Below are 72089 nucleotides of genomic sequence, written 5' to 3'. Positions count from 1 at the left end.
CGGCAGTGGTGGGTAGTGTGGTGCTGTCTGCTGGCTCGTTGAAGTTGTCGTAGAGGGCCTTGATCTTCAGGTGGAAGAAGGAGCTGAGTTTGTCGCAGAGTTCCTGGGAGGGTGTGATGTCAATAGCCTCGCAAGTGGGTTTAGCGAACTGCTGAATGACGTTGAACTGCTCCTTGACGACCGATGCGTTGGTCTTGATTTCATCTCTAATGAAGGTTTGTTTGGTGTCCCTTATACGCTGGTGGTAGTCCTTCAGGGCGCTCTTGTGGTTGTTCCATGTTTCCGTGGTCTTCTGGTTCCACCAGGTTCTCTCCAAGTGTCTGCAGGAGCGTCTTGCATATTGAAGTTCTGTGGTGAACCAGGAGGCCTTCAGCGGGCATTGTTTGGCGGGGTGGCGGGGAGGTGCTGGCCTGTCAGCGCAGCAGGAGATCCAGAGGTAAAATTCCCTGGCTGCGGAGTTGGTGTCGATCGTGGCATTGGGGGGGGGGTCTTGGAAGAGGGCAGAGATCATGTGTTCCACGGTGTTCCACGGTGATCTTACCTCAGTTCTGTCGCGGCGGGCGTGGGGCAGGTTTGGGTGCGATGGTGGTGTTGAAAGTGAAATGGGCGCAGTGGCGGTCCGTCCAGGGTGGCTGGGTGGTGTTGCTGAAACGGATGTTTGATCCTCCCGCGAAGCTGGGGTTGAGGGTGTGGCCTGCTCTGTGGGTGGGAGTGCTGATGAGCTGTTTCAGTCCTAGCTTGGCAAGGTTCTCGAGGAGTGTGGTGGAGTCGGGGTCGTGGCTGTTTTCGAGGTGGAAGTTCAGGTCCCCGATCAGAATTTAGTCCGTGGAGGTGATGGCGTGGGGTGCGGCGAGCTCGGCAATGGTGGTTGCGTTCTGGGCGCGGGGTCCTGGCGGTCTGTAGATGAGGGTGTTGCGTAGCGTGGTCCTGGGGCTGGTCTGGATCTAGAAATGGAGGTGTTCCGTGTTGGAGTGGGGGTCGCTCATGCTGGATGAGGAGAGTCGGAGGGGGGTCTTGTGTGCGATGGTGAGTCCTCCTCCTGGGCGGTGTGGGCGGTCCTTTCTCTGGATCTTGTAGCTGTCTGGGATGGTTGTGACGATGTCGGGGCCAGAGGTGGCGTTGGTCCAGGTTTTCAGGAGGAATGCGACGTCGGGCGAGAGGGTGTCGATTAGGTCCCAAACCTCTACAGCGTGTCGGTGCAGGGAGTGCAAGTTGAGAAGGATGCACATCAGGGTTTCAGCGGATCGGGCAGTAGGCGGCCCTTTGGCGGCTGCGGGCACCTTGTCGACGGTGAAGGATCCTCTGCAGTGTCTGCACGTGAACTGCCCATGGGTCGTGTTAGGCGAGGATCTTACGCAGTCGGCATGGCCTCCGGCATTGAGAGCATCGAGGGTGGCTGAGTCGTAGCGGTGGGGTCCAGGAGAACCAGGGTTCCTGGCGCTGGTCGCTGTCGGCTCGCAGACAGGTGCAGACGGGCCTGTTACTATAGTAGGGGAGGGGGGCAGGAGCAGAGGAGTGGGAGGTGGGAGCGGGGCTGAATCGGTGGGCGGGCCACAGGGGCAGCAGCGGCGGGAAAAGTACGCACAGGGGGCGCGGGTGAAACAGGGACCGCAAATACAGTCACAGTAACAATAAAAAACACAATAAAACAATGAGCAACAGTCAGACACAAATAACGATGAGCAGGGGCAAATACCACAGAACGTAACGGAGCAGCCTCGAACCCTGGTGAGAGAGGGCTCAGACTCGGGCGATCCGGCTGATGTGCGGAGCTGCTGGGGAGAGCGCTACCTTGGACCGAAGAAGCAATTTGGAAAAGTGTATATAAAACTCAGCTGTAAAACCGTCCAGCACTGGGCCTTTTAAAGAGAAAACAGTGTGATTTGGAGTTCCATTTGCGTGGTATCTATCTCTAGGGAGAAGAAGTCAACTTGAGAATAAGCCGGTTTTGAAATGGTGGATAGATAACTTACAATTTCAGACTCAGAGGGTAAATATTCCTGCATGTATAACTTTGCATAGAATTGTTGGAATTGAGTTAGAATAGCTTGATCCTGGTGATGAGGAAACGCTGTCATCGATAATTGACTCAATTAATAATTTATTTTGTTTAATTTTCAGATAATTAGCTAATAGCTTTCCATATTTAATTTGACCCCCATAATATTTAGCGCTAGATTTGAGAAGATAAGACGCAGCGTTATCTGTGGATACTTTATTAAAATTAAGCTTGGCTTTAATGAGCTGACTTGGAGCCTGTTGAGAATAGGACATATATTATAGAATGTTCTAAAAGTTTTACTTCATTAAGCAATAGTTTAGACTGCGCTTGAGATAAGCGTCTTTTTTAGAAACAAAATAAATTATAAAGTCTCAAGCTGAGGCCCTAAATGCATCCCAAACTGTATGAAGTGGAATGTCTTCCGTTTGATTAAAGAGGAAGAAGTTTTGGGCGAAAGCTGTAAAAGAGGAGGTGAAAGAGGAATCCAATAGTAGGGAATTATTAAACTTCCATCTTTTAGGAAGAGTAGAATTGGGTATTATGTCTATATATGCAGATAGTGGTGTATGATCAGATATCAGAATAGAGCCAATATCAGCTGAAACTAAGGATTGAGCTATGTGATGTGCAAAAAAAACCATAATCTATTCAAGATTGTGTATGGTGTACTGGGGAGAAGAATGAATACTCCCTTAAAGGTGGGTTGCATAGGCGCCAGGCATCAGTTAGGTTGCATCTCTGAATAGCTTGTGTGAAAGCTTTTTGTGATTTATTTGGAATATGGTGCGATAAAGAATATCTGTCTAAAAAAGGATCAACAGGTAAGTTACAATCTACAGCCAGAACTAGACTGTTATCCGGATATTGTAGTTTCTGAGAAATTAAAGACCAAAATTGACAGTTAGGTGCGTTAGGGGCATTTAAGTTAAACAAAACGATTGGAGTCTTATCGCAATACAATTTAGTATTAGCTGTCTTCACTCTTCATCTCTTTCCTGAGAAATAAATTGAATTTTGAAAGATTTATGACACAATATTGCAACACCATGTTTTTCCCCAAAGCAGGTGAAAAGAAAACTTTGCCCACCCAACCCCTTCGCAATTTCATACTTTCGATATCAGATAGATGAGTTTCCTGCAGAAAAGCTATACGAGCATTACATTTTGCTAAATGGGTGAGAACACGCTGTCTTTTAATTGGAGAATTCAAACCCCTGACATTCCAGGAAGCCATTATCAAAACCATTGTAAACACACAGAATGAAGAAAACAATCAGACCTTAATTGAGAGATGATACAAAAAAGCCACAGAGGGTGTAGAGAAAGGAACCTTCTGCAAAGAGTGAGATAAGTTAGAAAGTTTAGAATAAGATAGAAAAGGGAGAGCAGAAAGGAGAGAAGAGGAACAGAAGGAAGAAAATCCTATATATCGAAGACTGATATAAAATAGACAGGGTAAGGTGATAAACATGAAGAATGACATATCTAACAAAACCAATAAAGATGCGGGAGGGACCACACGAAGAAGACGTCATGTCCAATCCAGAGGAAGTTGAACGAGGCGGGAGGGGGTGGTGCGACAAGTAATGGGGAACGAAGACATTCACAACATATAAAAAATCATCTGTAGGGTAAAAGAGAACAATATAAAGAATTAAATCAAACAAAAAACCTTAAATTGTTTTATTCTAACAATAAAGCTCATTAACAACAGGAAAAGTATGATACATTGCTGAAAGCGACATATGTTGCAAGGAAACTCAGCAACAATACAGCAGTCACTTTATAGCAGGTGAGGGAACCATATCCATGACATCTGCTCTGCTGGATGTAAGAAAGTCACGCAAACGAGCAGGATCCTCATATGTTGTTGATTTATTGGTATGCGTGACTTTAAAAAAGCACAGGTGGAAAACACCAAACTGGGCTCCTATTGAACGTAGAGCAGGTCTCATACTCAGAAAGTCTTTCCTCTTGTCTGCTGCAGCTTTAGCGTAGTCCTGAGAAAAATATAGGGCATTTCCTGACCAGGCGATTCTCTTAAGGGGACGCACAGCTGTTATGACCTGCATTGATTCTGTATATTCTAAGAAGTAAAGAATGATGCCTCTATGTCGCTTGGGAGGTGAAGCAGTCGAAGGAGGGCGACCCAATCTATGAGCGCTCTGGATATTAAGTGGCGGGTCTTCGGCAACTATAAGACCCTGACGTAAAATAGATTTGAAAAAAGAGATAGGGTCAGCCCCTTCTGTCCCTTCAGGAGGGCCATAAATGCTTAGGTTGTTTCTTCGATTTCGATTTTCAAGGTCTTCGACTTGTCTCTGCAAAGAAGAAAGCTGTATCTGTAAAAAGTTCACTTTGAGAGACGTATCATTAAAATGTAGGATTTGTTGTTCCGCAGAAGACATACGTTCTTCCATAAATGACCATTTCTTAGTGAGGGTTTGTAGTTTAGCATTAGTGTCTTCCATAAAGGGGCGCAGAGATCTAATTTCCTCCAATAAAACATTTGTAGGCGAGGGTTGGTCTTTTTTAAGCCTCTTAACTTGTGATTTACTGGCTTGAGCTTGAGATGACGCTGCAGGTGAGATATGAGAAGTGGCTATATTTGACCCTACATTTGAGGTAAGATTATCCATTGCGGAAGAGACAGCCGAGTTCAGTAAACGCCTTCTTAGTTTTCATACTGGAGACGGAGTTATGGATTGAAGAGCTTTTGATCTGCCCATGTACTGAAGTCACACACAATGAGCAAGACAATGTAGTCAGTGTGAAGTAAATATTACTCTGCCACAAATATTTCAACTGATGCCGCATTTAAAAATTCCAGAGCAGTTAGGCCAATAACAAGGAGACGTAGCACATAAATTGAGAAGCTCCGCAAAATTTTGCACAAAAATGCTGCTTGAGAGCTTTTTCATAATGATGCAGTACTCCAATTCTGTCAACAACTGATGAGAACTTCTTTAAAAATTGTCAGAAAGCCAAAGGAGAACAATAATTAAATAGAAAAAAAAATACGGAGAAGAGACAATGCCTTTAAGTTAAGGGAAACTCAAAATTAGGAAAATGCCTTTAAAAATATGGGCAGCCTTCAAGGGAGGAGCTAGCAAACATTTTCTTAGAGACTATCCAAAGTGGCGGCCGGCTCTGAGGAAGAGAGAACGGTCACTTCAAATTTAACATGTGGCCCCCCCTCGCCCCAGAATTAGACAAAAATATGCCGCTGGGCATACCCATTCAAATATGGGTCACGCAGTAAGAAACGAAGCAGAGGGGCGCTGCCACACCGCCGAAATTTGCGCTGTCCTCGGAGCCTCACCAGGACATGTCTATAGCCATCACGCGATAAGCCATAGACCCCTTATAATTCAAGCTTAATCTTGTGGAATACTTAGATATTTCCAAGTGATTATGCTACACGGAATCACATAAGTTATGCCCACCCCTTACATTTTTGCACTAGCACTTGCACAGCTACGTGCTGAATCAGACGCGGGGAAGGGTTTGCACAAGAATTTCAGGCTTGCAGCCCAAAGTGGGGCGTCGGTGACTTTGAGAAGGAAAAAGTTACCAAAACGGAGATGATGTGCAATAGAACAAACCAATTGTTAACCCTTATAAAAACCTTGACATGGAATGTCAAAGGCCTCAATGAGAAAATGAAACCGATGATAATCCAGACAAATTTGCTCAGACAGTTGGGCTGCTATGTAATCATAGAAAAATATCAATCTGTCTCCAACTGCAAATTGATAACAGTGTAAATAATTAAACAATTCAAATCACAGATTCTGGAGATAACATTTGGAGGAGGCTGGTTATCCCAACCCTTCACACATTAGTAAGGCTATAAATACACTATGCTCAGGTCATCCCTCAGAGTCACCTTTTACAACAGCTACTTTGACCTCCCCGGTTGACCACTGCCTACTATCGTTAACATGGATTTTTTAAAGTATTACTGACTCACTAATCTAAACTACCAATAGGCAGCACTAAGCTAGTATGAACAAAGTTTGGGAAAGTATTTTTAAAAACAGACTTGCCTGTGACAAACTGAAGAAAAGGGTTTTCCCCTCTAAGGGGTGTTTGCAAGAAAACAGCTAAACACAATAGTACACTGAGAGAAGCCAGACTCGCGGGGCGTGGTGGTGGCGGTCTTCCAACAGCCCTATTATGACCTGGGCAGTTGGGCTGCCCTGGGACCACTTCAGCTGCCAGGTATCAGTGATCCCTGGTGGTGGCGCAGCAGTCTTGAGGCCGCAATATGCTTGGCAGGGACGCTGTGGTCCCGCAAAGCAAAGCATGAGTTTTCTCACCACCACACTTTCGTGACAATGCGACCGCCATGAAAAGTGTGGCGGTGAGGAAAGAAAAGGGTCATACAGGGCCCCCTGGTGCCTCTGTGCCATGGGGTCATGCAGGGGGGCATATGGTGTGCACCCCTATCTGCATGCACCCCGATGTTACTGCATGGAATAAAATGCAAAACATTGTGCATTTTGTTCCGTGCATGAACATGCTTTGATGATACCATTGCGGTGACCATGCCTAGGTCAAAGGCACCGCTGTTGGATCGCCAAAGAACTACCCGCCAGCGACTTAAAAAGTCGTATCCTGGCGGGCAATCTGCTTTGGTTGTGTGGGAGCGGGGTGGCAGTGTGGCGGCCCCACTCCCACACCGCCATAGTCATAATAAGACCCGATGTCTGCAAAAATCGATAAGAAGATGACTCGGTCTAAAAAGATTTATAGAAACAGGGCAAGAACGACTAAAGGAACTAGGGCTAGGAAATGGGACTAAAAAAAGAAAAAAGGACTAGGAAGAAAACCAGCAAGAGTAATGGCCTTATTCAGAGTTTGGCAGACTGGCATTATATACTTATGCACTTGCAATAAGGCGAACAGGATATCTGCTGCATTTGTGACCGCGTACTTGTCTACCAAAATGTCCCAGAATTCTAGGACTAGAAAGATTAATGTTAAAAGGACTAGGACTAGAAAGATGACTAAAAAGAGGACAAGGACTAAGACTAGGACGAGGTTTAGGTGGAGGTTTAGGACTAAGAATAGGACTTAGACTACGGAAAGGACCGGGAAAAGGGCTAGCACTAGGAAGAGGACCAGGATTAGGACTATGTAGAGGACTAGCATTAGGACTAGGAAGAGGCTAAAACTAGGTAGCAGGCTAGGTCTAAGAAGAGAACAAGTATAAGGACTGGGTAGGGGCTGAAAGCGGAAATTCTGCCAAGCATCGCATGGCGGAATTATTTACTGCAAGCATTCAGAATGCGAATGCGAGTGAGATGTGATGTACCCTAGTGCCATTTTCTAATGCGAGCGGTGGCAATCAGAGTGCTGCTTTTCAAGTAGATTTGCTGCTGCTCGAGCAGATTTTCTATTCGAGTGGCCGAAAAATGTATTCAAATAGCCATGTGCTTTTGCGCACCGTAGAATATCGTTTGTGATGATTTTTCAGCGCTGCTCCCACTACTGGAGCAAACTTTCTGCGCAACATGCATATTTCCGCCCATTGGTGGATCTCCGCAGAATCTCATTGAGTTTCTATCCAACTCTGAGGAATTCCTCAGTGAAACGCACAGAGTTCTGCCCACCCCTACCTGCAGCCCCCCCACAACATTAATAAAATGCTTGGTGGTGCTCACGGCCATTCTAGGGACATCACCAAGCTAAAAAGAACATGTAAATAGCCCTTGGAGGGTATTATGGGGTGCTCCTTCATGGCGAAGAGTGCTGAAGTGGAAGTACATATTGTATTGATTAAGACAAAACTACCGAAAATGGCAATGAAGAATGAGTTACGTTGAATTGTCCAGCATCGTAAAAGTGTGCTTGGATTACTTAGAGTAGAGTAGAATGAATAAACGTATTGATTTTGAGATGACTTTATGACCATTTACTCATAATATTAACAACAATGGGGCATATTAACAAGCCAGGCGATAAAATTATCGCAGCTTTAGCGGCACAAAACTGCCGCTAAAACGGCGATAATGGGCTTGATAATATGCTCTATGGAATTCCAATTGATGCCCATGTTAAATGTGAAGGACGTCTAACATGGGCTTCAATTGGAATTCCATAGAGCATATTATCAAGCCCATTATCGCCGTTTTATCGGCAGTTTTCTGCCGCTAAAGCGGCGATAATTTTATCGCCTGGCTTGTTAATATGTCCCAATGTTGTGGGAAGAGAAACGTGAAACTTAGCATTACTTGCAAGAGTGATTCGATAACACATGTTGGTGCAAAAAAATCACCGTTCATGTTAGAGCTTCGCTATTTTATTATAAGTGCCCAATATTATGTAGATTAGAGATTTATGAAAATGATTTTTATTGAAAAGATTTAAACATATTTTACACGTTGGTACTTTGAAATTATAGAAATAGGCCATACTCACAGTCGTGAATTTATATGTATTAATCACTAAGCAAATGTTTTGAAGTGCTTATATATGATATATTTGAATGATTTTATAATGTTTTTAGCATAATTTAGGAGTCTTTTACTGAAATGAAATATGACTTTAAGCGCGTTTAAATGACTTTTCACTTTAGGCTGTGATTTTCCATGACATAATGTTGTGAACTTTTACCCTGTTCCCAATACATCTCATTTTGTCCTGAATATGTCATATTCCATAAAAGACAGTTGGACATCTTCTTCTTAATTCTACATTGTGTGGTTTTCATGAGAACTTAGCCTGTTGACCGTGTCCCTGGATAATGCAATATTGTTAAGGTTTAATGTCTATAAACCTGTGACGATGCAGTTTTTCGTGGTTCACCTTACACTAGTGGGAAAATCTCCTGGAGTATCAACTTGTACCTGCTGAATGGAAGAGTGACCACTTGGGTTCACTCCACAGTGGACTGACAATTAACGTCATGATGAAAAATTTACCTTATAAAGTATGTTGCTTTTGAGGAGGAGCTGGGACATTTGTTGGGAGTCTTTACTGGAGACTTTCTATGAGAAACTTCTTGCACAAACTTGTTCTTGCACTTTTCTGAGGGTTCTTTGGTGATTCTATTGAGAACTGTAGCCATTGCCATCATTCTGTCACTCCACTGACTCTATTCTGCCTGCCTAACTTCCATAATTCACTTCTACTTTAGGTTAAAAGGACTCTTCCCTAGTGCACTTTAACTTGAAACCTGTGCCCCTTTGAGAGACTCTTTTATGGAACATCTTATTGAGGTTACCTCAATGAGACATTTTTCTTTCTTAATGGTTAAGCCTGCCTGCTTAAGTCTGCTTAAAACTGCCTTGAGAGTTTTATCATGCTCTTTAAAGGTAGTGGCAAACATCAATATTTCATCTTGGAAACAGATGGTTTTGGGTATGTGTTGTAGCATATGTTGCATAATGCGTTGGAATGCTGCCACAGCTGAAGCCAGACCAAAAGGCACTGTTTTGTCCTGGAATGCTTCGAATGGTGTTTCGTATGAAGTCAAATGTCTTGAGGAGGGATCTAATTCTACTTGGTTATAGGCCGAAGATAGGACTAATACACTAAAATAGGATGCTTTGTCAATTAGTGTAAGGATTTCATAGAACTGGGGTAATTGGTGTCGATCCACCCAGATCTTGTCATTAAGGTCCCTGAGGTCAACACATAGTCTAATTATGCCCTTAGTAGCCCTGTGAGCAATTACAATTGGAGCTAGCCACTCTGAGCACTCTATAGGCTTAATTACATGCAGTTTGAGTACCTTTTCTATCTCTTCCCTGAGTGAAGTATGAAGAAGATGGGGAATGAGTCTAACCTTATGTACTACAGGTGGAACACTGGATTTGAGTTTAATATGGTGTTGATAATTGTTTAATAAGCTTAACGTTTCTGACAACACCTCAGGACACTAATTACAAACTTCTTCCTGGCACACAAAAAGATTTACTAAAAGAACAGGATCAGCACTGTTGGGATCAAGTTTTATGCCCAAGTCTTTCTGGTGTTTCCATCCAAGAAGATTTGACCCCTTTATGGGGATGTGTACATTCCCTATATTGCTTCTGTCTTTGAAACAGATCCAAAGTTTCACTTTATTGCATCTCCATTGTACCAGCCTGGTCTAACGCAAGGTGGTTCTAACAAAATACTGCTATTAGGAAACATGACATCAAAACTGTTCTTATCCAATAATGTATATGAGGAACAAGCATCAAAAAATACTGTTAGAGGCCTATTATCCAAAATAAATCACAAGATGGAAAATTCATTTGTTTGATTTCCTCGTTCACCTGAAAAACAAAAGTATTTTCTTCTTGAATGTTAGGCTCAACCATATGAACTTGTTTATACTGTGTGTTCCTACACACTCTAGCAAAGTGCCCCTTTCCCTACATTTTCTACACTTAGAGGTTGTGGCTGGCAATGCACAACATTTTGAAAAGGACCAGTGCTTCCACAATGAAAACACTTGGTTCTCTCATTCACTGCTGTGTGCTTGTGGAAACCCTCATTTTTTCTAACATTTTGTTTGTAGGGTTCATCTGATTTAACTACTGCTGTACTCCCCACTTTCTAATGACATTCACTTCAGTGGAGGACAATGATTGTTTTCAGTGTTAACTTTCATTTCCTTCATGCTTTCTGCTGTATGCTCTAGTCCTACTGCCACATCAATAGACCATTTAAGGTCAAGGTTCTGTGTGAGTAGTTTCTCCTGTACTTTAGGATTGTTGGTACATCTGACCAACTGATCACGAAAGAGTAAATCTGTTAGGGCATCAAAGTCACTTGTGTTTGATAAACCTTTAAGAGCTACAATTTATTCTGTTACTTTTTCTGCCTTGCCCTGAATTCTCATGAAAAACTTGTCTCTTTCTAGGAACACATTTATCCTTTTACCAAAATAATCTGGCAATTTGTTGAAAGTGACCTGATAAACATCCAATTGATCTTCATCCTCCTACTCTTCCAACTAAGTTAAGGTTTCTGTTATTTTCCTTCCTCTATTCTCAGATTATGTAGCAAAATATGCTGTGTCCTTAATGGTGTAAACTCCCCCCCCCCACCCCCCCCCCCCATTGCAATTAGGTAAGATTACAGCAGTTTAGTCCATTGTTTCCAAGGTAGGACTGGTTCTCCTTCCTCAGTTATAAAAGGTGGGGGCTGTTTGTTGCAGGCTGGGGGCTGGCTCATTTGCGCTTGCCTGTACCAATCACTGCGGCATTGCCATTCACGTGACTGGATGGCATCATCATGGAGTCTGCAACAATGTGTCCCATGATTTGCCCAATTAATGCTGCCTGAGACAGGACTTGTAATAGCTTTGGGTGTGTCGGCAGTCATCTATTTCTTAAAGTTTGGATGGAGCCCGTCGTTGCTCGCACTGCTATCTGTTGTGCCTCCAGTTGGTATGATGCCTGCAGCCTCTCTCATCCAGATGCCGCTTGAGTCCGGAACTGAACTGCGGCCGTGCAGAGAGACTTTGGTGCCTGCAGCCTCTGATTGACACTGGCCCATGCCTACGGTGGCTCACTCTCCCTGCCACCAGACTGTTACTAGTCGGTCTCAGGTAAGTTATCCATGGAGCTGGTGCACACTTATTAGTTATTCAGTATTCGGAGTGGAAGTGTAGTGCGTTAGAAGTCTGTGTGCTCAGGAGTCTGACATCACATCAATCAGTGGATTGACAGATTAATTTTAACATCTTTGCACTTCAGATGCTACCCAGAGAGGCTTCCAATACCAACACGCAAAAATGTCCTGCTTTTCATGTCATGACCTGATGAATTAAACAAATTTGATTTGTCTAATTCATTCCATTCATCAGGATATGACGGGTCCAACTTTTAAGCACAGTACAATGTACTTAACAGTGTCAATGCCTAATTATGATATCGGGAGGACTGCCACCAACAGGCCGTCGGTAGCGGTCAGCCCGACATCCAAGGCATCGGTCCAACCGCCACACTTTGATACAGCCGGTGGGACCGCAGAGGTCGGGGGCCTCTGACAGGATTCAAGATGCCGTTGGGGCAGCGGTCGGAATCCTATCGCTACAATGGAGGAGATGCCTGCGTAGGCAGTGCAGTAGGGATTAGGATGGTCCTTTCTGGCTGATTTTTCATGGCAGTCCCACCACCATGAAAAGGCAGACGGAAATGGACTTTGGGGGCCTCAAGCAGGGCCACTGCTCACTGGTCCTGGGGGCACATGTAGGGCCGCCCACACACACCACATGGTGCCTGGAACATAGTACATGGATGTGCACAAAGTGCTTTTTTCTCCTGTGACATGTTGCTGCGCTTTTCCTGGGACTCAGCACAAGCCGCAGTAGAAACAAGCATTTGCATATCCAATAGAGATTGCCTTTGGGAGCTTATAAGTGTTTAGACAGAGCTATTGGTTTTGCCAATGTCTTTAAGCTGTGCTGTAGAGTACTGTGGCTGCTGCGCAGCATGTTGAAAAGGTAGAATAAAAAATTGTATAAGCCTTTTAGTCACCTTATATATAACCAAGGAGACATTATGTTTAGATGAATAACCTTATTAAAAAAAGAATTAACACAAAAAATGTGTTCTATTTTTTTTGTCCTTGCAATGTTGGCAACTTTTCCCTCCCTGGTCAAATGCTTGTTTGTTATAGCTTTTTTTTATTATTGGGGGCAGGGGGGCGTAAACAATGGGAGGGTGGAGGTTGGGAAATAGTACTTGACTTACAACACGAGCAGCGGAGGGACACTAGAGGAGAATCAGCAGATGCCAGATTTTGAGGGCAGACTGAGTTGATGCTGGGTGATGATGAGGTGGTTGTGTGCTGGTGCGAAGATGATGCTCAAGTGATGCTGAGTGATACTCAGGTTGTGCTGAGGTATGCTGTGGCGCTGAGTCATGCTGAGGTGGTTGGTCTGCATTGGTGCTCAGGTGGTGTTGAGCTGGTGCTCAGGTGGTGCTGAGAGAAGCTGAGTTGGTGCTGTGCTGAGGTGATGCTGCGCTGAAGTGGTGCTGAATTGTTGCTGAGGTAGGGCTGTACTGGTGTTGAGGTGGGATTGTGCTAGTGCTGAGGTGGGCCTGCACTGGTGGTGGTGCACTGATGCAGAGGTGGTGCTGTGCTGATGCTGAGATGGTGCTGTGCTGATGTAGAGGTGGTACTGTGCTGGTGCTGAGGTGGTGCTGCGCTGATTCTATGCTGATTTGGTACTGCACTGGTGGTGGTGCACTAATGAGGAGATGGTGATGCGCTGATGCAGAGATGGGGCTCTGCTGATGTTGAGGTGGTGCTGAGGTGGCACTCAGGTTGTGCTATGCTTATGCTGATGTACTGCTGAGTGATGCTGTGGTGTTGCTGAGTGATGTTGTGGTGGTGCTGAATGATGCTGGGGTGGTGCTGTGGTGGTGTTGTGCTGGTGCTGAGTGATGCCGAGTTGGTGTTGCACTGGTACTGAGGTGATGCTACACTGGGGCTGAGGTGGTGCTATACTAATGCTGAAGTGGTTCTGCATTGATGATGAGTTGATGTAGGTGGTGCTGTGCTGATGCTGTGGTAAGGCTGAGCTGGTGCTGAGTTGCTGCGGCACTGGTGGTGGTGCACTGATGCGGAGGTGGTGCTGTGCTGATGAGGAGTTGGTACTATGGTGGTGTTGAGTGATGCTGAAGAGATGCTGCGTTGGTCCTGAGTGATGCTGTGGTGGTGCTGAGTGATGGTGCCCTGGTGCTGAGTCATACTGTGGTGGTGCTGAGTCATGTTGAGTTGTTGGTGTTGCGCTGGTGCTCAGGTGGTGCTGAGCTGGCACTGAGTGATGCTGAGTTGGTGCTGTGCTAATGCTGAAGTGGTGCTGCATTGTTGCTGAGTTGCTGCTGAGGTGGAGCTGCGTTAGAGCTGAGGTTGGGTTGCGCTGGTGGTGAGTTGGTGCTGCACTGGTTGTTTTACACTGATGAGGAAGTGGTGCTGTGCTGATACTGAGATGGTGCTGCACTGATGCTCAGGTGGGGCTGTGGTGGTGCTCAGGTAATGCTGAGTGATATTAAGGTGGTGCAGAGTGATACTGAGGTGGTGCTGAGTAACCTCGGGTAGGGAACGCCACTTCGCCAGCAGAGTTTAAGGAGTGTTGCCTACTTCGCGCTCCATTGAAAACGCGGCCCCTCCACCCTCCCGAATTTAATTATTTTAAAAAAAGGACGCAAGACTTACAACGTAGGGGTTTCTGTGGAAGAGGACGAGGAGGAGAGAGAGACCATGGCAAGGAGGAGGCAGCCCGGTGACTCCACAGCAGGTAAGTGCCTTTTTTTTATAATTAAATTAGGAAGGGTGGAGGGGAGTGGAGCAGAGTTCCCCACAGTTGTTTTCCAACTCAATGGAACTCTGCAAAGTAGCACTATGCCAGCTCTGCCCAGACTTAGTGCTGAGTCATGCTGAGGTGGTGAAGAGTCATGCTGAGGTGGTGGTGCTGTGCTGGTGCTCAGGTGGTGCTGAGTTGGTGCTTAGATTGTGCCGACTGATGCCGAGCTGAGGTGATGCTGCGCTGATGAAGTGAGGGTGCATTGGTGCTGAGTTGCTGTTGAAGTCGGGCTGTTCTGGTGCTGAGGTGGGGCTTCACTGGTGGTGGTGAACTAAGGCAGAGGTGGTGCTATGTTAATGTTGGAATGGTGCTGTGCTGATGTTGAGGTGGTGCTGCACTGGTGCTGAGGTGTTTCTGTGCTGATGCTGAAGTAGTGCTGAGTGATACTGAGGTGGTGCTGAGTGATGCTGAGGTGGTGCTCAGGTGGTGCTGTACTGGTGCTTAGGTGGTGCTGAAAGATGCTGAGTTGTTGCTGAGATGATGCTGCACTGGTGCTGAGGTGGTGCTGCGCTAATGCTGACGTGGTGCTGCTTTGGTTCTGAGTGCTGCTGAGGGGGTGCTGTGCTGATACTGAGGTGCTGCTGAACTGATGCTGTGCTGGGTCTGCGCTGGTGCTGAGTTAGTGCCACACTGGTGTTGGTGCACTGATGTGGAGGTGGTGCTGAGTGATGCTGAGGAGATGCTGTGCTGGTGCTGAGGTGGTGCTAATTAATGCGGTGGTGGCGCTAAGTGAGGCTGTGCTGGTGCTGAGTCAAGTCATGCTGTAGTGGTGCTAAGGCATGCTGAGGTGGTGGTGCTGTGCTGAAACTCAGGTGGTGCTGACTGATGCTGTGTTGATGCTGTGCTGAGTTGATGCTGTGCTGGTGCTGACATGGTGCTTCACTGATGTTGAAGTGGTGCTGTGTTGCTGCTGAGGTGTGGCTGTACTGGTGGTGGTGCACTGATGCAGAGGTGGTGCTGTGCTGATGCTGAGATGGTGCTGTGCTGATGTAGAGGTGGTACTGTGCTGGTGCTGAGGCGGTGCTGCGCTGTTTCTATGCTGATTTGGTACTGCACTGGTGGTGGTGCACTAATGAGGAGATGGTGATGCGCTGATGCAGAGATGGGGCTCTGCTGATGCTGAGGTGGCACTCAGGTTGTGCTATGCTTATGCTGATGTACTACTGAGTGATGCTGTGGTGTTGCTGAGTGATGTTGTGGTGGTGCTGAATGATGCTGGGGTGGCGCTGTGGTGGTGTTGTGCTGGTGCTGCGATGGTTCTGCATTGGTGATGAGTTGTTGTTGAGGGGGTGCTGCGCTGGTGCTAAGGTGGTGCTGTGCTGATGCTGTGGTAAGGCTGCGCTGATGCTGAGATGGTGCTGCACTGGTGGTGGCGCACTGATGAGGAGGTGGTGCTGTGCTGATACTGAGATGATGCTGAGTGATGCTGAGATGGTGCTGAGTCATGCTGAGGTGGTGGTGCTCAGGTGGTGCTAAATTGGTGCTGTGCTGAGGCAATGCTGCGCTGATGCTGAAGTGGTGTTGCGTTGGTACTGAATTGCTGCTGAGGTGGGATTGCTCTGGCGCTGAAGTGCGGCTGCACTGGTGCTGAGGTGGGGCTGCTCTGATGGTGGTGTACTAATGCGGAGATGGTGCTGAGCTGATGTTGCACTGGTGCTGTGCTGATATTGAGGTGGTGCGGTGGTGGTGCTGTACTGGTGGTGGTGCACTGATGAGATGTTGGCGCTGTGCTGATAATGAAGTGGTGCTGTGGTGGTGCTGAGGTGGTGCTGTGCTGATGCTGAGGTGATGCTGTGCTGTATTTGAGGTGGTGCGCTGATGCAGAGGTGGTGGTGTACTGATGCGGAGGTGGAGCTGCACTGATTCTGAGGTGGTGCTACACTGATGCTGAGGTGGTGCTACACTGATGCTGTGCTGGTGCTGAAAGCTACAGAGGTGATGCTGAGCTGGTAGTGTGGTTGTGCAGAGGTGATCCTCAGGTGGTGAAAAGTGATACTGGGGTGGTGCTGTGTGATGCTGAGGTGGTGTTGAGTGATGTTTTGGTGGTGCTCAGGTGGTGCTGTGCTGGGGCTCAGGTGGTGCCGAGTAGTGCTGAGTTGGTGCTGAGGTGATGATGCACTTGTGCTGAGGTGGTGCTGCGTTGGTGCTGGGTTGCTGATGAGGTGGTGCTGAGGTTGTTCTACGCTGATTCTGTGGTGGGGCTGTGTTGGGGCTGAGTTGGTGCTGCTCTGGTTGTGGTGCAATGATGCGGAGGTGATGCTGTGCTGATGCTGAGATGGTGCCGTGGTGGTATTGAGTGATGCTGAGAAGATGCTGCGCTGGTGCTGAGTGATGCTGTGCTGAGTCATGCTGAGGTGGTTGTGCCTTGCTGGTGCTTAGGTGGTGCTGAGCTGGTGCTCGGGTAGTGCTGAGTGATGCTGAGTGCTAAAGGGGTGCTGTGCTGATGCTGGAGTGGGCCTGCATTGGTGCTGTGTTGCTGCTGAGGAGATGCTGCGCTTGTGCTGAGTGATGCTGTGTTATTGCTGAGTGATGCTGTGCGAGTGCTAAGTGAAGTTGTGAAGGTGCTGAGTGATGCTGTGGTTATGCTGAGTCATGATGTCTCTGAGTCATTCTCTGGTGGTGGTGCTGGTGCTCAGGTGGTGCTTAATGATGCTGAGTTGGTGGTATGCTGAGATAATGCTGTGCTGATGCGATGCTGCGCTGATGCTGCGATGGGATTGTGGTGGTGCTGAGTTGGTGCTGCACTGGTGGTGGTGCACTGATGCGGACGTGGTGCTGTGCTGAGTTGCTGTGGTGGTGTTGATTGATGCTGAGGAGATGTTGCGCTGGTGCTGAGGTTGTGCTGAGTGATGCTGTGGTGGCACTGAGTAATGCTGTGCAGGTTCTGCACCGATGCTGAGGTAGTGCTGCACTGGTAGTGAGGTGTTTTTGCACTGGTGCAGAGGTGGTGCTGAGATGGTGCACTGTGGCTGAGGTGGTGCTGCGCTTGGCTGAGTGATGATGAGGTGGTGTTGTGTGCTATTGGTGCTGTTTGAGTGCAGTTGCGTCTAGTTTGTAGATTACTGGCTTGAAGACACCTTTGCTAAAAAAAACTGTGTAGCTATGCAAAGAAGTGATTTTCTTCTATGATATACCATCACAAAACTCAAAGTTTCATTTTTCAAAGTAACATTTTGTTTTGTCTTTGGAGCTCTCCCCACATACTAAAAATGCATTTTTCTCACTTGTATTGCTCTCTGGCATCACAGCTCCACTGCTCTCCTACCTCCTTGCACTATGATAAGGGAAACTTTGAAACCCAGCAAATGGCAGAGAACACTTCATGTGTTAGAGAGGGAAGATCTTATTAGACATGTCGAACACTGTGTCATTTTATATATACAGATTACATTTGGTTCATGCATAAAATATAAGCATTTTGATCCATATGTCATTGAATAGTGCCCTAGCACATCATGAGTTGCAAAAAATTGCTCCAACTTTCCACACCAATATAAATGTTGCTTTTGGGTTTGTTTAGAATGATTTTTTTTTTTTTGCAAGGAAACAACCTTTTGGTTTGATCCTTTACTCTTGGCAACAATCATAGAGTAATTCTTTACTCTAGTACCTGTTAACTTATAATAACAATAAAGAACAGCAAATGTGGCTTGCTATATCCAACCAATAACGTAGCAGCTGCAGAAGTAGGTTCAGTGGCGTCTCCTCTGCAATGGCGGAGGAGCATTGCCCAACTGGCTCAGAGCCAACAGGTGAAAAATAAAATAATATACTATAATTGTTTTCTTTTTCATTTGCCAGCTATGAGCCAGCAAGTACAGGGAGGGGCTGGGCCGGGGCATTGGAGGGGGGAGGAGGAGTGCTATGTGCACTTCTAAGTGTGCATGTGTGTTTGGCCGGCAATCGCAGGCCATCCAAATACACATGCAAACTTAAGTTTCTCCAACATGGTTGTATTGAACAGCCGGGCAGGCGAAACAGCACAGACTCTCTGTCCTGAGAGGAGCGTCTTTTCGGCCCGCTTAGGCCAATCCCCGCGCTGCTCTCATAGCATGAAAGTAGCCCGGGATTGCACAGTGAGTCTGACGCTGCCCAAGTGCCTGCGTGGACCAGGAAGATCGAGGCGTGACATGGAAGGATGCTGGCAGCTCCAGGTAAGGTTTTTTTTTTATTATCAAACCCAGCGCACTCCACTGCGCCCCCCTCCACCCACCCCATCATCTCTTCATTGTGTCGGCCACCACTGAGTAGGGTTTAGTCTCAGTAGGAAGCTTCCCAACTGGTGATTTACAGCAGTCCACACAATGTATACGTGCCAAAAAATCACACATATGCAGGTCGTGGCAGGAAGAGTAATCTTTACAGCTATGCTAACTGTCTCTTTCATATAATGTAGCTATCATCTTTCTAAACACAGCTACAAAGTAATAAACCTTCTTCCACCACTCAAAACTCCTTGTTAGCCCCTTCTTGCTTTAAAAAAAACCAAAGGTGTGTTGTAATGTTACTTACTGACAGCCAGCTGTGCCTAGTTGCTGACATCCTTGTGTTCTAGAATGTGAGGGCTCTTGTGGCTCAGGAAAGAATCTGGAGGATGAGAGACTGAAGGAGTGAGAGGCAGTTGGGAGGCTGAGCTGTTGAACCTATTAACTTGTGAATAAACATACTTGGAAGATCTACCTGCTGTCCACACTTCATTCATAGAAGATCTTTCTATTTAACACTGGCGACGACTGGGAAAACAGCTCAACTCCAAGCCTACAAATTTAAGTGGAAGCTGCTATACGTCATCTACCAACGGAGCTTTTACTTGCTTGCTGATATATTACAAGGTGACTACAAGGATATGGAGTAGCCTTGATTTGAAAGCACGCTACGGAACATATTCTTTTCAAAGAGAAAAACCACTCTCAAGTAAGGTTTTAATTTGTTGCTACCGTGCGAGGCAAAACGAGAGCTTGATGTATGTCTAATAGCTTGACTTCTTTTTTTTTTTATGTGAGCATGATGTGTTCCTGATATCTTGAGTTCTGATTTTTGGATAGAATAAAAATTAACTTGGTTTTGATGTCGAGCGCACAGCGTAAAACTATATTTAGATTCAAAAAATCTCACCGCTTTCACGCGCGCTGCTGTTGCTCGGTGAGACTCTGTGACGTGTCTTCACAGTTTCGCTGCAGGCGTCACTGAAACGCAACGCAGATGAAGTTCGTCAATCTTCACACTCAACTCTTATTGGCTTGAAGTCTCTACGCTCATTGGCTGACGGGTCTGCTGTGTTTCCTGGCAACGCTGGAAGTGTTTTTCACTCGTGATTCATATGGTGACGTGCGTCAATTATCTTTCACGCATTCTCACACTCAACTCTCATTGGATTCGTCATTCTACTATCATTGGCTGATGGACTTGCTGTGTTTCCTGACAACCCTGGAAGCGTCCTTTCATTGGTGATTCATGCAGTTTTCTACCGATGTTAACTACGCTGACACGCACAGCTCATGCTTCGTTTGCGTGTAGTACTCTGTGTCTAGCTGAGTGACTTAGCTTTTCTTCGCTCAACATGAGGTTTGGCTGTCTATTTCGATACATTGGAATGTGAAACCATTAAGTACTTTCTGTCTTCACAGTTCTACGCTGACACGCACAGCTTATTTTATTCTTGGCGTGTCAACCTTGTTTTCATACAGCTACTTTAAGGTTCACAGCGCTATTCATGTTTACTGTGGTTAATTATTTTAGCGCTGTCACTTCCGTGTGATTCATGGTGTCATCATATGCAGTCTAATGGTAGTCATAACTTGTATGTTGGAACACCACGCTGACAATCACACAGTTATTGCCTTTATTTTTTTTAAGGAGCTATATTTTGTGTGCTACATTTATCTAAGCATTGCCAACAAAATGTTCCTACGCAAAGTTTATCTGTGAGTGTGTGTATCAATACTATACTGAAGCCTCATTGTTTAACAATGTGGACATATTAGATACGTGCTTTACTAATATTTTTTTTTTGGGTATAATCCTCATACAGGTGCATTTGCAACAAACTTTTTGTATTAGTTTAAAAGGAATACAGTTTAGTTGGTAATTAAGTTGCTTTAACGACAAGTTTCAGACATGCAAAACGTTACAGCAGCACCATTTTTTTTACAGTCTCCAGGAGATCCACCCATAAAATGGTCCAAATGGAAAAAGGTTTTCGAAAGATATGCCCGGGTCTGTGGTACTTCTCTCAGTATAGAGAGGAAAACGGCACTACTTATGCACTGTCTGGGATCAGAAGGACAGGATGTGTTTGACCATCTTCCTGATGTCCCCGGTGGTGCTGCAACTGGTTTAAATGAGTTCGAGATATGCATTTACAAACTTGATGCTCATTACTTACCAAAAGTCAGTACGATTTTAGAACGTTATCATTTTGGTAGGAGGATGCAAAAGGATGGGGAAAGTATTGAAAATTATATCACTGATCTGAGACGGTTGGCATCAACTTGCAAATTTGATATGTTGATTGATGAGAGGATAAGGGATCAATTTATGTTGGGGTGTATCTCTGAAAAGGTTCGTGATGAATTGTGGCTCAAAGATGAACCATCTCTTGACGAAGTCTTAGTGATAGCTAAAAGAATTGAACACTCTATTGAGTGTGTTAAAGAAATCAAAAAAGATCTCAACAAAGATGTGTCTGTAGTTAATACTGAGACGACTTTACATTCAAAGTCTAAAGAGTCACAAATGAAAGCTCAAGGAAGGGAAAAAAAGAAGTTAAGGCTCGTATCAAATTCAATAAGGAAAATAAATGTTACAGATGTAATAATACAGGTCATTGGCCAATGACAAATCCTGTCCTGCGTTGAATGCTATATGCTCTTACTGTAAGAAAAAGGGACATTTTGTGATTGCTTGTAAAATCAAATCATCTAGACAGGGTGTGAATGAGATTGGCCATAATGATTCTAATGATCAACATGATTTTGAATGTGGTCAAATCATTGTTCAAGTCGGTTGTGATGGACCTTTAGATCACATTTTTATTGAAGGTCAGAAAACAAGAGTATTGTTTGACTCTGGTGCGAAGATTACTATTATATCTAATAAGTCTTTCAATGATTATCTAGTATCAAGAGTCAAGCTTCTTAAGGCCGACATTCGCCCCACAGCTTATGGTGGAGATCCCATTGATTTAAGAGGGTATTTCATAGGCTTAATTGAGTATGAGGGTCGGTTTACGTCTGGCAAAGTTTATGTTTCCAAGAAGGGAGACAGCATCATCAGCTGGTGGCATCAGAAAGATCTGGGTGTCATGCTGGATCCTAACAGCAGTCCTCCAATCATTCTCAAAAACAGGGATAAAATTGAGTCTGTAAATCATCACTCTTCACTTCAAACACAATTGATGGAAGAATATCCACAGGTGTTTGGGGACAAACTGGGCTGTTTGAAAGGGTATTGTCATAAAATTAAATTGGCTCCTGGGTCCGTTCCGGTTTCAAGCAAGGTGCGTAATGTACCGTTTGCTGTTAAGGACGAGATGCTGAAAGAATTGGAGAAGCTAAAGTCACTGGGCATTATTGAGGAGGTGGAAGGAACATCCTGTTTGGCTCCGGTGGTGGCGGCAAGGAAGGCGGATGGTTCTTTGAGGCTATGTGTGGACCTCAGACAGCTTAACAAATGTGTGCTGGTAGATAAATATCCTCTTCCAATTATCGCAGAACTGTTGAGCATGGTGCCAAAATGTTCAGCACAATTGACTTGACTTCTGCGTACCACCAGATTTTACTTGACCAGTCCTCCAGGGACCTGACCGCTTTTGTTACACCTTTTGGTACGTTTAGATTTATAAGACTTCCTTTTGGGCTTGTTTCTGCCGCTTCTGTTTTCCAACGAGTAATGGAAAAGGTTTTGGTGAATGTACCTGGTGTTTGTGTGTACCAGGATGATATTTTAATTTATGGGTGTGATGAGATAGAACATGGGAAGAGAGTCCGACAGGTGTTGGACAGACTTTCGGCTCACAATCTCTCATTTAAACGTGAGAAGTGCAAATTTGGACTTGATAAAATTGACTATTTAGGTCACTCTATAACAGCTGATGGTGTTGTTCCCAAGGCTGAATTGGTAAATACCATAAGGGATTTGATTTCTCCCTCCTCCAAGGAAGAGCTTATGCGCTTCTTGGGGATGGCAGAATACTATAACAAATTTATCAAGAACTTTGCTGAGGCTACCTACAACATGAGGAATCTACTGAAAAAAGGGGTAAAGTTTGAGTGGGAGGAGTTCTGTGAAAAAGAGTTTGAAGAAATAAAGCTCAGGTTGCAGAGTGCTCCTAACCTTCGAAACTTTGATCCCACCAAATGTTTAATCATCTCCACTGACGCAAGTCTTAAGGGTATTGGTGCTGTTCTATATCAAGGTGGTACTGAACCTGACAACACGATCGTGTTTATATCAAGGTGTTTGAAGGGTGCTGAAACAAGGTATTCGGTTATTGAGAGGGAAGCCCTTGCTGTATACTGGGCAATAAAGAAGTTCAAGAAATTTCTATGGGGAACCTCTTTTGTAGTTAGAACAGACCACAAACCTTTGTGTGAGGTGTTAACATGTAAGGGTGTTGATTCCATTTCACCTAGAATCTCCAGATGGATTGTTGGGCTACAGGGCTTTAATTTCTCAGTCAGGCATGTTCCAGGTTCAGATAACTTTGTTGCTGATGCGCTGTCAAGACTTGTCCCAGTTGATCAACCAAGTGATGTTGATTCAGAGTTTAGTCATTCTCATGATTTTGTGTGTGGTATTGATAACAAAGTAATTTCCCAGGAGTCTTGGCTAGATGCTTGTCGTCGGGATGAGGTTATTCAAAATGTTTTGGATCTTATTCATGATGGTTGGCATAACAAAGAACAAGGTAGCCTTTCTACTAGGGATTTCTGGTTTGTGAGAGATCAGTTATCTTGCTGTGAAGGTATGTTGTGGAGAGGTCACAGATTGGTTCCTCCTGTGTCGTTAAGGAAAGATCTGTTGGATTTGGCTCATGAGGCACATTTGGGCATCTCTAAGACTAAGGAGAGAGTGCGTGCGACTTACTGGTGGCCTGGCATGGATATTCAAATTGAGTGTCTGGTGAGAGAATGTGTGCAGTGTTCTCTTAGTGAGAAGAGTTTGAAGATCAGGACGCAGCCAATGGAGAAAAGGTCTCGTCCTTGTGGTCCCTGGAAGGATATAGCTCTTGACATTTTAGGATCGGTGCATGACGATGGGTGTGATACCTTTATTATTGTAGTGATGGATTTGTACTCCAGGTGGCCAGAAATTTCTTTTGTTAGAAACACGAACACAAAGACTGTAATTGATTTTCTGAAGGCACTTATCTCTAGAGAAGGTTTACCGTTAACTATACTGACAGACAATGGGGTTCAACTTGTCTCGAAGGAAATGGAAGATTTTCTTGATAATTGTGGTATTGTCCACAAAAAGTGTGCTTTATATCACCCTGAATCGAATGGCACGGTTGAGAGGTTTAATAGGGTTCTTAAGGAAACTATTTCTCTGGCAAAACAAAATTGTCTTGATTGGAAAGAAGAGGTTTCCAGGTGTGTTAGTGTCTATCGTTTTGCACCTCATACCACGACTGGGAAATCTTTTCTTTTGTTTCGTGGGAGACAACCTGATACTTTTTTGGAACCACCTTGGGTTAACAAATTTCTCTCTGCCAAGGGTGGTTTTGTTGATGAGAACTCATGGAAGGACAGGGAAGATTATAAGTGCCAGAAAAGTAAGAAGAATTATGATATGAGACATGCTGTTAAATCTACCAAGGTTTCTGTTGGTGATTTTGTGATGATTAAAAAACCTGGTTTCTGTGTCCCAGGTGCTAAGTTTTCGAAACCTTTGAAAGTAATCAAGGTTTTTGATAACGCGGTGAGAACTTCAGATCATAGAATATGGAACTTAAGTCGTGTTGCTGTTTGTGATATGACTGCTCAATCTGGTAATCTTCCCCAAGATGGTGGTGACAAAAATGTGACAGGTGTTTTAAAGAGATCTATTAGAACTTCTCGTACCCCTGCTTATTTAAATGATTATGTTGTATAAGTTTGCTATAGTGTTCTTATGGGTACTCTGTTTTGTTTTTTGTAAAAAGAGGGAGATGTGTTGTAATGTTACTTACTGACAGCCAGCTGTGCCTAGTTGCTGACATCCTTGTGTTCTAGAATGTGAGGGCTCTTGTGGCTCAGGAAAGAATCTGGAGGATGAGAGACTGAAGGAGTGAGAGGCAGTTGGGAGGCTGAGCTGTTGAACCTATTAACTTGTGAATAAACATACTTGGAAGATCTACCTGCTGTCCACACTTCATTCATAGAAGATCTTTCTATTTTGTTAGCCCCTTCTTGCTTTAAAAAAAAACAAAGGTGTAAGCGCCTTACAATCAGCTCACTTCCTAAAATAGCCTAAAGCCTTAAAAATAAATATTTTACTTTTTAAGCCATCTGCAGTAACATTGCTTTCCTCCCAAACAACCCCAAATTAGAGACAATGAGTCTAGATTGGCGTGAAAGGGTTAAATGGACTATAACTGTGTTAAGAAAGGAGACAGCCATGCTAGGCTAAAGAGAGAATTAGCATAGCTATAAAGATCTCTATCATTGCTGTGACTAGCATATGTGGATGTTGTTTGCATGTAGACATTAGTGATTTGTGCGCCATATCGAAAATAAAGAAACCTTTCAAATCTAAATAAGAAATTAAATAGAAGGCCAAGCTGTCTTCTCAACAACAAATAAGCACAGAAAAAAAGATTACTTTCACAAATATATTTTTAAAATGCAGTAACAGCTCCTCAATTTGTAAAAGGCAAAAAAAAGGCTCCAAACAAGTCATGGACGAGGAAAATGATATACTGATGTGCTCCATATCAGACATAAAGATACCCTTTCAAAACTAAACCTAAACCTAACATTACAATAAAAAGCCACGCTACCATGCTTAAGAATTTGTAAGCACTGCAAGAAACAGCTGCAATCAAGTCACAGACGCGGATAAAAAAAATTCAAACTCACATATGCGTAAGGGCAGTTGATTCACATCTTTCCAAAATTATGTGGCAAGCTAAAATAAGAAAATAGTCTGTGAATAAACACATACATCCACATAGTTGAAAGAAAACAGTGAAAGAGCCAGTCGCTATGGGCGAAATGAGAACACCAAAGGCTGGAGAATTGATACGGTTTCACCACCCAAAGCCACAGAGTTTGAAAGACAGGCAAACACACGAATGTAAAGCAAGAGGCGTGGAGGGGCGGGGTGAAAGCCCCAGAGCAGATACTCCATGTCTCGAACAAAACAGCGCATGTGCTGCCTAGGCAAGACCTAAAAAGCACTTTCTCACCACCTGCACAGCGGTCTTATCATAATAGGCCGTGTGGAACTGCCAACTCATTGTCGGACGGTCATCTGCCCAATACCATGGCGGTCAACAGTTCGACCGACTGCCACCGTAATCAGGGCCATAGTTGTTGAATGTCACTCATAAATACACTGAAAATGTCACACATAAGCAATCTGAAACCTTGGCTGCTATGTTTAGGAATCTTAAAAACATAAGTTTTTCCATCTCTTAGTCCTGTTCTCCTTGTAGGCGTCAATGTAGAAGCTGATATAACTCCTTTACTCCCTCAGTATGCAACAAATCTCTCTACAGGACCCGGTTGACCTGGTTCAGAGTCTGCCAGGTGAGTGACTCAGTCACAGGCATCCTACACAGGCATCATGTCCATTGAAACTCGTACTAAGGGGACAGGGTTTCCCTCATGTTTGTGAGGAGCATGGCTCCACCAAACTCTAATCAGGCCCGGAGTCTGTTTGCAGTAACTCCTGTTTGGCTCCTGTTCATGACTCAGCAAATTCCTTGCAATTGGGTATCTTCCAGGAATGCGTTCCAGCAGGAGCAAACATCCCTTTTTACCTGAAATTTCAGAGTTCATTTTAGTTGAAAATGCTTTTTTTCCCCCTTAATTGAAACAAACCAACAATTTGTATGAAGTAAGAAGAATTTGTATGAAGACAGAATAATAATCTACCAAAAATGACAACTGCGACGAGGGTGGGATTCGAACCCACGCGTGCAGAGCACAATGGATTAGCAGTCCATCGCCTTAACCACTCGGCCACCTCGTCAGACATGCACGGAGCTGCATACACACTGGAACAAAACTGCAATGGCTCATCACTGTCCTCCTGTCTGTTTTATTCATTTCCTCTCAAAGTCTCTCCTTTCCTTCAGTCCGGGATCCACGGCGGAGAAGAGAACTTAAGCTTGAACTCCCGCGCGATGTCAGCGTTGCTCGCTGTTTGCATCATCCATGTGAACAATGACGCTTTCAGTGTCTGCCCATTGGCGCCCTGCAACTCCTTTCCGCCTCTGTTTACATAAACACCATGGAATTTCTAGTCACTGAAACCTGCCGTATGAAAAGGCGCACGTTCTCCTCCAAAGCTCAACCTTCAGCGCCTCTTAAGGTTTACCAGGCACTACATAGATGCACCTGCGCAGAGCCGGCCTTTGTTAAGATAGCGCCCTGGGCGGAGAGAAAAGGGACGCCTTTACGGATGCCAGCGAATTAATGAGCCAGCAGGGGGTCCCATTTGTGTTCACTGGTCAGTCCCTGGCTGAGCAGGGAGTGGCCCCTGAACACAAACACCCCTGGACCTCTCACAGCTCACCTAAATCACCGTAGCTGCCTCGCGCTGATGATGGTTTTGTTCATGTGTGTCAGCCCGGCTGAGACAGCCTCGCGGGCTGGCGTCCGTCTAATTGCAGCCGCACCCGAGCACTTCACAGGTCTTTACAAGACCATTTACTCGCTAATGAGGCTCTTGTTGTGTTTTCACCCCTTCTTACAGCCGCTCTGCCTATGGCTGGAAGACTTAGCCCCCCCTCAAATTTGGCTCTAGTTGCCCGCCTGATCAGCAGGGTTCAGAGGGTGAAGGGAGGGCAAGAATGGGGTGTTAAAATATTGCCCACCGTATGATAATGAGGGGTTAAAACAATTTACTGGCAAATCCGACAGTACCGAGCACACAGGTGCGTGCACGGGGCTGGAGCAAGATGAGAAAGGCGCTGCTGTTGGTATTGCCTTAATGCGCATAGCTCTGTGCTCCCTCAGAAAATTGCCGCCCTGGGCCAGGGCCCAGCTCCGCCCATGCTAAAGGCCAGCCCTCACCTGCGAATCAGTGCAATGGAACACCACCCTTTTTACAAATTTTAAACATCTGATGGGTTTGGCGGCTACGGCGCCCACAGTATTCTGGGCTACGTCCTCTATATACTTCCACGTGTATAGCGCCAACTTACCTAGTTCAAATATAGCTTCTCTTTAATAACAGAACGTCACTCTACCAGTTTGTGCATTGGTGACATGGCATTTGATTTTTGAAACTCCCAAACACTGACAAGAGGCGCCTGGACTCTAACTAGATTTATTCAGCGCTACCACGTTTAGAGATCTGCTCTGACTGCAGCCGGAGTGCCATAATCCTGATTAAATGATGTATTGGGGTGCCACCCTAGGGGCCCAACGGCTGCACTGGCGTGCATATGTGCACTCTACAGCAAAACTCACTTACAAACTACTATCAACCTGCACGCATCCCTTATCCAAAACGTTACATTTTGACTCCATACCTGTTTCAAACGTGTGGTCTGCGCCTTCATCGTCTTTATGGCGAATAGTGTGTAAACAGTCCCTGGGTTCCTCCCTTATTTAACTCGATGTTCCCTCCCTAAACTAACCTAATTGGCCCACTTTTTCACATTTTCCAGCCGTGTTCAGTATGCTGCCGTAGGCCAAGCTTCAGTTCGGAAACTATGGGGGAAATTTACTAAGATTTTGCGCCATGTCTGCGTCACAAAAGCGCCTGGCCGGACTGGGAACCAAAACCGGCCCTGGCAAAGTGCTCGGCCGCCCAACCCCGGGGCTTGGGGGTGCCGCCGAGCTCTTTGCCAAGGCCGGTTTTCGGCCGATTTTGTTACAGGGCCGTTTTTGCAGCTATGCTGCAAAAACGGCCCTGTAACAAAAACAGCCCCCAGGGGCCCAAAACCGGCCCCCACCCGTGCGGCGCACCGGGGGATTGCCCGGTGCCCGCTACAGCCAGTCCGGGCCTGCAAAAGCGTCACAAATCGGCGCCAAATAATTTTTTTACAATTTACTTTCCAGCGCTAAACTTGTGTAGCACTGGAAATAACGTAAAAGTAACGCGAAGCAGCGGATAGCGCTGTTTTGCATTACTTTGCTCCATTTGGGCATACCAAGGGTGGAGCTTGGGCGTTCCCATGAAACCACCCAGGGTTTCTCACGCTAAACCCAATTTACTAAGCAAAGTAGAATGGGTTTAGCGTGAGAAAACTGCAGTCTTTTCAAGGAGGCGCAAAGAAGGAGAAATGCTTCCATTTCTTTTTCCTTTTGCCACTTTGCGTGTGTGCTGCACTGTGCAGCATGTGTACCAAGAGGTAAAAGGTTTGAAGTGAGCCTCGACATAGTATTTTGCACTGGAAGGGTACAAAACCTATGCTGCACTCACGGAGACACCCTTGCACCATGGTGCAAATGTGTCTCCGCGATGCACAGCAGCTGATTTCAGAGAGGGGAGGAGAGTACCTTATTTTTTTATATAGGGCGCTCTCCTCTGCTCTCCTTTTCACGTAGCGCAGCACAGCATTAGTGGCTGCTGCAGTGTGCTATCTGAAAAGTAGGTAAATCTCCCCCTTAGACATGGAGCATAGGGGCATAAGATGTTTGATATAGTCATCAGCTTAAACGCAATACCGCTTTAAGAACAGACGCACATTGAAGACAGAAGGCGCTGTTTTAAACGGAGAGGGATAAATGATATTCATTGGAGTAAAGGAGTTTAAGGACATATGGGGTTGGTTCTTAAAACCCCAAAAGTTGGTCACATATTTGTTTACAGTATTTAATGCCACTGTTGCACTAGGGTAACACTCACCAGTCACCACTAGGAAGTGGAGGAAAGTGCAATGAACACAAAAGGTAAACATATAACCCAATTTAGATAGAGAGGGCATACCTCTGCAAGGCCCAGGGGAGGAAAGGGGAGAACAGGACAGTGTGGACATGAAAGGAGAAAGATGGGACCTGAGTAGACCTGTTTTATCATGAAATGTCTGCTTTCATTTGTTCTTGGACACATGGATGCATTTTGTGCTAAAGATTTGAGAGAGCCAAGAGGATCAGTCTTCTTGGCACCAGCGATCTGCCCAGAAGAGAAATGAAGAACGCAATGTCCTCGTCCAGCGATACATCCACAGAGGTATGTCAAAGGATCATTGGAGTTCATGCCTTCACATTTTTTCAGAAGATAAAGAATACCGTGGTGCTCCATTTTGTCTAATGTACACATTGCACGAGACAAACCTGGCTTCTGCCCTATCATCTCCACCATGAGCACATGTTGAGGAGGAAGGACACAGTGTTGTCTCCTATGTGCCAAATGACCATAAGAAGTGGAGCGAGCTTCCTTCCGCAGCAGGGCGAGTTCTACTCCAGTTAGCCTATATCTCCATTCTTCTGCCGCTGCCCACTGCTGCTGTGGTAGGGTCTCTCCTGATCTAACTTTCTCATTTTGCTCTCTGTTTTCCTTCTTTGTTGAAAATGAGGAGGCTAAGCTTATGTTCACAGCACCCTACCCCTCTTGCGGTTGGTCCAAACAGGTGGTGGTGGCAGCTGGCCTGGCCTTGCTCACTCCCATTGTTTCTGGCGACCAAGGTCATCATTTCCAGAGTAGCCGGGATGTCCAAGGCAAGCAACCTTGCTAGATAGTGCCAGGGTGTTGAGGAGGCGCTACAGTTTACCAGTAACTCCACAGAACTAGGAAGCAAGGCCACCTTACATCTAATTCCTGGCAAGCCCTGGCCAGTCAGGTGTTGAGTATTGGACGCATACCACACAGTTTTACATTCCTCCCATGAAGGGAAGTGGCCTTTGCATACTACGCCATCCTAATCCTACAGATCTGTGTAAAGTACTGCATGCTACAGTAGAGGCAGCAGAGTCTACCGGCTAAAAATGCAGTTTCTCAGCAATAAAAAACAAGCATTGGCATAGCCAATAGGTCTTGCCTTTGGGACCTTATAAGTGTTTAGCCATGCAACAGTTGCATAACTAAATACTTATAAGGTCCCAAAAGCGAGACCTATTGGCTATGCCAAGCGGCCGTGCGGCCGCGAAAGTGATCGTGATCAAACATCAAAGCGGCCGCGAAACTGAAAGTACTTGCGTCAAGCGCGGCGCGCGCGGCAGCGCACATGCACTGTAGGTCTAGGCTGGCCTGGTAGCACTTTTTGGAGCCCTCTGAAAAAGTCTCGCCAGACCAGCGCATGCGCTGGGTCAGGCGAGACCTGAACTGATCACATGAGTTCTGGATAAGGGACATGCATGCGCATTCTGCAACCACTGAATTCTTTAAGGCAGTCAGGCATATTCAAGTATACACGGCATGTAAACCATGATTAGGTTAATGACTGACATGACTTTCTGAATCTATTTTTGGTTTTCAAGATACATGCGAAGAACTCCTGTTTCTATGATCCATTCTAAATGGTGAACCTCCGAATTATATTCCTCCTCTGCAACTGATGAAGCTCTTATCCTGGCTGGCCACTTATTCGAATCATAACCGGAAGTGCATTAATCTGCAGCTCTTCCCAGGGAGGGAATTATTTTAGGAGAATTATACGAGAACAATGCACCTACTCCATGCATTTTCACCTTAAGTACTGTTTGATAGATTGTGTCAGACATTCTGTCTGTCCATCCACCTGCAGATGATTGTTGGTGGATTTAAAATGTTTGGTGCTGACTCTCTTCATAGAATGTATGACGTTACAACACATACATTTAAAACGCATGCCTTTACAACGCAGTTTTTACATCGCAACATCCTTTACAACGCATTCTTTTACATCGCATGCCATTACGGCGCATTTTCAGAAACTACCTTTACATCGCATTCCATTACATCGCATTATACCTTTACAAAGCATACCATTACAATGCATACCATTACATCGCATTTAAGGTAAGTGTTGGATAGTATAGGGTGATAATTACTATTCTAACTCCAGTGAGTGCAACAGTAGGGTAAGTGTTGGATAGTGTAGGGGTAAAAATTACTATTCTAACTCCAGTGAGTGCAACAGTAGGGTAAGTGTTGGATAGTGTAAGGGTAAAAATTACTATTCTAACTCCAATGAGTGCAACAGTAGGGTAAGTGTTGGATAGTGTAAGTGTACTATGCATTGTAATGGTATGCATTGTAATGACTTGCGATGTAATGCCTGCGTTGTAGTGGCATGCGTTGTAATGACATGCGTTGTAGTGACATGCAATGCAATGGCTGCGTTGCAATGACATGCAATGTAAAAGATGTTGCGATGTAATGACTGCTATGTAAAGGTAGTGCGATGTAATGACTGCTATGTAAAGGTAGTGCGATGTAATGACTGCTATGTAAAGGTAGTGCGATGTAATGACTGCGTTGTAAAAGTTGATTCCCCTCTTCATAAGTTCCTTACAAAATAATGCTGTGAACTCTGCATCAGCCTGCAATAATTATATCTGGCAGTCCATGTAAACAGAAAATGTACACATACATAACGTGTGTATTTGTAAAGCTCACGTTCTCCCAGAAGGGTACCTTGGCACTGAACAACAGATGCTTATTGTTACCCAACTCAATGGTACTCATTTAATCAATCTCAGAAGGATGGAAGGCTGAGTGGACCCCCTAGGATTTGAACTTGTGGTCAAGAGTTTGAACACACTCATCTACAGTGCATGCATTAGTCCATTAGGCCTCGCGACCCAGACATGAAAGAATCCTGCTAGCTCTATTGTTGTAGGCAACTTTTTGTATGGAATAAAGTATACCATCTTTGTAAAGTAGGCCACTACTATCAATGTGGTTGGACGCATATAAAGGTGGCAAGTCTGTACCAAAATCCAATGATATCATTATCCTTGGTTGCATGGGAGCCAGTAAAGGCGGAAGTAATCCTGCTGGGGGACCATTTGAGGCTTTGGATTGTGCACATACTGAACACTGCTAAACTAATCTTTTTAAATATGGTTGCCAAGCATGTCTACCAGTGATGCTTACATCTTCCTTAATCTCAGATGCCCTTCTGTCGGTGAGTCATGGCACCACTTAAAAAAAAACATATATATATATTTTTATTAGAGCAGGAATAAAAAAACAAGGAAGCATGACATCACAGGACAAATAAATAGGATGGAAATAACTGATATCAAATAGCCAAATAGCTAGCAGCGAAAATACATTTACATGAAATTGCATACAACAGATAGGAATTAACATCAATTAGACCACTATTTTATAAAGACACAGTTCTAAAAGAATCAGCAATTAGGAAAGTGACTATATTGCACAATAACCCGTGCTAAACCATGATCCTATCAACTGTCCGGAATTTCTACCTCCAGATAATTCCCCAGAAACACCAATCCATATCTTCATTAATAACTATTACTAATCTATACAATGGCTACTTTGAACTGATGTACGTATATCAAAAAACTATCAAAGTGCATGTGCAACTAGCAGCAGTTGTTTTTAATAAAGTGCAGATATTTTACTCCTATAAGCATAGGGCTCTAAAATTATACTTTTACTCAGATATATAATGGATAGAAAAATTTGCCAAGATAGCTCTAAATCTTACAGCAACTTCGACACGTTTCACATAGGCCTCCTCAAATCTATAAGAACTGCATGTTTTATTAACCCAATGTTCAATCCAGTGGTGCTCCATTTTGTCTAATGTACACATTGCATGAGACAAACCTGGCTTCTGCCCTATCATCTCCACCATGAGCACATAAAAAAATCCTTTAATTGCTCCTTGGCTTTTAATAATTCTTGCCATTGTGCTTTGATAATGTGCTCAGCTGTCGCTGTTAGATTTACATTTTGGCTGGCTCTCTCCACAGCAGTCTGTAGCGCGAGAATCTTTTGCTTACGTTGCTGACTTAACCTAGCCTTATAGGATATCACCTGTCCTCTAAAACTAGATTTAAATGCCTCCCAAACCATAAAGATTGAGGCAGTATTTGCATTAAACTAAAAAAATTCAGTGATAAAAATTTTAGTTTCTGCCACCCAAGTAGGGTCTTCAAGTAAATATTTATCACACTGCCACCTTGATTTCTTTTTCGGGATAATCGCCAGCGTTAACATAAAAGAAACTACAGAGTGATCAGAAAAAGAGTTGGCCAATATCTCTGTTTTACAATTGTCTAGCAGCTTATCTACCAAAAAAAAAATCTAAACAGGATGCTGTTCTGTATCTTGAGGAGTAACAAGTAAATTGAGAAGAGCCAGGGTGCCCTTGTCTCCAAGGGTCTGTTAAAGCAAAATCTATTAACAGATCTTTTATTACCTTTGCAGTTTTAGGTTTTAATTGTCGTTTTGCTTTATTCAAGGTATCCAGCGCAAGGTTCTGAATATAGTTAAAATCGTCACCTAAGACCAATATACCTTCCATGTTCGCTACTAATTGATAAATTTGCTCAAGTGCTGTGATTTCATCAACTATGGGGCCATAATAATTTACAATATTTAGTACTGTTCCCTGAAGTTTTACTTTTACCCATAACCATCTACCTTTCCCATCTCGCCGGACCCTTTTAACCTGCCAGTCCAACGGATTAGATAGTAAAATCCCTACCCCGCGCACTGCACAATTAACAGATGAAAAATACGCCAGTGCATATTTCTTAGGTAGTGATATCTTGGGGGTGTCGATTCTGAAATGCATTTCTTGTAGAAATAAAATTTCAGGAGAAAGAGATGTTAACCAATTTAAAAGAGCACAACTTTTACGTGGATTCAACAATCCATTGACGTTGAATGTGATCACTTTTAAATTTTGCGTCATCTGAGCCATCTTACTAAACCTGTCTCAACTTTGTCAACTCTGAGATTTCCCTCCACATTTCTAACCCTTCTTTTACAGTCATCTCCCACCAAGACCAGGCTGTACGGTATCCGGCTAGCTTGAAAGCACATCCTGTGTAATTCACTCTTTTCCTGCTCATTTTTCTAATGCTACATCCCCCTTCACTACCACCCCTACCCACCCCAGTCTGCCTGTGGAGGGAGGTAGCCCTTGCTTTGCCTCCACAGCCTCCCTCAATCGATAAAGCGCCATGACTTGGCACCTGGGAGCACGTCCACCCCCCCTTCCACCACTATGAACGATACCATCTAGCTAGTTAAGCCCGAGGTATCTCTAATACAAAGTGCTTCCAAAAAAAGTGCTTGTGAGGTAAATTACCGAGCTTTGAGAATAGCATTGAGAATAGACCTATCTCAAAAAAAAGAAGAGAAAAAAAATAAACCCTTATGCATAGACCTTTGCACTAATCGGCAAAAACAGTATTGTCCCCCTTACAAAAGGGGAAATAAGGTAAAGTGCAACAGTGCAATTTTTATACGTTACAGAAATGCAAAATGTATTCCAGTCTTCAAGAAGCTAGAAAGTGCTCCCATTTAGGGAGAGAGAATAAAGTACAATAGTGCAGTAGTACAATTTTTAGCCGAAAGGAAAACAAGAAAAAAAGAGAGGGGTACTAGCCCAAATCCAGTACACCATCCTCTAAATATTTGAGCCTTAACGCAAAAAAAAAAACGGGGGTGGGGGACTGCCGCAAAACATTCACATGGATCGACCGCAATAATATCATGCCCCCTGCTTATAAAGGAAAAAAAAGGTAAAGTGTAATGGTGCCATAGCGCACTTTTCAGTTATGGACATATTGCAAAAAAAGTGCATTTCAGTATTCTAAAAGTACTAGAGAATACCCATGCAAGAGTAATTTCTATAGAAGCAGACAGAGAAACAAAAACCCAGTCCAATACATCTCTCCCCCCAAAAGGAGAGCAAAGTGCAAAGTGGCAAAAGTTTAAAGTGAACTTAGTGTCTAAATAGTTAAAATGCCTTAGTGCGAAGAGAAAGAAAGTAAAAAAAATATTCATTTCTAACTAAGGACCAGTTGTTATGAACAACAGTTACCACTCCAGCACCCATACTTCCATTATTTTACATTTGCTTGAACAATCTTTTGCAATAAATCTTGTGCCTCTTCAAGAAGGGTACACAAATGGAACTTTCCTTTCCATAAAACTCTCAGTTTGGACTGTTGGGCAATGGAGACCTGTTCTCCTGCACTCTTAAATTGGTACATCATCCCCACGAAGTCCTTCCGTCTTCGTGCTGCTGCTGCCGACATATCGGAGAATACTCGTACTTTGGCCCTGTTAGATAAAACAATCTACCTCTTTTGGATCGCTTTCTTCAACAACGCCTCTCTGACACGGTAATGTGAAAAGTTCACAATCACTGTCCTGGAATACTTAGCCCCTGAGAATTTCTGGAAGACCCACATTAGAGTGAGATCTTCAGGGGCCTCCTCAAGAATCTGATTTCTGATCATCGACTCTATATAAGCCATCGGATTAAGCAGGCCCTCAATGCGTTCGCTGTCTTCCGGAATCCCTGTAAAGCGTAGATTCGTCCGTCTAGCGTAGTTTTCCATCTCATCCATCTTTAGCTGAGAGGTCTGAAGCTTCTTCTGAAGAGAGACAATACCGGAATCACATAATACAGAGTGATCCTCAATATCGGATACCCTTTGCTCCACTTCTTTAAATCGTTCAGGTATTTGCTGAACCATAGTTTCAATTTTGTCTAGTCTATGGTGCAATAAAGAGATCTCCTGAGCTTGCGAGGTCTTACAATCCCAAATTTCCCCCAGGACAGTCTCAAAGAGCTGTTGCATTTGGTCCATCAGGACGAATGAAGACTGGGCTGTAGTGGCGACCCCCCCCCAAGTGCTAACATCTCTGCTTCCCACTTCCTGCTGAAAGGGCAAGATCATCTCTTCAGGCCAAATTGTCAATGGAGGATTGTGCTGTGATAAGGGAGATAGAGATCTTTAGCCCTCTAGAATCTTAGAATTATGCCTTGATATATCCTGACCTGCCCCTTGAGTAAACCCCACTGACTGCATAGATTGTGCTCGGCCCTCTAGCCCTTTTTCAAGGGCAATCTCTCCTTTCTCCCCAGACGAGAGCAGCAGTGATTGTATCCAGATTAACGGGAGCAGCTTCCTCGAGCAGTGTCGCTTCTACTGAAGGCGCCTTGTTGACCGTTTGGTTGAACTTTCGATTTTTAAAGAATAGAGGGTATTCTTTGAGAGGAGTATCTGTCTCTAGGCTTCTACTGCCCGTCTCGACCAATTGTGGGGATCCAATCTCATTAGTGTCCACATTAACCGGCTGCTGAGACTGCTTAGTACTGGAAGGCCACGGGTTTACCTAATCTAGCGCTTTAACTAGGCCTCCCTCCATTGCCACCTGTGACCGGGCAGCTCCTGCCACCTCCGCTCTGCTAGAGCTAGGACTAGGACCTTTTCCATCAATCTCTATTTCTGGAGAGGACCCTGGAGAGCCTGAAGAAGTTCCAGGGGGAGTCGATGACGTGGGGGGGAGAAGACATCTGGAGCGGCAGATCCACTTGTGAGCTCATAGCACTCATTGCTCTCCTTAATTTCTGGTTAGTTCTTCCTCTCCTAGCTGCCAAGATACGAGACTGCGCTGCTTGTCTCCTAGCCTTCTGGGTCAGTGATGGGGGAGTAGGGGCCGTAGCTGGAGCTCCTGCACGTGTTGTTGAACCTCTCAAAACCATCTGCCGCATAATTTGCCTCCAGGCATTAAGTTTTATTATCTACTCCTGTGCGGCAGATGTCTATTCCACGTGGGGTATCACGCGGGGAGTTATTCCTGGTAGACAAGTTTTGTTTTTTAACATCCAATGAACAGCGATATTACCCCAAAGTTACTTATAGCCAGCTCTCATGGGAGGGTATCCGGGGGGCACAGAGGGCAACTGTTCCAATGATAATAGCACTCTTCTAGCAGATCTGTTAAAAATTCCAACAGCCTGCCCAAAACAAGAGGTGGTTGCACGGTGTCACTCTTGAGGGGTAATACTGAGAAAAAAAATTAAACGCCTCAGAGCATATCCATGTCTCCAGTTTTGCCTCTTATGGCTCGTTTTTACCCATCATACTGCCCCACTTGCAGAGCATTTTCCACAGGACCCAAACACTGATATGGCTGCTCTGCGCTATCCACCAAACCCAGTAGCGCATCTCCACAGACCTGCTGCTCCACTGCCACCGCCACCACTCTCCGCATTCCACCGCTCTCCGCCGCTCCACTGCTCTGTCACGGCTCTCTCAGCACTCACAACTCTCGCCTACCGCCTCTTGCCAAGTCTCTGTCCGTCGCCCAGCAATGGGGGGTACCGCACACAGCTCCTTCTGCACGTGTCACCTCATCGCTCCTTCTCCATTGCTTGCCGCCTGGGTTTCCCTCTGCATTTACTTCTTTGCCGGCATGTAACCATAAATCAGGGCTCTGCCACTCTGCTGTTCTCACAGCATGATGTATATATTTTAAAGTCGCCCTCACTAAGCACCTCACGCTTGTTGTCACTTTTTTATGTGAGCACCTGAACTAGTAATATTCCTTGCAAACTATTGAAAATAAACAACTGTTGTTACTCTGATCGTAACGTGTCCCTGCTCACACATTTCCATGCTCCCTCCAGCATTAATTGCCTCCCCTTATTTAGTTGCACTGTTGCCCATTCTGGCGCAACCGCTGCGTCTGCCTTGGACCATTTCTTATGGCCACTTCTTGAACCATTGTTTTCATAATATTTCACCCCAGGTTCTAATATTGGGGTACCCTTGTTTTTCTTCTAGGAGTTTGTAGAAAGACAAAGTAACTTAGCAGCTGAGTCTAACACAATCGGAAAGATGCAAAGCCTATAAGAGCACATTTATTCTGTTTGATATGTCCTGCTGAGGTAGCCATAAAAAGTGGACCTGTTTCTTTGGAAATGTCTCCCTTCCAATGACACAGTCATACCATCAGTCCCTAATATCTTCACAGGTACTTTTCCAATTACTTGGGAAATTTGCATCTGTTCTGAAAAGCATTGTTGATAAAGCCCGTTAATGCACCAGAATCCACTATTGCTGAGATTGATTAGGGACCTTGAGGTGCTGTGAATAATACTTGGAGATGGAAATGTGCCTTATTAGTAACTGACATGTTAGTAACCTCTACAGTTTTCTCAGAATGTGCAAATATATATCCTGACAGCTGAGAAAAGTTTGCAAATAAAATGCCCCTTCTTTCCACAACATAGGCATAATGCTGACTTTCTTTTTCTTAACTTCTCTTACTTGGCGAGAGCTTTCTTTTATCTCCCGATCTACCTTGGTTCTTCTTGCAAAGACATACATTTCCCAGTTTTGATTACATGGGGTATCCATGATCTTGTTGAATAAACTCTCCACTCCCCGGTGGACTTTATGTTAGGCATCATTTTGCAGCGTTAGGTTTATGAAGGCTGCCGATATATTTGATCGGTTGCCCACTAGTGAAAAAGGAACTGTTTTCAGTTAGCAAGCCAAGGACTCTGATTCTAAATTAAAGAGTAGCCCACGTAAGGGTTTTTATAGCCAGATTTCAGAGAAGAAGGCTATTTTAAAAGAATGAGAAGCACAACATTGGGGTCGTATTAGGAAATGAATTTGGCACAGAGACAAAAAAGGTAGAAACATGAGGGGATTTCCCCCAAACTTTACTGAAACTGCTAAAGGTAAGTAGCTTGCAAGAGCTGGACTTCCTATTATTCATGTTCTTTTCAAGTGATGCTCTTCGGGAGGGATATTGCTTGCTGTAGGGCAGTATCTGGAACCAAGCAGTACCGACCACTATTCCCGCATCAGGGTGAAACTGGTGTTGAGTTGCTTTTGTTCCAATTCAGAGAAGACCTGGCGGTTAAGGCTGGACTGTTCCTATTGGAGCAGGGTCAAGACTCATTTGCATATGGCCGGGGCCCAACTGAGCTGGCATAATGTGCAAAATAGCGATTGAACTGTGATGCAGCATGAGTGGCTGAGATCTATTCATGCGTTCTATCAATTACTTTTTTGTACTCCGTAGGGGCAGTTACAGTGGTCCTAGTAGAGAGGGTAGCTGTAGTTTGCAAAGCAACTATCTGATTGATACAAGTCAACAGTAAGGTCTATCCTTGAATGGCTGTATCTAATTCGGCTTCAATTTTATTGACATAGACTGAAGTGGGTTTTCTGGCAGGTTTATATGGTTTTGCAAGCTGTAAGGACACTAACAGACAGTCTGGTTGTCAACGGAGTTATAAATAGGCCTGGGCGAAAATTTCGTTCCGTTCGCGGAAATTGCGATAATTTGACATTTTCGCGTTCCGCGGAGAGCGCGAAAATGTCAAAATTTCCGGTTTCCGCAGCTTGGCGATAATTTGTTTCTTGCTCGCGCTGTAAAATAATACATTCTCGCGCGCGCGCGATCGCCTTACCTGAATCCCTGCGTTCGCCGACAAGTTTTCTTGATCCGGTCGCGTTCTCCATGAGATGTTGTATTGTTTTTAGCCATTTGCGCTGTCTCGCGACAGTTCGCGCCCGCAGTGACGTCATGCGTCGTGCGATCACGTCTTTCTTCTCGCGATCATGCCCCGCGAGAAGAGTGAAAACAAGATGGCCGCGCCCGCAAGCAACCGCATGGGTAAGTTGGCGAGCCGCGAACACGCAGAAAATACCGCGAACGGGCGGAAAAAAAACTTCCGCATCTTCGCGATATTTCCACGTGTTTGCGGAGATTTTAAACATTTTCGCGATAATAAGTCGCTTTCGCAAATTCCGCCCACCCCTAGTTATAAAGCATAAGCAGGAACAAGCAAAGAGACAAGAATAGAATTGCTGGATCAAGTAAGGGGATTCTAGTACTAGGGCAATACTATATTCAGGGGAACCACAAAGGAAGAAAATGTCAAAGCTGCGAGGACGGTAAACATGCGTAAACCAAGCAATGAGGGAAACTACAGCAACTAGGCAAAACATGCTGTCAGGTGTCTGTTCCATGCTGACAGTGGCCTAAATAATGACTTTTCCCCTCAGGAGTTGGAAGTTAACAAGTAACCCATGAAGTGAGCATGTGCGAATGCATTGTGCTGCATTGTATTCTGTTTGTGTAAACCCAATTTCATACCTGCCAACTTGCAGGACAATCCTACAGTGTGAGGAGGGGGCGGGCCTTGAAAGGGGTGGGGCCTCATGCCGACAAGTACCAGTGATGCACTTTTGAACCCCCACCCTGCCACAAACCTTCTCCCCCCCCCCCAAAAAAAAAGCTTGCAGAGGCTGGTGCCGATGTGCTGGGGTGTTCTCATACCCCTTAATGGACGTCGGCAGTTCAAAGCCTCGGAAACGAGCTGGAAAACCACTATTTACTGTGCTTTTTAGCTCATTTCCCCTGCCACCGTGTGATACAGCTCCTCACCAGGTGACCGTGTGATGGGAGCCGATATTATGTGTCACACGGTGGCACCATGGGAGTTGGCAGGTATGGAATTTCCAGAGCTCTTTACTCCCGACATTTCACCCTTTCCTGCCCCTCGGGTGACTCAATGTATCTGTGCTTTCTAAATCCTAAGGGACTCATTGTGATGGCCCATAGCTGCTAAGTTTCCCAGGTCTATGCATGAGGTATAGCTCCCATCCAGGATTTTTTATGTTAACTCCAGCACTTCTAGTCCTATCTTGTAATTGGATAAACAAGGCTCCAATCCCCAGAATTCAACGCATGAATCGTAGAAACATAGCGTGGCTGGAGACCTTTTATACACGACACAGCGTTTTAGATGTCAACAATGTCTGCAAACAATACATGCTTACATTAACCTCACCCTGTGGCCAGTGAGATTGTCTCGGCAGTCATTCTTTTTTTATCAGGGACAGTACTTTTGTGCATAAATATGCGACTATGATGCACTAGCAACAAAATCTGAATATTTATAGAAAGTGCTAGTTTGCATATATGCTGAATTCCTGGACTTGGATAGTGAGGGGGCGGCACAAATTATACACCAGTAATGATGACTGTGGTAATGTCTGGGAGGCCTCAGTTGCACCAGATGCCTGCTAGTGCCCTCTGCCCACAGTGCCAGGATGTGAGCCGACTCCTGTACAAGTTATACTAATTCAGATACACTATGCACAGGAATGAGTATTTCACAGAGGGGAGGCAGAGTGCATGCACATGCTGTTCATTTGTTACAATGTTTGTTTTTATAGCCATGAACAAATGAATAAATATTCATATTTGTCTGGAAGCAAGAAGAATTAGCATTGGCAGATCCAATACGCCTGGCCTGGCTGTGCTGGTGCAATGGTTATTTCATATTTTTTTGTGCAAGCATATGCCAAAACAAATAAAAAAATAAAAACTTGGCCACGTAAATGTGGCGACCGTATGCTTCCAATAAAAAAACACCTATGAGAAACATTCACTGATGTGGCTATCTAACAAATGCGTTTTTAAAAAGAAACCTTTATAGGTTGTGTCAATAATTTTACTTTTTATTTTCTTTCATGCGACACATGCGTTTTACCGTTTATATTTGCGACAGGAGCAAGACGAAATCATCACCCAACCAAGCGCCCACATTGCAGAACTGCAGGCAGCTACAATGAAACAACGTCACTTAACACTCTGTATCAGCAACTTTAAAAAGGTGAAAGAAACACAGTGTTGCCTTTTATAATAACGGCTTGTAAATAATGCGCCTCCTTTATAGAAATAGAGGTAAGCACCTCAGAACATACAGCGTGGCATGGACGTGTATAATTTACCCGAGGTGGTCTGAAATCTTCCAACGTATGGACAGATTTTCATTCTAGTTTGTAAATATTTGAAAAATGCTGCAGAAAGTCAGGCCACCTGTCATCACCGTTACCAGAAATAAAAATACGACAGGCGATTGTGGTGGCAGAGTTGTTTGGACCGTGCACTGCCAGTCTCGCGGGGTCTCCCCGAGCAGGTTCCTGCCGACTACGGAGTGCGTTTGGCAAATACGACTGATTAAATGAAAGTTCCGCATATTTAGGGTTTTATGTGCGACTCAAAGTCATTCCGGATATTTTTGGTATGTCACCTCCTGACGTCACCTCACCTTCTCTTTACACCTTTGCCGTGTACCTCCCCACCCCTCGCCCCTCGCCCTCTCCATATTACGCTTTACTCACTGTCTTCTCGTCCATGACAGACAGCACTTGACAGGGTTTCTCCTTGAAGAGTGGAGGGAGGGATACCTGTGGGGTTGGCAGGTGTGGGCATGAGTTTGTGGGTGCTGGGGCCTGGGCACACGTGTGAGCTCCCTCCGAGCTCTGAAATCAGTGGATTGTTAGAAATAAAGTATGTGGTTCCCCCCCTCTCAGGTACGTGAAGTCACAATGCGGGCAAATGCCGAGGCCATCAAATCAGGTAAGAGATAGCCCAGGCATAACACAACCATGAGATCCATAGTTGTTTGTACTATTCTAAAAATAAAAAAAATGAGTTACTGAAAGATTTTTCATACATTTGTAGCTGCGAGATAGAAACGTAACTAAATAAATAAAATACACGAGAGGCGGCCCTGATACTGTGTAGCTTATGATTCCCTTATGCAGGCACGAGTGTCGGAGCCCAAGTAGCTCGCCGTGATCGTATAGTGGTTAGTACTCTGCGTTGTGGCCGCAGCAACCTCGGTTCGAATCCGAGTCACGGCATTGCGGGTGGCAATGTCACGGCAGTTGGGCGATATTTTTGCAAGCTTTATTTATTTAAAACTCATTAATTGGGGTGCCATTTACACACATTAAAAGAAAAATAAACCTCTATGCATATTTTATGATATGACTTCACAACATGGTCACTGATTCTGTACTAAGCTGATTAAAACTCACTATAACTAAACTGGTAAATGGTTTCGCATATTCAAAAAATATTCATGAAAACGCGGATGTACTTGAAAATTAATTTTTCATTTTGATTAATCCGGACAGGATGGATACCAGTCTCACAAAGAATATTAGTGGCTAGATACATGTGAAACATAAGACATGTAAAAATAAAACGGGAATCTCATTAATAATAAAAAAAAAGATATATTTTGCATTTAGGTTCTGTTCCTTGTTTTTAGAACAGAACCAACAGAGGGGTTTTTCTATCTTCAAATTGACGGTCGCACCGTGAAAACACCATGCATGTACAGTGTATAACAGAAAGGGGGCGCTGCAATAACATGATTACAATAGCACAAGCTGGAGCTGCTTCGGGGACTCCGTTTCAGGAACGGGTTATCAGAGCGTTCCTACTACATAGGAATCATTTCTGACTTAGTTGTCTGTTGTTAAATTGGTACAGAAAGTTCGACTGAAACGCACTTTTATGTGGTCAGTAAAATGTACCCAGACTTTGAGTCTTTGTGTTGAGTGCAGGTTCCACAGCACTCTATAGAGGTGGACAAACCAACAGATTTGCAGGGAGAGCCGAGCCAGAGCCGGGCCAAGGGTCTGGCTCGGATCTTTGAGCACGTGCACGAGCCCAGCCCTGAAAATGTTTGCTATGGCAATCACATAACAAACATCACCTAAACATGGTGAAGCTGTATACAAATTCAAGAAAGTTGTAACTTTAATGCACCACATTATAGCAATGCACCGAGAAGTACTGTCATGTAAACATTGTATGTGGTTCAGATTGTTACAGAGCAACATTATAGTCTATTAAATCAAGTGTAATAGGTTTTTGTATAATTGTTATCCTGAACTCACATATTTGAAAGCGCTTTCATACGTGTTAATGAAGAAAAAAGAGTTTTGGTGAAATACATTATGCGTTAGATCACAGAATTTAAGCAGGGAAACTGCTATTTATTCAGGTTTACTGGTTTCACTTTGTACACATAAGCCAGGAAATTGGTATCTATTTATCTTTCCTTATGGGAAGGCTTTGTTTTTAATCCTGTATGCATTTTTCGTACATTTTTATATAGCTTGAGCTCGACCTAAAGGTAATGGAGTGATTTACATGAGCGTTACTTACTTTCCACATGGTCACATTCATTGTTTAAAGGCGGGCTCAAACTTTCAGTGGCTCAATCACCTCTAGTACTTTACATGTGATGCTAAGAATCAAAATTCTCATTGTACTTATAGCAGTGGTCTAAGCAGTTATCCTGAAGGGTAGAAGTGATGGTGAGTAAAACACTCTATATCAAATTCATGGAAACAGCTTGATCTGAGATTTGGAAAGACCTATTGTTTTCAATATGCATAGAGTGGGTTTAGGTCAATCCCTTGTTCATGATTGAATATGTTTTTGTTTAACTCGTGTCCCTGCTCCTGATTTTATGGCTTTTCTCCCTATTCTTAAGCTTGTCCCACCCAGAGCATTTCAGTCACAGTGTTCTCATTTGTTAACTTTTCTCCTTCAGCTCCTGATGCTGCTTTCATTTAGGGAGCTACTTTTTAATTTTGCTTCCAGCGCTCAATGTGTTCTTTGCTCCCACTCCCATCTGCTAATTCTTATTTACCCCTGACTCCTTTGCCTTTTGTGCTGGTTCCCTATCTCCCTTCAACAGCTGGTCCATCGCTTCCCTGTCTTGCTTGTTTTTTTAGTGTTTTTTAGAATTCCCCTGCTCCTTCATTTCTCCCTTGCTCCTTCCTGCTCCACTTTTTAAATACCTCCCTCGTATTCTCTCCCCTGCCCTTCCTTGCTTGTCGTCCCCTCCCCATTGCCCCTCTCCCATTTTTTAAGGGTCGAGCCGGCAAGAGCATGCGCTAGTGCATGTGTCTTGCTTGCAAGACTCTGTTACTCACAAAAAAGGAATTAGAGCCCACCCGTTGCTAACTATTTCTTGGATTGCATGGCATTCTTCTTTACAGTCTCGTAATTTGTCACAGCAGGCCTAACATCCATTCTCTCTGTGGAGCAGGGCCCAAACACTGATTAAGCTGCTCCTAACATGATTGAGGTACAATTTTGTTCTTTTTTAAATTTTTAGTTCCCTGCAAACAGGAGGCGTGTGACTGGCAAAAACGTGCCCAGCAGGACAAACAAAAGTGTAAAGATTTATTTTCTATAGTTAACTTTCTTTTATTTTGCCAACATTTCTTTTCTTACTTCGTTCTCAAAAGCTGAGGATTTTTTTTTATTGCAAAACAACTTTGTTTCTTTCTTATGTATAATTTCGTAAATGATGCTTTAACACATAATCAGGTAGGACACCCCAATCCACCTCCAATCCGCCCTACTCCAATCCATGTCAATCCAATCCAACCCACAGCTCACCGCACATGAATCCGCCACACTCAATCCAATCCATCCAAGACAAATCAAATCCACCCCACTCCAATCCAAACCACTCACCCCAATCCACTCCAATCCACAAAAAACTACAATCCTTCCAACCCAACCTACCCCACCCAACTCCAATCTGTCCCACTCAAATCCAAAACAATCAGCCTCACTCCATTCTTTTACACTGCATCTGTCCCATTCCAATCCAAAAACAATCTGCCCCACTCCTATCCACAACAATCTGCCACACTCCAAAACAATCTGCACCACTCCAATCTTCACCCTCCATTCCAAAACAATCTGCCCACTTCAATCGAAAATAATCTGCCCCAGTCCAATTTGCGCCTGCCCCACTCCAATCTTAAACAATCTGCCCCACTCCAATCGACAACAGTCTGCCCCACTCCAATTGAAACCAATCTGCCCCACTGCTATCCATAATATTCTGCCCCACTTCAATCTGCCCAATTATAATCCAAAACAATATGTTTTATCCAATCTAAATCAATCTGCCCCACTCCAATCTGGCCCACTCTAATCCAAAACAATCTGCCCCACTCTGATCCACCCCAATCCAAAACAATCTGCCCCACTCTAATCCACCCCATTCCAATCTACCTCACTCCAATCCAAAAGTATCTGCCAACTCCAATCCAAAACAATATGCCACACTCAAATCCATATCACTCCAATCTGACCCACTCCAATTCAAGACAATTTGCTCCACTCTAGTCTGCCCCATTCTAATCCAAAACAGTGCGCCCCACTCTAATCCACCCCACTCCAATCTGCCCCACCCCAGTCCAAAACAATCTGCCCCACTCCAATCCACTCACTCAATCTGCCTAACTCCAATCCAAAACAATTGTCCCCACTCCATCCCATTTTACTACAACTTTCCCCACTCCATTTAGAACAATCTGCCCCATTCCATTCTGCCTCATTCCAACGAGCCCCACTTCAATACAAAACAATCTGCCCCACTACAATCCGCCCCACTCCAAATCGTCCCACTCCAATCTAATCCACCTCACCCTAAACCACTCACTCCATTCCAATTCACCCCACTAAATTCTAACACAATCCACCCCACTCAATCCACCTCACACCAATCCACAACAATCCATCCCAAATCAATCTACCTCACCCAAATCCAATTTTTCCCCAATCCAACCCACTCCAATCCAATCCATCACAATCCACTCCACTCCAATCAAAACCAATCTGTACCACCCCAATCTGCCCCACACCAATCTATCCCAATCCAATCCAATGTAATCCTGCCCACTCCAATCCAAAACAACCTGGCCCACTCCAATCCAAAACAATCCACCCCCTCCAATCCAACCCACTGTAATCCACCCCACTCCAATTCTCCCCACTCCAATCTAATTCACCTCACCCTAATCCACCCACTCCATCCCAATTCACCCCACTTGAATCCACAACAATCCACCCCACTTGAATCCAATCCACCACACTCGAATCCAATCCACCCCACACTAATCCAAACCACCCCCATTCAATCTACCTCACCCAAATCCAATCCACCCCACTCCTTCCCCAATCCAACTCACTCCAATCCAGCACAATCTGCCCCACTCCAATCCAAACCAATCTGTCCCATTCCAATCCAAAACAATCTGCCTCACTCCAATCTGCCTCAGTCCAATGTAAAAAAAGTGCCCCATTCCATTCTGCCCTACTCCAATCGAAAGCAATCTGCCCCACTCAAATCCACCCACTCCAATCCAAAACATTGTGCCCCACTCCAATCCAAAACAATCTGCCCCACTCCAAACCACAACAATCTGCCCCGCTCCAATCTGCCGCAGTCCAATCTACATAAAATGTGCCACATTCCATTCTGCCCCACTCCAAACCAAAACAATCTGCCCCACTCCAATCTGCCGCACTCCAATCTACATAAAATGTGCCCCATTACATTCTGCCCCACTCCAATTGAAAACAATCTGCCCACTCTACTCCGACCCACTCCAATCCACCCCACTCCAAGTCGGTCCATTTTACCCCAATCCAGTCCATCTCACCCCAATCCAGTCAACCCCACTCCCATCCAATCCACCCACTCCAATCCAATCCACCCCACACCAATCCAATCCACTCCAATATAGCCAAATCCAATCTACCCCACTCCACCCAACCCCACTCCACCTCACCCAAATTCAATCCACCTCAATCCAATCCTCCCCACTCCAGTTTAGTTCACCCCACCCCAATCAAGCCTACCTCATACCAATCCACCCCACTTAATTCAATCTGCCCCACTCCAGTTCACCCCACATTTCTCCATTCCATTCCACCCACTCTATTCTATCCTACTCCATTCCACCCAACTCCATTCCACTCCACCCACCCACCCCACTCCAGTCCAAACCACTCAAATCCACCCCATTCCAAACCACCCTACTCCACTCTGCCCCACTCCAATCCACCTATTCCCCTCCAGTCCAGGCCACCCCACCACAATCCAATCTACCCCAACTCAATCCCACTTCAACCTAATCCACCCAATCCATTACACCCTACTCCAATCCACCCCACTGCAGTCCAATCCACCCCATTCAACTCCAATTCACCCTACTCTGCCCAATCCATTCCACCCCACCCCAGTTCAGCCCACCTTACTTAATCCAATCCATCCTGCCCACCACACTCCAATCCAACCCACCCCCTCCAGTCCAATCCACCCCTCTACTTATTCACCACACTCCAAACCACCCTACCCTAATCTAATCCAGCCCACCCCAATCCAATCCACCCCACTCTAAACCAATCTAATCCAACCTACTCCAATCCACCCCAATCCATCTACCCCACCCATTTCAATTCACCACACCCCAATACAATCCACCCCATCCAATCCACCCACTCCATTCTACCCCACTCACATCAGTCCAACCCACTCTACCTAAATCCAATCCAGCCTAATCTACCCCAATCCACCCCACTACCTCAATCGACTCCAATGCACTTCACCCTATTCCATCGCACTCCACTCCACTGTACACCACTCCAATCTACACCACTCCACTCTACATCAGTCCACTCTATGACACTGCACTACATGATGCTGCACTGCATGACACTCTCTGCCACTGGAACAACTGAACTCTACTCCCCTCTACTCAATTCTATGACACTCTACTCCAACAAATCAAGTCTACGCCACTCTACTCCCCCCTACTCCACTTTCGGACACTCCACACCACAAACTTTTAGCCATGCTGAACAGCAGCCACACTGTTCAAGTTCATTTATTTGCATAGTTAATTAAAAACATTGCACACAGATATAAAATAAACCATTTCTTACAATTTTTAGTACACTCATTTATGATAAAAGAAAAACATAAAGACATAGTCATGTCAATAAAATCAGCAATTAAAATTCCTGCAATTTGGACTTGTTGTCTGTAGGCTATTAATGTCCTCAGATCTTTATTTTCCTCCTTTGGCACCATCGATATGGTTTATGGAGGCCAGTCTATGTTTTTCAAGTTGTAAAGTGCGTTTAACTAGTGCAGATGTAACCCCCTTGGAACAGTTTGTAAAGTGCAAGTGGCTTGTGCAAAAAGAATTCTTAAAAATTGCTTAGCCCTGCTCCTTCACTGGCCCAATACTTTTTAAAAGCGGTTTAAGGAATTTTGATCCCTGGCACGCTAGGGGGGTGAGGTGACACTTACCCAGGTGATTGCTGCTTGCCTGCAGGAGTAAATTAGAAGTTTTGAAAAGATTGGCTTCAACAAATTTTTCCTTTGGCCACCGGGCCTAGAAAGAGGATATGTAATAATGTCTCTTGATTATATCCGCATAGAGACAACTTTGATTTTGTGACGGGTTTTCCCAAGATGGAATGAAATCTTTAGTGTATAAAATCCCAAATCAATATAACATAAACTGCTGCTTTAAGGCAGGGGAAAAAGTGCTGATGAGTACATCTGAGGTCTCAGGCTTTTGTATGAATCGATCATTCTCCAGGCATTCCGTCTCATTGAGAAGAAATCTTTTTAGTCAATTAAATTAGACAGGAATCAAGTTGAGGAGTTGGTTACTCAGCTAAAGGTGGCTTTCCCCATGCTGGTGGCCCATACATCTTGCATACTTAGGGGCATATTTACAAGGGCTTTATCTCTGCTTTTTTGGATTACAATGACAAAAAAGCGGAGATAAAACAAACGCCCTATTTACAAGCGGGTGCTAACATGCATAATCGCATGTTAGCACCCTTTTCACTTTGCATCTCCAATGAGATGCAAAGTGGGCGTTACTGGGCGTACACAAGATGGACTACCTTTCAAATATCGCTGATGTTTACATCGCGATATTTACAAGGCAGCCCACATGATTTTAGCACACATTAGATTTTGGCGAAAACGGCCGTTTTCGCCAAAACCTAACGTCTGCTAAAATCCTGACTTAGCCATCCCTAACATAGGGGGTGGGTTATGCTGATACGACCCTGTGGGTCGTATCAGCAAGGTTATCGCCCTTTTGCAAAAGGCAATCGCTGGAATTTTTATCGCCCTGGAGTAAAGCGTTGTCAATAACGCGCTACCAGGGCGATAAATACCAGAGACAGCCTGCGATAATATAATTATCGCTAAGCACGGCCATTATAGCTGGCCGTTGTTAATATTCCACCAGATTCCTCGATGGCCTGACTTAACTATTCTCCCGATAAGACTTTTTTTTTTTTGCTCTGTTATTCCTCGATTTCAATCTAACATAGGGTCATATAAGCAAGACTGGCGATAAAATGCAGGACATCTAACCTGGGCTTCTATTGGAATTCTATAACGCATATTAGGAAGCCGAATATCGCCGTTTTAGCTGCAGTTTCCTGCCGCTAAAACTGCGATAATTTTATCGCCGGTCTTGCTAATATGCCCCATAGTAGCATATTATCAAGAAACGGCGTTAAAATTATCGCCGCTTTAGCGGCAGAAAACTACAGAGATTCCAGGAAAGAAATACTCTGGTTGTTGAGAAATGCAGAGGCATGGAACGGAAGAGCAATCTTTGGGGAGGAACCGTACTTAGTAATAGACTCGGATGCCAGTCAGCAACTCCTCAACAGGGGGACTTTGGACACCCCAGGAGAAGGATCTACACATCAACTGCCTAGAACTACTGGCAGGATCCTTTGCAATCCAGAGCTTTACCAAGAACTTGATAAAGTGTTCAGTCATGCTTCGCATGGACAACGTATCTGCTGTGAGATACGTGAACAAAATGGGAGGCCCTCATTCCAAAGGACTCTCCAATCTAGCCAAGAATTTCTGGGCGTACTGCCTCAACAAGGGCATTTCAGTCATTGCAGAACATATTCCGGGATTGAACAATGGGGTAGCAGACTGGTTCTCAAAGAATTTCAAAGATTCGAGCAACTGGAAACTGAACAGGGAAATTTTCTTAACCATCCAGTTGCTATGGGGTCCATTTGGAATAGACCTGTTTGCAGACAGAGTCAACACTCAACTCCCCAAATTTTTCAGCTGGAGGCCGGATCCGATGGCCTTGGGGATAGACGCTTTCTTACAGAACTGGCTTGGTTTGAGACCTTATGCATTCCTGCCTTTTGCCATGCTTTCACGTTTTCTCCTTCAAATTCAGAGAAACAAAGAAATAGTGGTAGTTATAACAACCCCTCGGGAGATCCCAGGCTTGGTTCCCCATCATGTTGGAAATGAGTGTGGACTTCCCAACTCTCATTCCTGCCTTCGACGAAATAATCACAGACCCTCAGGGAGAATGTCACCCCCTTGTTCTTCAAGGACTCATGTCACTGATGGCATGGAGGATTTCAGGAGACAAAGACAGGTCCTGGGACTTTCGGAGAGCACTTTCAGACTCATGTCTGAATCCTGGGCACCTGGAACAAGGAAAGCCTATAGATTGGCTTGGCGTAAATGGGTTTGTTGGTGCCTTCGACGGAATTACGATCCCATTTCAACTGATGTAGTTCAAGTTCTCAACTTTTTGGCTGAAATCTTTGCCTCAGGTCTGGCTTATCGAACCGTTAATGTCTATAGATCGGCCATCGCAGCAGGTCACTGCTTAATAGATGGTATCTCAGTAGGTCAGAACTTATTAACTAAAAAACTTATGAGAAATATGCGTGTTTTAAATCCACCTTTGCCCAAATACTCTAAACTATGGGATGTAAGGGATGTACTTAGAATAATTGCCAATTGGGGTGAAAACTCCACTCTCTCACTTAAAACACTGTTGTATAAACTGACTGTTTTACTGTGCCTTGTCTCATTCAGACGTACGTCGGATGTTGAAGCCTTAGATATCTCTACCAGGGCTTACCAACCTGAGGGAGTTTGTTTTTTCCTTAAAAGACGAACTAAAACTATGTCATCTTCTGTATTCTACCCTTTTTTTCCTCAGAACGAAACTTTGTGTGTGGTGAAGGGTTTGTTGGAGTACGAAAAGAGAACCTCAAGGTTAAGAGGTCTTATCGACCAATTATTAATATCTCACAGGTTTCCTCATAGAGCAGTTTTCTCCCCCACTTTAGCTAGATGGGTTAAGGATGTTATGAAAGAAGCTGGAATTGACATTTCAGTTTTTGGGGCTCACTCTCTTAGAGGAGCCTCGGCTTCCAAAGCATTTATTCTGGGTGGTAGCCTTCAAGATATCCTTAAGGCTGTGGATTGGTCAAATGAATGCATTTTCAAAATATGTTACTTTAAACCTGTTTCAAATGTTATTGATAATGTTTTGAACACACTTTAAACTTGCATAATGTTGGCCTCCGTGTCATGCCATAAAATTTAGATTTTTCACAGCCTGCTGGGCAGAAAATCTGGATTTTATGAAGGACACGGAGGCTAAGATTATCCCTCCTCTACTGTTCCCACCCTGGGAATATAACTTATTTTTGTTCTCCTGTCTTTTCAGATTAGATATTTCAAGAGATCTTTCGGGCGTCAACAGTAAAGTTCTTTCAAAGAAATTATAAAGTTATCTTGTTGGAAGTTACCTTGTTCGCCGCACAAAGAAGGGAGATGTCTACGTTCACATGGACTATATACTCTGTTAGAATGTTTTGAAGTTCTAGATCTCTTCATTGTTGCTGAGAGCTACGCAATAAAGGAGATTTGCATAATCTTAGCCTCCGTGTCCTTAGATGTGATGAAAAACTAAGATTCGCATTCACAGGTACACAATCCCCAGCATTATAAAAGTTAATAAACAACATTTTGGATTGCGACTCCAATGTACATTCCAACATTTGACAATTATGGGAGTTCGTATCTAGCTGGGTGATCTTGCCCTTTAATTTTATGGAGCAAAGGAATAGCAGGCCACCCTTAGCTCTTCCTGCGGCCGATGGTGATGCAGGAAGAGAATAAGATTTAAAACCATCGATCCACAGAATATTTTCCCTAGCTCACGTCTCTTGTAGGGCTATAATGTCAAAAGATGAAACAAAATTTAACCAATTTGCATCTTCTTGTTTAGACCGTAGACCAGCTACGTTCCAACTCATTATTTTTACGAAGACACCTGGATCCCCTAAATTAGTGGTGTCATAACCGGTGTTACAAGGTATGGGGACTGTAGGGACTAGTCAGTCATTGACATCTAGTTGTGACAAGGGTAAAAACCTGTTAGATAAAGCGATAGTGTCAATGGGTCTGTCTATCCTGTTGGTGCTAGAGTGACCCTGGAAAGGGGCTTTAGTAAAACTCCAAGGCTCGGGGTCTACGCTAGGAGCAGCACAACGGGGCGTTACCAACGAACGCACCGTTCGTGCTGGAGGACAATGTCTCCCTTGGATAAAAGAAGAGGTAAGGGGCGATGGATAAAAAAGACTTAAAGGGACAGCCCTAATGTTGCCATCCCTGGCCAAATCAAAGGCGTCCCTTAATAAACGAGGGGCTGCATAAGGATTATTAAAATTTACCACCACACAGTCTCCCTTAAATTTTTTCTTAGTTTCACCTATCCATCCAACCCGCCTGGCTGTCAAAATATAATGTGATATATTAGCATCACCCGAACAGTTCTGGTCACGCCATTTTCTGGTATCTGACAGTAGTCCCTCGGGTGATTCACTTTTCCCTTGCAATAGTGGTGGGACATTAACCAAGATAACCACCAGTGGGACAGCCTCAGGGGGAAGATTAATGTGAGGATGAACTAGGGTATTACTTGAAATGTGCTCACTAGCAGCATTAACCTGAGGTGTAGATTGGGCCGATGAGCTAGTTTTCCTATTAGAATGCCCCTCTTGGTCCCTAATCACTGGGATTGTGATAGTGGGACTTGGGTTTAGAGGCGGATCTCCACTCTGTAACCTAGAGGAATCCCCCATTATCCTACTACTAGGACCGGGTGATGCTGAATGGATCAATCTGGGGGGGATACTATTTTGGGTTAGTTTAGGGCCCTTGTTAATGGCTAAAAGAGTAGAGTCAATCTGGGCACATTTCTCTAATAAACTAGCCACACACATATTCAGCGTATCAACAATGTCTTTAGCAATACTAGTGAGAGACTCCTCAAGTCTACTAGTAAAAATATTTTCCACCAAATCCCGAACAGAGGAGTGGAGAGAGTCAATAATCACTTGGGTGGGGTCCGATGAGGTACGGTTAGATATAATGTCCCGCTTATTATTATTTTTGCCCGTTTTCCTGGGACCTTTTGGTTGGAGCTTAGCTTGTCTATTGGTGGCAGGGGGCTGACAGGTGGTGGATTTGGGCGTAGTTATCAGGGAGTCAGGGGCTGGTACATTTCCAGCATCATTTTGTAGTTCTTGAACCAGAGGTGGGGGGCCAATTATAACAACAGGCTCTAATGGGACTGGGATGTTCTCTGATGGCTGTATAGTGCCAGGGTCATGTACTTCATTGTTATTGAGGCCCAGTTCTCTCTCGGCCTGTGCGATTTCCGATGTTAACACCCCCACAGCAGAGGTTAAGTATGATATGATGCTTCCCGATTTCCTAGGGACTTTTGCTTTGGCCCCCCCCCCTGGTCCTGAGTGATATGTAGCTTCCGCTTACCCATGATTGCGTCTTGATGTCCAGCTGGAAAGAGAGGGGGCCCGGCCTGGCCTCCTCTGGCCCCGGACGGCCACAGACTGCCCGCCCTTTGCCCGGGCTTAGCCCGGCGCCTGCCCGCGCGCGTCCCGCGAAGCGGGATGTGCGAGCTCCTTTCTAGGTCCGGTGCAAGAGGGAGGGAGGGGCCACAGGTCACGACACTGCCCCTTTACCTCCTGGGGCTTGAAGTCCGCTATCCTCCGCAAACCTCCGGTGAAGTTAGTTATGCACCCCGCCTGCTTCTCCTGCGCTGTAGCAGCTTTGCCTTCCTGAACCTCCTTTTTTGTTTGTTCTGTTTAAAATCGTAGATGGTTGTGTTCTGACTGAGAATTTTGTGAGTAAATTCGAAATTAAGGTCGCCAATGCTTTTTTGCGTTCACCTTCTACGATTTATACTTCTTCAAGGTTTTCTGTTACTCTTTTTAGCTCTTCTAAAGTTCCTGCACAATGGTAGACCTCTTCCATTAACTTCTCTATCCCAGGACCACGCCATTTTTGTCATTTTAGGTTGTAAGCAACTGGGACGGTGATTTGACCCTTTGTTGAACACAGCTGATTGATCTTACAGCCTATCCAGAGCGTTTGAGGAAAGTGATCACACGTCGTGCAGGGAATAATTTGAAAATGGCACACCTGGGGCAAGGCTGCCTTACTTATCAGGGAAACAACCTTGACAACGCAGTCATTACATCACACTACCTTTACATAGCAGTCATTACATCGCAACATCCTTTACATCGCATGTCATTACAACGCAGCCATTACATTGCATGTCACTACACTGCAGGCATTACATCGCAAGTCATTACAATGCATACCATTACAACGCATAGTACCTTACACTATCCAATACTTACTCTACTGTTGCACTCACTCGAGTTAGAATAGTATTTTTAACCCCTACACTATCCAACACTTACCCTAAATATGTACTCACTGTAGTTAGAATAGTAGTTTTTACCCCTACACTATCCAACACTTACCCTACTGTTGCACTCACTGGAGTTAGAATAGTAATTACTACCCCTATACTATCCAACACTTACCTTAAATGCAATGTAATGGTATGCATTGTAATGGTATGCGTTGTAAAGGTATAATGGAATACGTTGTAAAGGTAGTTTCTGAAAATGTGATGTAATGGCATGCAATGTAAAAGAATGCGTTGTAAAGGATGTTGCGATGTAAAAACTGCGTTGTAAAGGCGTGCGTTGTATATGTACGCGTTGTAACGTCATACATTCTACTTATTAGCGTGAAGTCTACTGTTGAACTTGTTCTACCACTAAGGATGGTGATTGACACTTGGGTGTCCGCCTTAGTTTTCTCATTCAGGATCTTTAGACCTCATTTTCCCAACTATTTTCTTATAAAGATGCCCTTATGTTGGGTTCCATGTTTTTGCTGCCGTGACATAGGTTTGTATTAAAGTCCCCAGAGACACTGGTGTACAACATGGGAAAAACACATTGCCAAATCAACCTTCAAAACCACAGTCAAAGCACACCACCACCTCCTCAAAGCCACAATGAAAACAGCTCTCCAAGACAGAATCAATGCCAACGCACACAACAGCAAGGAACCTTTCACCATCGTCAAGGAGTTCGCCAGGCCCAACAGTGAGACCACAAATGTCCCACCCTCCCAAGACCTCTGCAACAAACTCAGCACATTCTACCACCAAAAGATCAGGTAGATCTATGACATCTTCGACAACCAAGACTCTGCCTCGACACCCGTCATCACCACAAGCAACCACACCGCACCCCTATAGATCCTGCTCAACTGAACCCCACTTACCACAGAAGACACACTCAAAACCATGAAGAGCATCCACTCAGAGTCCCATAGGACCCTTGACCATATCACATCTTTCATAGAGCAGCCACCGCTATCACCCCAGAGCTTTACTGCACCATCAACTGCTCCATCGAAACCGCCACCTTCCCCGATGACTGGAAACACGCAGAGATCAACCCCCTGCTCAAGAAGCCATCCGCTGACCCGACAGACCTCAAGAACGTCATACCCACCTCCCTCCTCCCCTTCCCAGCCAAGGTCATCGAGAAGGCTATCAACGCCCAGCTCTCAGAGTTCATCGCGGTAAACCACGTCCTGGACAACTCTCAATCCAGCTTCCAAAGCAAACACAGCACCAAAACTGCTCTCCTCGCCACCACGGAGACATCCGCTCCCTGCTCAACAATGGCAAAACAACAGCCCTCATCCTACTGGACCTGCCAGCCACCTTCGATACCGTCTCTCTCTGCATCATAATCACAAGACTACACGACAGGGTCATCTGCGACAAGGCCTTGGACTGGATCCACTCATTCCTTACCGGGCGAACACAGTGAGTCAAACTACCTCCATTCCTCTTAGAACCTACTGTCATCCGCTGCGGAGTGCCCCAAGGCTCCTCACTGAGCTCCACCCTCCTCAACATCTACATGGCCCCTCTTGTGGCTATTGTCAAAAACTACGGACTCAACATCATCTCCTATGCCGACGACAACAAGCTGATCCTTTACCTCATCAACGAACCTACTGCCTCCAGAACCAACTTCCACAGCGGGATAAAGGCCGTGGCCACCTGGATGAAAGACAGCTGCCTCAAGCTCAACTCGGACAAGACTGAAGTACTCATTCAAAGACCCACCCCCTCAGCCTGGAACGACTCTAGGTGGTCTGCCACTCTGGGAATATTGACTCTCAATGAAACACCAGATCAAGGCTGAATCCTCAGCCTGTTTCCACACGCTCCGTCTGCTCCGAAAGATATTCAGATGGATCCCTGCATAATCCAGAAAGACGATCACCCATGCACTCATTGCCAGCAGACTGGACTACTGCAGCGCGCTCTATGCTGGCATCACCCAGAAACTGCTCAGGAAACTACAAAACTTCCAAAATTCCGCAGCCAGACTGGTCCTTGACATCTCCCGCCGCAGCCACATCACTCAACACTTCCGTCAACTCCACTGGCTCCCAGCCAATAAGAGAATGACCTTCAAGCTCTTCACACATGCCTACAAAGCTCATCACAACGCAGGACAACCATATCTGAGCCACGGCATCTCTTTCCACACACCCACCAGACAGCTTTGCACTGCCCAACTTGCCCTGGCCACCATCCCATGGATTCACAAGACCAGAACCGGAGGAAGATTTTTCTCCTACCTCACCACCAAGACCTGGAACACCTTGCCCCTTCATCTTAGGCAATCACCCTCGCAGACCTAATTCACAAAGGATCTCAAGACCCGGTTCTTCGACTGAACCTCCATGCCCAGATGGATCAGCAGCCTCCCGCACACTCCCTCAACGCCTTGAGACCCTTACGGGTGAGCAGCTGCGCTCTATAAATTCCTGATTGATTGATTGTTTGAATAGCTCTTCTATAGGTGATACCTATTGGCTTTGCCAAAGCGTGTTTGCATGTAAAGACATGCATCTGTGCACGTCTACCTCATGTTGTTGCTGGTGTAGGTTGGCCCCCAATCCAAAACAAGTCACTTGCACAACGAGGAGCTGGGTTGGTCACCTGCAGGTATTTGTGGCTGGGCTGGGAGAGCGGAACTATTGCTAAGATCACAGGGTGTGCACCCCCAGTGTACATCGTGCAGTATCCACATGTGCTCAGGCCTATTCAGGTGATCAATAACTGCCCTTACTTAACCCTTCAGCTCGCTCAATTTAGTAGATGAAACAGAATGCAGCAGCCATTATGCCCACTACCTAAGATTCTGCTTTCTCTTTTCCCATGGGTGTATATAACCACTTTTCTAGCAGTTTGCCACATTCCAGAATTTTACGTCACTGTGGTCTTGGTCTCCTTTGTGCGTGACGTCCTTACACGCTTTGGGATTAATTGTATTGCAACATTTATACAGAACTTTGCATGATGAGCCACTCCTCTTTTTACACTTTGGGTGGGGTGTATGCGTGTGGTGAGGGGTGTTATAGGTTAAACCCTTATCTATGAATTTGTGGCTCAGTGTTTTTTTGTTGTGTGTGTAATAAGCTGGTCATGTGTTAGGGGAAGGGATGTGCTCATTGACCTTGTTTAATTAGGATTTTGTAATGATAGCAATGAATTTCCATGAGATTAGGCTGGCTTCATTCACTAGATTATCAGCGCTTTCAACTCCTTACCATTAATTTCCTTTGTTGCCACCTGTAGTTTTATGTGGGCAGAGTGGTGCCAATGAGTCCCATGCATCTTTATTTTCAGGTGCTCCCCAACCTGAACTGTGGTGATGGTTGTTCAGATGCTTCAACAGTCCCTAACTTTTGTTGGTTTGTGTGCATAAAACAATCCGGGATAGTGGCACCAATTTTTGATCTTCACAATGAGGGTGTGTGAGAAAGTGGTTTAGTAGTTGGAGTGAACTGGTGTCCACCAGAAGTAACAAGGTTGGTAGGTCCAGTCAAAGGTTTCAGTAATTTAAACCTGAGAAGAAACCCTTGGAGCTATGGCAGAGAGCAGACAGGCTTACTTGGAGGAAAATGTGTAGAGCTTTTAGAACTACCAAAACAGTTAAAAATGCGAAAACACAACACAATAAAATTAAAACCCAATTTATAAAAACGGAGAAAAATGTAATAAACAAAATTACACTACAATGACAAAAAACAATAAATGGAACAGAAGATATAACTTAAAAAACAGATTTAGGAGAAAATAGCACAACGAAGGGCAAAGCACTAGTTCTGGTCAATGGTTGCAACAGACAGTACCTGGGTGAGATTTGAGGCCAACCATGATGAAGGGCAGGTTAGATAAAACAAGTAGATTGGCCCAGCAAGTACATGGTAGTAGGGGAGTTAAAACAAGTTTCTAATCTGAAAAGGAATTTTGCTTTTCTTATGAAGAAAATCTCTTCTCCTCAAGGTACAAACCTGCATTTCGGTCTGATGCCATGGAACTGCTGGTCAGATACTTTTCCAGATCAGCACTCTAGAGCAAAACTTTTGAAAAAGTTCCCAACTTCTTTTGTTTCCCTAAAAACTACACAGGAGTACAATTCTAAGCCCCCCAGGACCTCAAGGGGAGCGTTTGGAGACTCTCAGGGTGTCAGAAAGAAGGCAAGAGAAAAGTCCAGTCCAGGAAAAGTTGCCACTGATCAGCTGGGATCCTTCACAAACATTTTATCTTCAGCTTTTTTCTGTATTTGGAGCCCCCCAGGGTATCAATGTTATGACCCTTGGTGAACCTTAGGTCCTTGCATTTCAAGTAAAAGGAGGTCCAACGCCCTCAGGGTCTTCTCACAGGTTGCAGATGCCAAGTGAAGCAGGTTAAATCTGCCTGGTATGCTTTCACAAGTTCAGCAGTGTTCTAAGGAACGCTGGGTGAGCATCCAGATTTGTAGGGTTCAACAGCCAGTAGGTGGTGGACACCCAAGGACACTAGAAAAAAGTCCCCCAGCAACCTATGTTGTTCATTCAACACAACATCAATCACTCACAGTAATATATACACGGCCAGTTCAACAAACTTTAATCCACCTTTTTAGACATTTTCTTTTTAATATTTGGTTTTCCTGAAATAATTATTTATGGAATGCATTGAAAATTTATATGACACATTGTTTATCAAAAATTCATTACAACATTACTCATCTAATATAAAGCACATACAAACAATGTGAGAAGTATGTTGTCAATCATTACTTTAAAAATGGCTCAAACCTTATCTCTTCTTACTCAACTTTTTTATCCAACCAAAATTTGTTCAATTATTCACATACATACTTCTGTGTCACACTCATACAAAACAGTAAATAATTGCAATTAAACAATGGGTCTTCAAATCATCATTTGAGATGTAATTTGTATATTATTTATTCCTTGCGATCTTGGTTCAAGGATGGCATTAAAATTATTCTTCAATCATTACATCATATCGATTCAGTCAATTTTTTTTTACATCAAAGTGATTGCATATCTCTAAGCATATAACAATCTATTCAAAAACTTGATACTGCACATATTTGGCATTTTCATCCAACTAAATCTCTGGCTTTGTGATCACTAGAAATCTATGCTTGTTCCAGCGAGCTGCCACTGCCTTCTTCAGGATTGCCACAGGATCAGACCCTTTATCACTTCTTAACCTAAAAACAATAACAAGAACTTGCCAAGCCGCACATATACTATCAACATGTTTGTGATATTAGACAACACCAGGTGCTCATGTGCCACCACGTGCTCCACAATGTCATGCTCATTTCTTAAATTAAGTGGATTAACCTTTTATCCCCTGAGGGTGGTGGCTATTGTCTCCATTGTCTTCTATTGGGCAATCTCCCTGCTCCGGTTTCCAGTAAAGGTACTGGAAAAGATCGAGGGGTGGGCAGTGAACTACGCTCCACCAGCTGAGTTTGCAGAGTTTTTATAACTCTGCACTCCGTTTGGAGCGCGGAGTTTAGCAAAAATCCACACTCCACTGCGGAGTGGAGTTCACCAGCTTGCGCCGCTCAGCTCACCCAAAAATTGGTCCGACTCCTTGCTTCCCACTATGTTAACTCTTCGCTGGCATTGTAGCACATAGCCAGAGTTGCACGTGTCTCGGCATCTAGGTTGCCGTGACGACCGTAGGGCCATGCCCTCTCTTTTGTTCCTCTTTGCACTCCGTAGGTCCTGGAATGCATCCACTCTAAGCCTTGGTATGACTCCCCATCAGTGAACATCTTCCAGTTGAGTCGATTGAACTGATCTAGCGGCGAGGCTGGATCCTTGCAGCCCACCTTCTAGAGAGCATCAGAGATCGATCTCGACCATGCGGTGCAAATGCAGCTCCCTTGACTGCTGCTCACTGGTTAGGCTCCCATCGTAGTACCTCTTGTTTAAAAAAACAGTATCTATTGGTGCCTTCCCTATCCTTGGAGCCCAACCCAAGAGCAGTTGCAGCACTGGGAGCAACAGACTGGGGCTGCGTGGCAGTACAGGACACCAGCAGTGGCAGCAGGACACAGCTGCAGCTTCCATCCGCCCTCAAAGTCCTCCGAGCTGCCGCCCTCCCCTGAGCCCCCAGCCATGGGCCATGCCAGCAGTGAGTACAACAAACCACCTTGACTACCATGCCACCCCACTGCTCCTGTGAATTTTGGAGGTAAGAGGGAGCTGCACAGGGTCTGAGGTGGCACATGATCGCAGGCAGTGAATTTGATAACAAAACAAACTTGAGTGAGTGCACATAAGCTTCACCCAGTGCACTTTGTTTGAGCCACACCACTTCAGTTCATTTACTGCATTGCATTTTAATTTTCTGGGCCAAAGTCTACCTGTCATTGCAAGAGTATATGTTTTTTCACACCACCAGTAGGGCGGAGCGGAACTCTGTGGAATTCCACAGTGTTTTTATGCAATTCCGCGGATTTCGATGTAGTGCAACCCCGTGAGCTGCGCCCACCCCTAAAAAGATCATCAACAATCAGTTCATGACACACCTGGAGTAGAACCAGCTACCCAATGCCACCCAATCTGTCTTATGCAGCAATCACAGCACCGAAACCACCCTGATCACAGCCACCGACGACATCCAAACCCTTCTCGACCAAGGAGAAACAGCAGCTTTGATCCTCCTCGACCTCTCGGCAGCCTTTGACATTGAGACACTGATCGAAAGACTCCACCACATATGCATCCAAGGGGACGCACTCAGATGGATCACTTTCTTCCTCACCAGAAGAACCCGGAGGATCCACCTTCCACATTTCACCTCTGAACCCAAGGAGATCATTTGCTGTGTACCCCAGGGTTCATCTCTCAGCCCCACACTTTCCAATGCCTTCAACGCATATATGATGCCGCTGGCCAACATCGTCAGATCCCACGGTCTCAGAATATTTTCCTAAGCAGACAACACCCAACTCATCCTCTCACTCACCGACGACCCACTACCACCAGAACCAACTTCCAGAGATGCATGACAAACTTTGTTGACTGTATGAAGAACAACTGCCTGCAGCTGAACACTGACAAGACAGAAGTACTGATCTTTGACAACAGCAGCAACACATGGAACGACTCCTAGTGGCCATCAGACCTAAGATCCACACCCACTAACTCCAACCACGCCAGAAACTTCAGAATCATCATTGACACAAGCTCACCATGAAATCACAGATCAGCGTCATCTCCTCCACCTGCTTCCTCACTCATGCATGCTACGTAAGATCTTCAAGTGACTACCCCTACACACGAGACTCACCGTGACACAAGGCCTCATCAATAGCCGACTGGACTACGGCAATGCCCTCTAGATAGGAATATCTGCACACCTTCTATAGAGACTTCAGACAACATACCACTGCAGCCAGACTCATCCTCGGCCTTCACCGATATACCCAGATCACACCCCACCTCAGGAAATTCAACTGGCTCCCCATACAGAAGAGATGCCAATTCAAGCTGCTGACCCATGCACACAAGGCTCTACACAACCAAGGATCTGCATACATTAACCACCACCTGAACTTCCACCAACTATTGAGAAGACTGTGCTCTGCCTGCCTTTTACTAGCCCATATTCCCTGCATCCACGAAGCAGAAGTGCAGGAACACCCTTCTCCCACACCACAGCAAAGACCTGGAACAGCCTTTCCACGCACCTACAAACCATCACCTCACTTCCGGAATTCCAAATGGCCCTCAAGTCCTAGCTGTTTAAATAAGACTCCGGGGCCTGCAAGCACCTGGATCCCCTATCAGGTGATTAGCGCGCTTTATAAATACTGATTGAGTGATTTTTAAAGGTGCATGACTGTTAATTCCTTACAGCCCGCTCTCAAATGTATTTACACTCTAATTAAGGAGAAAACAAGATGCATCATCCTACCCTAATGAGAGGGTCTGCCAACCTTTAGAGCTCCAGCTATGGGGGAGGGTGGGGTGCTGACAGCACCCAATGGGTTGAAAATTAGAAGGTCCCAACCAAATTTAAAATAGAATAATAAGTACATGTTGGGATAAGACATCCTAACCCTACTTTAGCATTCTTCAAACGGAATACCTGAAAGAGTTATACGCGACTACGACCTGCCAAGGTAATTAATGTAACTGGGAATCAACATGTAAGTCTCCTTCATTATCACGGCCAAGATTGAATCCTAGATGGAGTTCTTTATTCATTTAGTGTCTCATAGGGGTACTTTGATTATAAGGAACAGAGTCATTTAGATAATTATTATTTATTAGACCAGTTAAAATCCTATACAGTGTATCTCCCTTTTTCCCTTGGATTTACATGATAAAGATGCTAAGCTACTTTATTTCTTGTGAATAGTTAGAGGCATTGCTCAATGTCTAGATAGAAATGTCCATGTGGACTGTACTATGAGGTTTAATATGTTATTCCACATTATTTGTATGTTACCCTGTTGCCAATCCAAGGGCCCCTGATGTCTGCTTATCTTATGAAAGAGGACCCTGTGGACGGTGCCCACTAATCGTATGAAAGGGGACCCTGCAGTGTCCCTCAAAACGTAGGAAACAACGCAATTACTCAAATTGATATGCCCTATTAGCTCTGTAGCATACTGATGCACCTCTCCCTGTGCTGCTCAAACGGTACGATAAAATAAATAAAAAATGGGCAGCTTGAATCTGTATGGCCTATGTGACAGATCCCCCCATTATTTGCAAATGGATTTCGCAGTGCACACCTCATTGTTGGAGAGTGGTGTGTCTAATCTCATATCCTCCTTTGCTCACTGTGCCATTGCCTGAGATGCTGACTTCCATGTGTTTATGAAGCTCATAGGAGGAGGCGGTTTCAAATCGTCTTCCTTTCGTTGATATGGGTGGCAGCCATCTTGGAACAGGTTAAACATATCCAGAATTGCATAACCAAGGGGGAAATGTGGAAATGTGCCTTTTAATGAGCACACCGGTGCAGGGGTCACCCTTCTCTGTCCACGGGTTCTTAGACCAACAAAATAGAGATTGGCACTGAAGCTGAATTCAAATAACAAGTTTATTAATCACTCATGAGCGGGACCACGCCCATACAACACCCTCCAGTGTTCCAGGAGGTAGCTCATTGAATACACAGACCATGGGGCTTATATACATACTTTGTTGCAGAGTAAGCATGTAGATACAAATAGAAGGTACAGGCCTACACAGAAATAGCTACAGCCAGACATGGACAGATGGGTGAGCACTTAGTCAGCAAAGTGGGAGGGGGAACAGAACTGTTTACAACAGCAGAAAATAGTTGACAGTTCTTCTTGGATTTATCACTTTGAGTACCGGCACTTCTCTACTGCCCAGGAGAGTACCGTTACTCATGAGAGGTAGGCTCATAGGCTCACTGGCTGAGAGTGCTAATGAACAGGAGTGGAACTGTCTGGCAGCCAAGGCGCCGCTTCTGTAGCCCCGATCTGAGCCCCTGCTGAGCTATTCAACCGGGCTCATTTGAATAATGTGCGGTGCTCACTGTCACCCTGTGATTGACAGAGCAGGGTTGAAATTCATTTTACCTGCTAGTGTGCGCGTGTGATTTTCAAAGCGCAGCACTTCAGGTAGTCAAAAGTCAGAGCAGGGTAATACTTTAATCATAGAAATGTTATCAGGGGCAAGGGCGGCGGATTCTCACACTTCCCATACTTTCTCTCGATCAGAGGGTTAATGCCCAGACAATGCGATCGAAGAGGCCCCTGGGGCGCTAATCCAACTGCTTTCTGCACTGGCACCTACCTTCCTAACGCCAAAAGCCTCAATGACCCTGTCTGTACATAGGCTTTCTTGATGAGACACTGCAGCAGGGCTCGCTGTCTGACTCTGAAGAAGAGACAGGCTAGAGAGCCCCGCGGTGCCAGCCAGCAGCTCCTCGGTGGATCGTTCTGACAGCTGTAAAGAGATTCAGCTAAATCAGATATTAATTTAATAATTTCCTGCTGCTGACATTTAAAATGTTTGTTACGGAACTGATTAGGGGGCTCCAGCATGGCAGAGAGCCTTGCAAATGGGCACACTAGAGTGGTCTGTCTGAGCTGAAAATGCGCTACATTTTGTCTAAAGTAGCAGTTCTGCTGATTTATTAGTAGTTCAAATTGTTTAACATCCCTGCTCAACAGTGCACTACGAAGCAGCACCCTTTATTTTCTCAGCACAGTTAGACTTGCCAAGTCAGAGATAGGTCATGTGATTATTGTTCCCGCTGGAGAGAGGTCAGAATTTTCTCTACTGGCAGTTTTCACTCTCATCATTAAGTAGGGTAGAGGGTTAATATGCCTCCTTCAAAAAAGCATATTGTGTTGTACTGTATTGTATGTGGATAGCTCAGTGAGTTGTTGTTTTTGTCACAGAGATCCCTTTGTTACGTGTGGTTTGGCCGCACCTGAAGCTGAGGTTGGGGTGGAGGGTGCTGATTTTAAAAAATAAAATAAAAATAATAGCTTTAAAAGAACCTGCTGCAGAGTTTGACTTCCTTGTTGCTCAAGTGAGTGTGATTTCTGATATTTGTCTATTTCCATTGACTTCATTCCATGATTTTGCTCGCAAGAAAGTGCCACTCTAAGTGTTACACATCTACTTGTTGCCTGACTCTCGTAAATCCACTGAATCTATGAAAATGTCACACATTAGCAATCTGAAACATTAGCAGCTAAACTCAAATGAGTGCCATTTCTGATATTTATATGATTCCCTCGTCTTCTTTGGTTAATTTTGCTCGTAGGAAAGTGTCACTCATAGTCGTTGAAATGTCACTCATAATTACAATGAAAACATGAAAATGTCACACATAGCAATCTGCAACCTGGGCAGCTCTGGGGTCCATTCAGGCCCTCTGCTGTCAACCACATTCACACTATCCTCTGCATTTGCGCAAACACAGGATCATGGCAGTCCCTTGTCAGTGGCAATTAAAAAAGCCATGGTGAAGAGTATAACATGGCTTTTAACATATCAGAGTCTTGTGTGTGTCTGCTTATGTTTGTGTGTTTGCCTGCATTTGTATGCCTGTTTTTTGTAAGAAAAAAGCAAGAGAGAGAATCAAGACACTATCAGGAGGTATTTTAAAGAAAATGGGTGGCACTTTGTGTGTACATGTCTGTGGCGACAAAGGTTCATGAATAACGTAGTAGGGAGGATTGGTGGGTGAGTTAGTGGATGGATGAGTGAGAAAGGGTGGATGAATAGATGAATGGATGGATGAGTGACTGGATGGATGAGTGAATTGATGTATGGGTGAAAGAGGGTGGACGATTGGATAAAAGGGCGGATGATGAGTGGATAAGTGAAAGATTGGATGGATGAATGGGAGGGAGGATGGATGAGTGAAAGGAGGGACTGAGTAAAAGGGTGGATGGAATGAAAGGGTGGATGGTATAAAGGAGTGATAGGGTTGATGGATAGATGAGCAAAAGGACTGATGGATGAGTGAAAGGGTGGATAAAGAGATGGATGAGTGAAAGGATGAATGGATAGGTTCAAAGATGGATGGATGGATGGATAGGTTTGGATATGAAGGGTGGACAGACGGAATGGTGAAAAACTGAATGATGGATGAAAAACTGAATAGACGACAGAATGTAAAGGGTAAATGGTGGACATCAGCAGGTAAATGGTAGGCTGAAAGGATGAATGGATAGATCGATGGAAGAGATATCTTCTGGGGAGGGTCATCATGATTTGCTTCATTTGCTTGGTGCCATAAGAGCTTTCGTTTGAAGTGCGGGTATTTTCAGTTTCTTCCTACTCACGTGCTCAAAAATATAAAGTATTGTGCCAAACAACATCAATTAACAGTATGGCATTAAGAAGGTGCAACTATTGCAAAAAAAGGCATTGTTAACATATTATCGCATTTCTCTTTAATTTTGTGTAATGAGTTAACCTGCTTTTTTATATAAACACATTTATCATGTGTTTTGGTGTGTGCTGCAACTATTATGGAAGTTGTTAAGTATCATTATGCCTTGCCCTTAGCCCGCCCCTGGCCCCGCCCACTCACTACACCTTTAGCTCATTTTAATGAGTACCTGCACTTATTTTTTCCCATTTAAAGCACTGGTCCTATGTATTGTCTGTTTGCATTTTCCCAAGGTATTATACTATAAAGGCCAGCCTCAAACCATAACTGTCTATAGAATTGAGGAGGTTGGAAATGGACATGATTAAAAATTGCAATCCTTTAGATAGTTTAGATAGTGGCCATCTTGGGGTAGAATGATCATCTCCAATGTAATGTGTGTAGTAGGGAATAGGTGGATGATCACTAATCTGATGCGTACAAAGCGGAATAGCCAGCTTCGCAGGGGCTGCTCCTCGACTATGGTGGAGGAGCGTCGCCCCACTACTTTCTCGCATTGCAAGATGCAGAAACATAAAATGGTAAAACTAGCATTTTATGTTTATGCTTCTCGCACTGCGAGAAACAGAAGTGTTTGGTTGCGGCGGGCGGGCGGGCGGGTGGGTCTGATCTAGGGCAGGGGAGGAGTAGCTTGCCCACTGCTGAGGGCGGTGACTGTTTGGCTGGCCCTCTGGGGCTGACCAAACCAGTCATGCACACTCTGCCCTTTCTATTGCAGCATTGTGATTGGCTTAGGGGAGGGGAGAGAGGCTGACTGCTTCCTGTTCCTGCCAGAGGCAGGACAGCAGGTCAGGAGCAGAGACGACGCAGGACCCGGGAAGGTACGTTTATTTTATTTTGTAAATTAACCCCACACGCAAACCCCCGAGAAAAACCCAGCGCGACCCCCATGTGCCACCACCCACGAGTCATGCCAGCCACGACTACAGCTTTGTATCAATCCTTAGGAAAATTTGGTTGCATTCTCCATGGGTATTTCACTGTTAAGGCTCCGATTGAAAGTGTCTAATGTGAAGATCCAGAAAACTACCTTTTATTTTCATAGGTTCTCCATATCAATGCCTTCTTTGCCTATAACTTTTTCTATAATGATCCATCTAATGTCTTTATAGGTATGGCCTTTGCTCAGAAAATGTGTGACTATTTAGGCATTTAGCTTTTCAGTTCGTACAGCTGATTTATGTTATGTAAATCTGGTAGCTAAACTCCGACTTGTCTCTCCTATATTCCCTTGTCCACATGGACATACTAATAAATATATGATGTCTTTGTCTTACAATTCATGCAAGTCTTCAGTTGAATCGTGTATCCATTGTGCATATAACTGTATGTTTCTATGGCATTGCGACACGCCAGACATTGTTTGCACTTATGGTTACCCTTTACGGATGGGATGCCATCCGACGAGCTTTGGATGTAACTAGTCTCTCTTGTTAGATGTGACCTCACCATAATTCTTGTTCCTGCGAAGGGCGAACACGGGTATTTCTAGTTTCATTGTGTTATCTGGGTCACTATTTAATATATGCCAATTGGCATTTATTATCTGATGCACTTTTCGTTTAATACTGTATGTCTTGTTATGCATACAAATTTCTGGTTGTTTGGTCTCTGTTGGCTATGTGACAAGTAGTTCCGATCATCAAATCTAGCCCTCTTGTAGGTTTCTCTTATTAATCTTTGTGGATATCCTCTTCTAATTAACTTTTCTTTCATCATGACTGATTTTCCATCATAATCTTTTAAGTTAGTGCATTTGCGTTGCAACCTCAAGAATTGTCCAAATCGAATGCTTTGTTTCTGACTTCTAGGATGGAAGCTACTGAAGTGTAACACCCTAGGACACTCTTCACTCCTCTCTGACCATTGGAGTAAAGGTTCCCATAACCTCACTTACTTACTTTTGCAGTAATTCCTGTTTGTTTTAATCTAATCAGGCCAAATAGCAATGTGTTAAAGGAATTTCCAAGATGGTAACATTCTTTGGCCACACTATACTTTGTCGCTGAGGGCTGGGCAGGGACTTGGAGTGAACTATGGCAATTCTAGTGTTCTTCCACATCTAACACTAAATTCCAGTTTGAAGCAGGTACATTACCTTCAACAAACCCAGAGACAGATGTCTGGTAGGACAAAAGCAGAGCCCTCCTGCAACCAAACAGGAGGTACACAAGAATTATCCTAGCATCCTGTTTATAGCCTTTGAAGAATGCAAACCTTTTGCATGTGCTTCACACAGACTTGTTAAGAAGGATTTGACACTAAGCTGTCAACAGGAGGGACATCTTAAATATTATATTGGGGTCAGAGGAGTCCTATCCACCCTCTCTGGTCAGCTTATTGTGTCCTCCTGGGAGTAATTTCCAAAGCTCATACAAACTTCATTCAAGACTGAGAACTAACTGAGAGAAGTTTGAGGGCTAATGCAAATTAGGCTCCTGAAAGCTTATACAATGCAACGGGTAACTTTATAAAAGTTACATTTCCTTAATATTTATTAAAAATCTGACTTCATCGTTGAATTGGATTTTTAATAACTACTAAAAATAGTGGTTTAATTATTTTTTCTACCTGGTCCCTCTCCCGATTTAGCAGTATCAGTGTTTTAATCAGCACTCTGGTTTTATATAATGAATAGCTATATCTGCCACAGTAAAATAGCTTTAGGGCCTGGTCATTGTAGGGACATGTTAACATTCATTTTCTAAATCTCGCACTTTTAAATACCATGCACTCTAACTTCTAGGCTACAATGCCTACATAGTAGCGACTTCCTAATATTTAAAAGGGAGATTTTTCCCTGTTAGGCTTATTTTAACAGGCTGCCCTGCAGGTTTAATCTGTTGAAGTTAGGCCTGAAGCCATGTTTTCCTTGACATACTAGTGAATAGCACAATAAGTGCAGCAATCTGCATGTGAAATTTAACTTTCCAAGCCATAGCTTCAATTTCTACACCAAATACTATGGCCTTATAGGAGAGGTAAATACACCTTTCAGGGTTTAGACTATTTCCACATGTTTTAAGGGTCAGAGCACATACACTGGGCACTGGATAGCAGTGCTCTAGTGTGCAAAGTCTAAAATACAGCAATAAAATGCAGCAAAAAACATGGTGATGCCCACGCAATCAAGGGGCATTTTATCACAGGCGCCTCCCTTTACTATGAGTTTTGAGAGCTGTCTGAGTCTTTGCTTTCATTTGCCACTGGGGCGATTGGTGGTACTCAAATTCTGTCACTACTTTAATGTGCCGACCCTATTTTAAGAAAGTATGCATTTCACCCGCATTGTGCAAATCAACACTACCAGCTCACTCTTCCACTGGACTCGCCAAAGCTGTGATATTGCGTTGGCTCTTGAACTTTACAGGCCATTTCAGCACATCATTTGAACATGAACTCTCTGAAACAACTATCCCCTTGCCACAGAACATCACTCATGCTTACCCAGCGAGATACACAAGAAATGCACAAAGAGGTGTTTCACTATTTATTGAACCATTATGATTCCTATATAGAAGACATGTGCTGCAATTATTAATAGACAGAAGCAGATGAATATAATTAGCATTAGGAGAACAGTGAAAAGGATAAACAATTCCACCATTGTGCTAAAGCAGTGTGTATATGCAGGCATGTAAGTACTGTGCATAGTGTACTCCTACTATGCGCTCCCTAACCTAATTGCCTTGGGCATGTGATCTGCCAAATCACTTACTGGGTGATCTAAGTCCCCATTACCTGGGGGTAAGTGTATGCAGCTCTCTCGTCTTGGTCATATGTTGGAAATTCCTCCTTGCAGAGGGAAAACAGGAATCAGCTGGGCTGAGATTTCTGACAAGCAGAAACCTCAGGGTGACAGCAGAGTGCTCTTCTCCCAAAACCCAGAAATGTTTGCGTGTTTATAATAAACAGCACCCGTGCTTCCGTGCTGGAGCCTCAGCCAAGCTGACATTATTTAACCTTTTGTGGTAGGTGTGTCGCCTTAAAGATGATCAACAAACAAAAATATTTTCACAATGTACATTTAGGCCTTGTACTAAATGTTCAAGATGTCGTGATAGTGTGCCTATAAAGTTGAAATGTAAGCAATATGGTTTAAGATAAACTAATCCTACACAGTCATGCAAGCAAATGTATGTCAAAAGTCATTGTGTAAGAAAAGAAAGTAACTTAAGAAACGTGTGCTTGTAAATGATGCCGTTTCTTCCCTGGGCCTAGCCCAGCCACATGACAGTGTGGTCAGACTCCATACGAAAAAACACCATATACTCTTTCATTTATTAAATGCATATCTACAGTGGCAAAAAGAAACAGCCTGTTAGTGAACATTGCCTGGAGAATGGGTGTTCAGACTGTGACTAGAGATGCCCAGTACACTGCAGAATGGTATGCCTCTGTGGATAATTATTGTCCACTACTGAATGCAAATACACGCCTATTAATTTAAGTCTTCAGTGAGAATTGGCTTGCCAAATAGGTTAATCACAAACCTGGGTTAATCATTGTTTTAATAATATTTGGAAGA

At 44.5% G+C, this 72089-nt stretch overlaps 2 non-coding genes across 2 annotated transcripts; one reads left to right on the top strand and one right to left on the bottom strand.

The window, feature by feature from the left end:
- Positions 1-26413: 26413 nt before the first annotated feature.
- Positions 26414-26495, bottom strand: TRNAS-GCU (transfer RNA serine (anticodon GCU)). The gene has a single exon. It is a non-coding gene; the product is annotated as a tRNA-Ser (tRNA).
- A 16514-nt stretch (positions 26496-43009) lies between these two features.
- Positions 43010-43081, top strand: TRNAH-GUG (transfer RNA histidin (anticodon GUG)). The gene has a single exon. It is a non-coding gene; the product is annotated as a tRNA-His (tRNA).
- The last annotated feature ends 29008 nt before the right edge of the window (positions 43082-72089 follow it).

The sequence above is a fragment of the Triturus cristatus genome, chromosome 12, assembly GCF_964204655.1.
Source record: "Triturus cristatus chromosome 12, aTriCri1.1, whole genome shotgun sequence".
Lineage (NCBI taxonomy): Eukaryota > Metazoa > Chordata > Amphibia > Caudata > Salamandridae > Triturus > Triturus cristatus.
Note: the sequence above shows the minus strand (reverse complement) of the source record. Positions and strands in the feature narration are given on the sequence as shown.